This window comes from Nyctereutes procyonoides, unplaced genomic scaffold (genome assembly GCF_905146905.1).
Source record: "Nyctereutes procyonoides isolate TBG_1078 unplaced genomic scaffold, NYPRO_anot_genome, whole genome shotgun sequence".
Classification (NCBI taxonomy): domain Eukaryota; kingdom Metazoa; phylum Chordata; class Mammalia; order Carnivora; family Canidae; genus Nyctereutes; species Nyctereutes procyonoides.
This window is the reverse complement of record NW_026575030.1, coordinates 15,558,402-15,620,991: the sequence shown is the minus strand read 5'-3', so window position 1 is coordinate 15,620,991 and position 62,590 is coordinate 15,558,402. Positions and strand designations below refer to the sequence as shown.

General features: G+C 39.0%; 1 protein-coding gene and 1 pseudogene across 6 annotated transcripts; one reads left to right on the top strand and one right to left on the bottom strand.

Moving 5' to 3' along the window:
• Positions 1 to 15,634: 15,634 nt before the first annotated feature.
• IWS1 (interacts with SUPT6H, CTD assembly factor 1) lies at positions 15,635 to 55,788 on the top strand. 6 transcript variants are annotated; one of them, XM_055316166.1, is made up of 15 exons: positions 15,635 to 15,929; positions 18,325 to 18,443; positions 33,443 to 34,592; positions 35,756 to 35,948; positions 36,477 to 36,534; positions 40,973 to 41,070; positions 41,768 to 41,918; positions 42,369 to 42,451; positions 43,898 to 44,027; positions 44,876 to 44,993; positions 47,117 to 47,228; positions 47,795 to 47,851; positions 50,661 to 50,772; positions 51,228 to 51,385; positions 55,413 to 55,536. In XM_055316166.1, the coding sequence occupies exons 1-14, from the start codon at positions 15,896 to 15,898 to the stop codon at positions 51,354 to 51,356; spliced, it is 2,544 nt and encodes an 847-aa protein (XP_055172141.1). In that variant the 5' UTR covers positions 15,635 to 15,895; the 3' UTR covers positions 51,357 to 51,385; positions 55,413 to 55,536. The 6 variants fall into 6 exon arrangements, with proteins under 6 accessions (XP_055172141.1, XP_055172143.1, XP_055172140.1 ...); XM_055316168.1 differs by lacking the exon at positions 55,413 to 55,536 and having other exon boundaries at positions 18,328 to 18,443; XM_055316165.1 differs by lacking the exon at positions 51,228 to 51,385 and having other exon boundaries at positions 15,637 to 15,929; positions 35,759 to 35,948; positions 55,413 to 55,788.
• Positions 55,789 to 59,229: 3,441 nt separating this feature from the next.
• On the bottom strand, positions 59,230 to 62,169 carry LOC129504010 (40S ribosomal protein S12-like; annotated as a pseudogene).
• Positions 62,170 to 62,590: the final 421 nt, after the last annotated feature.

Genomic DNA, 62,590 nt, shown 5'->3' with positions numbered 1-62,590 from the left:
CTGGATGGACATCAAGAGGCACCCAATCCTTTGCTATTATCCACAATACTGCAATGAACAAGTTTGTGCTCATAGCTCTGTTTGCATTATGACACCACAGGAAGGTTCCAGAAGGGAACTTATCGAAGCAAGGGAATGAGTGTTTTGTTGCTAACCTTTCTCAAGTGGCATGTCAAGTCTTCCCTGCTAGCAAAGGGTGAGTGTGTTACTGCCAGGACCTTGGCAGTGTTCACAGGCAGACACCCTGAGGGACACTTTTCCTGGAGCCTCAGGTATTTATTCCATTGCTGAGGAATTTCAAGGATTCCAGGCCCTGGAAATTAGGAAGAGGAGCTGTGAGGGTGATCAAGGTAGGTTCTTCCCTATCACACCTGTAACCAAACTCGGCTTTCCTGCAGCCTAATGTGACTGCCACAATTCTCCTCAAGATGCAAATATTCAGTTAACCTTTAAAAATATGTTTCTGAGGGGCATTTGGGTGGTTCAGTTGGTTAAGCATCTGCTTTTGGCTCAGGTGATGATCTCAGTGTCCTGGGGTTGAGCCGCTGCATCAGGCTCCATGCTCAGCGGGGAGCCTGCTTCTCTCTCTCCCTCTGTTCCTCTCCCAGCTCGTGCTCACACTCTCTTGTTTAGACAAATAAATGAATCTTAGAAAAAAATATATGTTTCTGAGCTGAGCCAAAACACCTCCAAAGGACAATTATGTTTCGTTTCATTTCTGTCCAACCATCAAGCCCACTGTAGTATCACCATAGCAACGAAAACAGAGCATAGGGAGTATTTCATTTCACCTCTATCAACACATGCTAGGTCATCCTGAAGTTGCTTGTTTCCTGGTGGCCCTAACCTTCCCCTCTGGCCTATAGCAGTCAAGTTATCTATTAACACTATAAAATAGCATAGCTAGCAGCATAGGTCTCTGTGACTGAGCCACCCTTTAGAGTATTTTAGAATTCTCAGTTCTAGAGAACTAGCATTTAATGAGTGCTTTGTAAGTGCTGGGCTCTTTCAAGCTGCCGTCTTACATCCTCATCAAAACCCTACAAATTTAGGGGTGCTTATCATCATTTTATAGTGAGGAAGTTAAAACAAAGAGGTTAAGAAACGTGCTTATGTCACACAGCTAAAAGTGGTGGGACAAGATTTGAGTGGAGTTCTACCTGACTCCAAGACCACTGTTCATTATACAACCTTACACCACACCAACCCTCAAACAAACTGGACTCTCTCCTTCCCCAAACACCAGGAATGGATAAGACATCATATTTTTAGAGATTTCCAAAGAAAGTGCTCCCCAACTTGCTTGCTCTGGCCCAGGATCAGAAGAGCCTTTTTTCCCAAGGTCTCTGAGGTCCCAAGGGCAGATCAATGTCTGGGAAGAGGCGGGGTATAAATGCCTCCTTGGAAACACAGTTATTCATGGTATAGGAATGTAAATCACAGGACACATTTTATCTGTGTAGTTCAGGGTTTCTCAATCTTGGCACTACTGACATTTTGGACTGGATTATACTTTGTTGGGGATTTGGGAAGAGTTGCCCTGTGCACTGTAGAATGTTTAGTGGCAAGCCTGGCCTCTACCCATTAGATGTACTCCTCCAGTGGTGCAATCAAAATGTGTCCAAATATTGCCAAATATCTCCTGGGGGACAAAACCATTCCCAGCTGAGAACCAGTGTATAGCTCATAGGTCCAGGTGCAGCTGAGGCTGAAAGAGGAGAAGAACATCAAAGGCCAGAAGGAGATGTTCTCTTGGAAGGGGTGACTCTGCCCTGGCCTCTTTGAATGGCAGGCAGATATGCCCAGAAGACATGGAGGGTGCAGAGAAGAGGCTATCAAACTGGACCCCAGGGGACATGCCGGGGAAATGACTATCCTCAGGCAAGTGTGAGTACTTCATCTTCCCTGGATCAGCAACTGTGAGGTAGATATTGCTAGCCTGGGCAGAGCTTGGATTCAAAGTCCTGATGAGCTGGGGAGGCATCCACCATCTCAGTCCTGGAGGAAATGACTCATTTCTGATTGTGCTTTATTATCACAACCATTTGAGGGATTCACTCAGAGGTTTATCCAAGGCAGCAGGAGGGGCAAAGCTGGGACACTAAATGGAAGAGTTCTTTCCTCCCTTCTGAAGGACTGTTGGAAATCCAGGGATAAATCTCAGCCTTGGGTCCTGGTATTTAAACATAGCCATTGGTCATAAACAGGGGACATCTGCCCCATGACCAGGGTCAATGGCATCCTGCTGACTAATTTGATTGCCCTAGGGAGGTTGAAGTAATGGGAGGAGAAGGCAAAAACTTGATTATGTGGCATCTCAATCAACCAGGGAGCCAGGGAAATCATGTTGATGATTGTGACCGTGATGATGATAATGACATCTTGTCTAACTCTTGGAAGAGGTTGAGGTTGAGGGGTGCATTGGAAGAGATTCATTTCTGAGAAGAGAAGCTTCAGGACAGAGTTCTTACTCTTGACTGGAATGCTCTGTGTGCACAATTTCTTTTCATTCTGGTCTCATAACAGATACTCTTTCCAATCTCACTCACAGGAATGGCTATGGAATAAAGGTAAGTAATATGCTCCACTTCCAGGCCCTGTGATATCCTGTGCTGTCTTTCTTCTTCCCTCTGTTGGTGATATGCAAAGCATCCAACAGTGGATTCTGGGGCCACAATATGTGGTGAAGCCACAATATGGAAAGAGCCTTGGTTCCTGAATGACCCCTGGGAGCAGAGTACCATCTCCATTCCACCACTGAATTCACTGACCCTATTTATAAGAGCAAGAAATAAATTTTTGTATCAAGCCACTGATATTTGTTGTTATAATAGTTAACCCGTGATTATTAAAATATGATTCCTCTCCCATCCAAATCTGCTTTTGTCTTTTAAATACCAGTTCAAATACTCTTCTTCCAGGATGTTGGCCCTGACTGCTATAGTTCACTCTAGCCTAATAACTCTATGAGGTAAATGCTACTATTATCCCCACCTCATAGATGATGACATTGAAATAAGGAGAGAGGTAAAGTAATTTGTCCAAGGTCACATAGCTAAAAAGTTAGAGAGCCAGGATTTGAACCTATAAGCAATACCATCTTAAACATAATTGTTCCAGGAATGTCAGCTTGTATGTCCAGGTGAAATGGCTGCTGCTTTTGAGCAGGGAGCAGTCGTGTCAATCCCATCTGTTCCGGTATCTGAAACCTGCAAAATGCACTAAATGCAGAGGAGCTGTCACACACACCTACTGCCTGAGGGAGCTACAGTCCAGCTGGAAACAAATTGTGCAGGTAAGGGAGGGTGGGATTTGCTCTTATTACTGGGATGTGTTTATTACCCAGAGTCCTGCAAAAAAATGTCAAACAGTCCATAAAAACTCACTGCTGCTTTAAACTGGTTTTGAAAAAAGCATTTTTTTCTTTTTTGCCTAGTCCCTAAAACTAGAGATTACAACACTACAACCCCTACTAACTTAAAAATTCTCTTGAATCTACTGTGGATATAATTATCTTTTCAGGGATGCCTGGGTAGTTCAGTACACTAAATATCTGACTTCGGCTCAGGTCATGATTGATATAGGAAAGAACGTTAGGGTTCAAAGCCAACAGCCAAGAAAGAATTCTTGAAATGTCTTTGGTACAAAAAGGTGATTTTATTAAAGCATGGGAATAGGATCTGTGGGCAGAAAGAGCTGCACTGGAGTGGCCCATTATATATTTTCAAGCTGGGAGGGGGTTAGGGGTAGTGGAAATCTCTGAGGAATTTTAGAAGCAAAGTTTCCAGGACCTTGAGGGGGCTAGCTATTGTTGGGAAAAGGTCATTTATTACCGTCTAATAAAACCTTAGTCATGAGACCTTCAGATGTATATCAGTGGGCCATATGCTTGGGGGATGATTGCCAACCCGTATCTTGAGGAGTTTAGAGATAAAGGAGCTTTCTCAAGGAATTTTTATTTTTTAAAACATTTTATTTATTTATTTGATAGGGAGAGAGAGAGAAAGAGAGAGAGACAGAACAAGCAGGGGGTGCAGAAGATGGAAAAGCAGACTCCTCACTGAGCAGGGAGCCCAATGTGGAGCTTCATCTCAGGACCCAGAGATCACAACCCAAGCCAAAGGCAGATGCTCAATTGACTGAGCTACCCAGGCACCCTTCAAGGAATTTTTAGATGTTAAAGTAGACTCATGGGATCCTGGAGTTGGGCTAGGATTGCCATTAGCTAAGTATTAACATCAAGGCAGTTGAGTCCCTAGAGGAAGGTCACTCTTCCTGTTTCAAGGACTTGTCAGTGGGCTGTAGGTATTAAGGAAATTTAATAATTTCTCTTCTGCCTTTGCTTCCCACATCAATGATCTTGGGGTCCTGGGATGGAGCCCTGTGTATGGGAGTGTGGAGTCTGCTTGACCCTCTCCCTCTGTCCCTCTGTCCCTTCCCCACTTGGCTCCCTCTTTCAAATAAATAAATAGAATATTTAAAAAAATATCTTTTCAGCTTTACATTTCCTGTTAAACCTAGACCCAAGAATATCAACTATCCTCAAACAGAGTTTGGAGCCAAAAGGAAGGCCAGGATTTCAAGGTAGCTATACCACTCTCTTCCTGACCTGGTCACTCAATAACTTGCTCAGTGGGTGTTTACTGAGGCCCTTCTCTGTAGCAAATCATTCTGGATTTTAGGGTGCAGGGAGACTCAGACTGTCTCCATGACTTGGTGCTTGCATAGACATGGGACAAATGGAAGGAATGTGCCAGGAAATCTTCTGTTTGCTTGTTTGTTTTTAATAAAAGAATTCCATACATCTCCCCTATGGACTGGGCTTAGTAACTTGCTTCCAAGGAATAAGGAATGGAAAAAAAGAAATAGCAACTTAACATTACAGATATCCAGAAGGTACTACCCTAACTAACCCCAAGTGTTATGGGCTGAAAGGTGTGTCAAATTTTGTATGTTGAAGTTCTATCCTCCCAGTACCTCACAATGGGCTGTATTTGGAGATATGGCCTTTAAAGAGGGAATTAAGGTGAAATGAGGTTGTTAGGGTAGGTCCTAATCCCGTTTGACCCATGTCCTTACAAGAAAAGGTGGAGTCACAGATATGCACAAAGGAAAGACAATGTGAAGAGGAAGGGAGAAGATGGGCATCTACAAACCAGGGAGAAAATCCTTAGGGGAAACCACCTCTGCAGCTACATTGATCACACATTTCCAGTTCCCAGAACTGTGAGGACACAAAACCCTGTTGGTTAAGCTGCCCAGTCTGTGGTATTCATTACAGTAGCCCTAGCAGACTAATTGTTCCTCATCCATGAAGTGATCAAGGTTAACTTCTTCTTGCAATAAGCCACATTGCTAGGCAGTGGTAAGAAGGGTGCATTACTCTGGGATGTTCTTGCTCAAAGCCACAACCCCTGTCGAATCATGAGAAAAACATCAGGCAAACCAAACTGAATGACAACCTACCAAATATCTGACAAGGATGTCTCAGAACTGTCAAGATGATGAAAGACAAGGGAAGTTTAGGAAACTGTCACAGACCAGAAACTAAGGAGAAATGACAGTTAAATGCAGTGTGGCATCTTGGGTGGGGTCCTGGGACAGAAAAAAGGCATTTGCAGAAAGACAATAGAAATCTAAATAAAGTCTACAATTTTGCTAATAGTATGTGCCAGTGTTGGTTTCTTGATTTTGACAAATGTGATGACAACTAGAAATATAAGATGTTAATATCAGGGATACTGGATGACAGATATATAGACTACGCCATCTTTGCAAATTTTCTGTAACTCTAAAATTATTCCAAAATTAAAATTATATTAAAAAACAAAGACTCAAAAAAAAAAAAAACCCCAAAAAACAAAAAAAAAAAAAAAAAAAAACCCAAAGACTCCAGGGACACCTGGGTGGCTCAGCAGTTGAGTGTCTGCCTTTGGCTCAGAGCATGATTCCGTGGGGAGCCTGCTTTTCCCTCTGCCTATGTCTCTGCCTCTCTCTGTGTGTCTCTCATGAATAAATAAATAAAATCTTTAAGAAAAAACACACACAAAAAAAACAAAGATTCCATTTGAGCCCCCATTTTTAGTTCTTTGGTATGTATACGAAGGAGTGGAATTGTTGGGTCAAATGGTAACCCTATGTTTAACTTACTGAGGAACTGCCAAACTTTTTCACAGTGGCTGCACAATTCTACCTTCCCACCAGCAACTGTATGATTTCAATTTCCATGCATCTTCAACACTTGTTAGTTTCCATTATTTTGATTATGGGCATTCCAGTTGGTGTGAAGTGGTATCCCATAGTTGTTTTGATTTGCACTTTTTAAATGACTAATGATGCTGAGCATTTTTGTATGCTTAGCAGCCACTTGTACATCTTCTTTGGAACAATGTCTATTCAAGCCTTTGCCCATATTTAAAATTGGGTTCTTTGCCCTCTTGTTACTGAGTTGTAGAAGTTCTTCACATATTCAAGAAGCCCTTATCAAGTATGTGATTTGCAAAAGTGTTTTTCAGTCCTGTAGGTGGTCTTTTCACTCTTTTTGTTTTAAAGATTTATTTATTTATTTATTTATTTATTTGAGAGAAAGAGAGAGAGAGCATGTGAGTAGGGTGTTGGGCAGAGGGAGAAGAAAAGCTGACTCCCGGCTCAGCACGGAGTGGATGCAGAGCTTGATGCAGGTCTCCATCTCAGGATCTTGAGATCATGACCTGAGCCAAAATCAAGAGTTGGACACTTCACTGACTAAGCCACCCAGGTGCCCCTTTTTTCACTCTTGATAGTAATCCTTTGATGCACAGAAGGTTTTAGTTTGAAAGAATTCCAGTTCACCTATTTTTTTCCTTTGTTACCTTTACTTTTGGTGTCATATTCAAGAAACCATTGTTAAATACAATGTCATATAGATTTGCTTCTTTGTTTTTTTTTCTGAAAGTTTTATGGCTTTAGCTCTTACATTTAGGTCTCTGATTTTTTTTTTTTTTTTTGGTCTCTGATCCTTTTTAAGTTAATTTTTGCCTATGGTGTATGATAAAGGGCCAGCTTCGTTTTCTTTTTCTTTTTCTTTTTTTTTTTTTTTTGCAGGTGTATATTCATTTCTCAGCACCATTTACTAAAGAGACTGTTCTTTTCCCATTGAGTGGCCTTGGCACCTTTGTCAAAAAATCTGTTAACCGGGATCCCTGGGTGGCGCAGCGGTTTGGCGCCTGCCTTTGGCCCAGGGCACGATCCTGGAGACCCCGGATCGAATCCCACGTCGGGCTCCCGGTGCATGGAGCCTGCTTCTCCCTCTGCCTGTGTCTCTGCCTCTTTCTCTCTCTCTGTGTGTGACTATCATAAAATAAATAAAAATTAAAAAAAAAATCTGTTAACCATAGATGTGAAGGTTTATTTCTGGACTCTCAATTCTATTCTGTTGGTCTGTATGTCTATCCTTAGGCTGCTGCTACACTGTTTTGATTAATGTCTTGTAGTAAATTAATGTTTTGTAGTAAATTTTGAATTAAGAGGAGTGAGTCCTCCAACTTTGTTCTTATTCATTATTTTGACTCTTCAGGAATTCCTTGAAATTCCAGCAAAATAAAAATGCCATTGGGATTTTGATAGGGATTGCACTAAATTTGCAAATTATTGTGGGTAGTATTACCCATCTTAACAATATTAAGTCTTCTGATCCATGAACATGAGATAGCTTTTCATTTATTTATATCTTCTTTAAGTGCTTTGGGCAATGTTTTATAGTTTTCAGTGCACAAGTTTTGCACTTCTTTGGTTAAATTTATTCCTAAGTACTTAACTCTTTTTAATGCTATTGTAAATGAGATTTTTAAAAAATTATTTATTCATGATAGATACAGAAAGAGAGAGAGAGAGATGTAGAGACACAGGCAGAGAGAAAAGTAGGCTCCCTGCAGGGAGCTCAACATGGGACTCAATCCTGGGCCCCTGGGATCACTTCCTGAGCCAAAGGCAGATGCTCAACCACTAAGCTATCCAGGCATCCCTGTAAATGAGATTATTGTCTTAATTTTCATACAGATTGTTCATTATTGGTATACGTAAACAAAATTAATATTTGTGTGTTGATTTTGCCTCTGCAACTTTGCTATTCATAGCAGCATTATTCACAGTAGCCAAACGGTGGAAGCTATTCAAGTGTCCATCAACAGAAGAATGGATTTTGTTGAAATGTGGTATAGACATACAATGGAATATTACCTAGCTGCAAATAGAATAAGGTCCTAACACATGCTGTAACACTGATGAACCCTGAGAATATGCTAAGTGAAATAAGTTAGTTACAAAAAGAAAAATATGACTCCACTTATATGGAATACTAGAATAGCCACATTCACTGAGAAAGAAAGGTTAGAATTTACCAGGGCCTGTGGGAAGGGAAAATGGGGAATTATTGCTTAATGGATACAGAATTACTGTTTGGGGTGATGAAAATTTTTGGAAATAGATTGGGGTGATGGTTGCACAACATTCTGAATGTTATTAATACCACTGAGTTGTGCACTTGAAGATGGCTAAAAAGGCAAGCTTTAAGTTAGATGTATCTTGCCACAATTTTTTAAAATAATTGTTTTTAAAAAAGATTTTATTTATTTATTTGAGAGAACAAGAGAGCATGCACAAACGGGGGAGAGGGAAAGGGAGGGTTAAAGGAGAGGGGGAAGCAGATTCCCCCAATGAGCAGGGAGCCTGATGTGGGGCTCAGTCCCAGGACCCTGGGACCTGAGCTCAAGGCAGATGCTTAACCAACTGAGCCACCCAGGCCCCCCTAAAAATAGCTGGAAAAAAAAAGTTGTGCAAATCACTTGGTGGAACCATGGTTCCAGAGCTGAATTCCTTTCTGACACACTGGCAGCCTCTGCTTACACACTTCCAGTGATGTGGACCTCGCCACAAAAAAACCCAAGCCCCAAACCAAACCCAAACCAAACCAAAGATAAAGAATTCTTTTGAAACTTGAATCGTTATTCAGCCACACACATATTGAAGTGGGGCTTTGCTCGGGGCAAGGCATAGGTCCATGGTTTCCTTTTTTTTTTTTTTTTGAGATTTTATATATTTATTCATGAGAGACACACAGAGAGAGGCAAGACATAGGCAGAGGGAGAAGCAGGCTCCCAATGGGGATCCCGATTTGGGACTTGATCCTAGGACCCTGGGGTCACGCCCTGAGCTGAAGGCAGACGCTCAACCACTGAGCCACCCAGGTGACCCACATCTATGGTTTCTGTACAAGGTGAAACCACAGTGAATCCAAGAAGACATCTTTGCCTTAATCATCTGCATGGAGATGAAGCCCAATCATAACGAACTGACCTGGGTAGCTTCCACACCATGGACAAGTGAAGAGGGGCACTTCTAGTTTTCAAATTGTGGGCTACCTAGTGGTGGGCTGTATCATTTGATATGACATGACAGAATTAAACAGAATCAAACAGAAGTCATCATGTGGACCAAGAGTAAGGATTATGTGTCATGGCTTATTCCCATCCTCACCCTCAATCCCAAAACAGACAACTAGTATGTTTTCTATACTACTTTTCAAAAATTTAAAACATAGTTATAAACAACAACAAATATATGTTATCCTTCCCTTGTCACAAAAGATGAGATACACTAACACTGTTCTGCATTTTGCATTTTTTCACTGAATCCAGCTTAGAAATCTTTTTATATAAGTATACAAGTTTCCTCATATTTTGTTATAGCTATACAACATTGCATTGTACAAATGTATCATAATTTTGTGATCATTCCTCTTTGAATATTTAGGTTATTTCCAATATTTTGTGAGTAGTGCTGCAATGAATAATTTTGTAGATATGTAATTTGTACATGGTCAAGCATATTTGTAGGATACATTTGCTGAAGTGAAGTTGGCCCATGTGCTGAGCCAAAGAGCGTAAGCATTTGTAATTTTTATAGATATTTCCAAATTGTGTTCTGTAGAGCACTGTACCGATATACTCCCATAGCACCTTATGGGAGGGCCTTTTTCTCTATGGCCTCAACAGCATAATGTTACTGGATTTTCGCAATCTGAGAAGTGAAAAATATCTTAATATTTTAATTTTTCATCTTATTTTAGGGTTAATATCTTTTCATGTATATTAAAGCCTTTAATATTTTCTCTTTTGTGAATTGTCATATTAGTTACCCATTTTTCTGTTATTAATCTTCTTATTGATTTCTCCTGTAGTCTTTCAGGAAGATTAGCTCTTGGTTTCTGAGTTGAAGAAAAATTTCTTTTCCTAATCATTTATATTTTGCCTGGGCTAATAATGTGGGTTTTTTTTGTTTGTTTGTTTGTTTTGGTTTTTTTTTTGCCATGCACACATTTAAATTTTTATTTCACTACTTTTTTAAAGTTTTTTTTTTTAATGTAGTCAAATGTTTCAGTTTTTTATGGCTTTTGGCTTTTCAATCTTTGTTGGAAAGTCTTCTCTCCCTATTTACTAAGGGATTATTAAGTTGGGTTTTTGGTATGCTGTTTTAGTTGTTCACATAAAGTTATTCTGTTTATAGTATTCTGTATTTTTTTTCCCACTTAATCAGGATATTCATGTGAGAGCTGAAGATCCACTTCAGTTATAATTAATGGCCATGTGCTATGCCATGATACTGTTTAGTGATGTTGTTTAGTGATTAATTATCCACTGTTAATAGCTTTCAAGTGAGTCACAGCTTTCAGTATTACAAGCAACTGGGTGAGACAAATCTTGCATGTGTCCCAGTGAGTTGTGAGGCTGGGATGTGTGAGACAGAGCTCAGGATGTACCTGTTGCATTCGGTTTTTTTCACTAGCAGAGCCCCCTAGTGGTTCAAGAGCAACAAGGAGGGTCAGACTTAAGAGACCTGGCTTCTCTGAGACAGAATGATGAAACTAAGGGGCCTTCAAATCTTCTGATTCAACTCTCATTTGATGTACAGGGAAACTGAGACTCATAGGAGGCTGGTAGCCTGTCCCAGCTCAGCAAGCACAAGAAGCCCAGAGCTTGGTCCAGAACCTAGGTCTCTGAGCCCCAGGTTGCAGCTCTGTCAGTGCCAGGCTGTTCCTTATATGGTATGACCTCTCACTCATGGACATGTTTGGCAAGGTACGGTGTCTCAAAAGGCTGGCAGAATGAACCTTGCATTCATTTAGGGAACTCGGTGTCTTCGGGTTATTAGGTAAGGGATAAAGTGATTGGCTGCAAGCCCTTCCTCCCTTCATCTCTTCTCTGTCCCTAGTATCTTTTGTGGGAAAAACAGCCCCTTTTGGGTGCCTCTCCTCCACCGTCAGCTTGGACTGATTGTGCTGGGCCTGGAATGAGGCATGGGGATTGGAGAGATACCAGTCCTTAAAATGCAAGGCAGCTGAGATTCAGAAAGGCACATCTGTGCTGCTCTAGCATTTCTCTATTGGTGGCCCTAAGGGACAGCCAGTTGGTGAAAAGGCTCTGGGGAAACTCTCCTGGACGTTTATTTGCATTGACAAGCATACTGCTTTAACTAAGACTTTATTTAATTCAAAAGGTGTTTCCTGTCTCACTAACTACCTTGTTGGCAAAACAAAACAAAACAAAAACAAAAACAAAAAACTACCTTGTTCGCTTCCTGAGTACAAAAACTAGATCTGACAATTCTTTGCAGCCTTCTAGGTCTCAGCACATTGAGGTAAGTTCAGTTGGCTTCTATCTTTCCATTCTTTAAACTATTGGGACAGTTTAGAAACTTTACGTTAAATTCAAGAATTATCCTCTTGCAATTGCATTGTTTAGCCCAATCACTTTCATGGCTGTTGGTCTTATACCTCTGGTGAAATTACAAGCTCTTTATGGCAGGATTTGTACTGGGTTCCCATCCACTGAATTTCTTCCTGGACTTCTCCCTTATTCATCTTGGCTTATCTACACAGGTATCATCTCACCCACTCTCTTTAGAAGACAGATTTTTTTTAAAATTTATTTTTTATTGGTGTTCAATTTGCCAACACATAGAATAACACCCAGTGCTCATCCCATCAAGTGCCCCCCTCAGTGCCCGTCACCCAGTCACCCCAACCCTCCGCCCCCTTCCCCTTCCACTACCCCTTGTTTGTTTCCCAGAGTTAGGAGTCTTTATGTTCTGTCTCCCTTTCTGATATTTCCCACTCATTTTCTCTCCTGTCCCCTTTATTTCCTTTCACTATTTTTTATATTCCCCAAATGAATGAGACCATATAATGTTTGTCCTTCTCCGATTGACTTATTTCACTCCAGTTCCCTCCACGTTGAAGCAAATGGTGGGTATTTGTTGTTTCTAATGGCTGAGTAATATTCCATTGTATACATAGACCACATCTTCTTTATCCATTCGTCTTTCGATGGACACCAAGGCTCCTTCCACAGTTTGGCTATTGTGGACATGGCTGCTATAAACATCGGGGTGCAGGTGTCCCGGCGTTTCACTGCATCTGTATCTTTGAGGTAAATCCCCAGCAGTGCAATTGCTGGGTCGTAGGGCAGGTCTATTTTTAACTCTTTGAGGAACCTCCACACAGTTTTCCAGAGTGGCTGCACCAGTTCACATTCCCACCAACAGTGCAGGAGGGTTCCCCTTTCTCCACATCCTCTCCAACATTTGTGGTTTCCTGCCTTGTTAATTTTCCCCATTCTCACGGGTGTGAGGTGGTATCTCATTGTGGTTTTGATTTGTATTTCCCTGATGGCCAGTGATGCAGCGCATTTTCTCATGGGCTTGTTGGCCATGTCTATGACTTCCTCTGTGAGATCTCTGTTCATGTCCTTTGCCCATTTCATGATTGGATTGTTTGTTTCTTTGGTGTTGAGTTTAATAAGTTCTTTATAGATCTTGGAAACTAGCCCTTTATCTGATACGTTATTTGCAAATATCTTCTCCCATTCTGTAGGTTGTCTTCTCGTTTTGTTGACTGTTTCTTTTGCTGTGCAAAAGCTTCTTATCTTGATGAAGTCCCAATAGTTTGTTTTTGCTTTTGTTTCTCTTGCCTTCATGAATGTATCTTGCAAGAAGTTACTGTGGCCGAGTTCAAAAAGGGTGTTGCCGGTGTTCTCCTCTAGGATTTTGATGGAATCTTGTCTCACATTTAGATCTTTCATCCATTTTGAGTTTATCTTTCTGTCTGGTGTAAGAAAATGGTCTAGTTTCATTCTTCTGCATGTGGATGTCCAATTTTCCCAGCACCGTTTATTGAAGAGACTGTCTTTTTTCCAGTGGATAGTCTTTCCTCCTTTATCGAATATTAGTTTACCATAAAGTTGAGGGTCCACTTCTGGGTTCTGTATTCTGTTCCATTGATCTATGTGTTTGTTTTTGTGCCAGTACCACACTGTCTTGATGACCACAGCTTTGTAGTACAACCTGAAATCTGGCATTGTGATGCCCCCAGCTATGGTTTTCTTTTTTAATATTCCCCTGGCTATTCGGGGTCTTTTCTGATTCCACACAAATCTTAAGATAATTTGTTCTAAATCTCTGAAGAAAGTCCATGGTATTTTGATAGGGATTGCATTAAACGTGTAAATTTCCCTGGGTAACATTGACATTTTCACAATATTAATTCTTCCAATCCATGAGCATGGAATATTTTTCCATCTCTTTGTAAGAAGACAGTTTTTTTTTTTTATAAAAGATTTTATTTATTCATGAGAGACACAAAGAGAGAAGCAGAGACATAGGCAGAGGGAGAAGTAGGCTCTCCTTGTAGGGAGCCCAACGTGGGACTCAATCCCTGGACCCAGGATCACATCCTGAGCCGAAGGCAGACGTTCAACCGCTGAGCCACCCAGGTGTCCCTAGAAGACAGCTTAGATCCTGGGGTCTCCTCTATCAAATGAAGGGAAGTTAATATTTTAATTTTATACCTTTGGTTTCCAATACTATTAATTCCCTGTTAAAATTCTTGTAACAGCCTGAGAAAATGTCATTCCCACAATAGGGGGCAGACTTAGATTTCAAAGGGGTTTCTATTACACAGGGGAAGGAATGAACTCTCTTACAAGAAAATAGGAATTTCTAGCGAGAAATCACCCCTCTCCCTTCCCATGCCCGTTTCTGGAGCCTAGAACTAGGTTCTGCCAGCATATTCTGACTGGCTAACAAAGGTCGCAGGGAATATTAAAGCAAGGATATGTCTTGACTAATGTCTCTTTGAGAATTTTCAGCAGCGATGGTATCAGAGAATCCACATCTCTCAAGCCCAAGGTAGGTAGGTGGTGGACTTTCAAGGGAACCAAATGAGGACTTCCAACAGTCTAGACGTACCTAGAAATTCAGTCTATGCTTTGCTAACAAAAGGCCCAATGTATGCAGTTCTACACACTCTGGGGAATCTTTGCTTACCTCTACTGGCCCTCCTCTAATCAAAAGGCAAGATCGTTCTCCACTTTGTCTAAGACAAAAGCAAACACGTAACGAAATGGATTTTATTTGGACTGTAATAGGGAGAGCACTGCAGATATGAAGATCAGAGCATCCACGCAGGTCGTTTTGCCTTAGGTCTTCATAGGGAGGAAAGCGGGATGATTAATAGTTGGGACTGATTTGCAATCAGAAACCAGCCAGTCAAGGGAACAGAAAATGTTTATGTCTGCGTGTGGCTAGTTTCAGTGGGGGAGGGCAGACTTCTAATCTCCGCCAATCATTCGAGAAACAAAGAACAAGAAGCTGCAAAGTCTGAGGGGCCCCTAGGAGCAGGCTCAGACAAAAAGGTCTTTGCTTGGCCTCCTCACTAGTTAACAACAGGGTCATGACGACGTGGAGAAAGAGTTTTAGCTAAGCCATAGACAGAAGGGTGGTTCTTTACACAAAGCTCTTCAAAGATCACGGACAGGTCAAGAGGCTTCTTAACCACTGCTGTTTACGGAAGGCATACAGCTCAAGTAAAGTCTGACAATTCTTTCATCAGGGGCCCTTTGGAAGCAAAAACCTGTACTCCGCATTATTGACCAAATGGCTTCTTAAGTCACTATTATTTTTAAGTAGGCTCCATGCCCGGCATGGGGTCCAACGTGGGGCTTGAACTCACAACCCTGACATCAAGATCTGAGCCAAAACAGTCTAACGCTTCACGGACTGAGCCACGCAGGCGCCTCAAGTTGTTATTTTTAAAAAGATTAAAAAGGAAGAGAAATGCCTTGAAAGGGGGCCCTTTCAATCAGGCCAGTTGGGAACGCAGCACAATTGCGGAGGCTTCAAAGTACAAGTCCCAGGGAGCAGTGCGCCACCTCCTTGCCACAGTAAGGGCGCGAATCCGGCGCCTCCCTGCATGACGGGAACCACCCTCAACTTGCCGGATAATGAAAGTGTAACTGCAGCGGGTGTTCACTTCTCCAGAAGCATGACTCAGAGGATCCTCAAACAAGGCGCACGGGCAGAGAGCCGTTCAAGTAACATCATCATCTCCGCGGACAACGGACACGGCCGTACTCCCGTTACTCCACAGGACTGTAGCTTACTGAAGCCGGGGCTCCCGCTCAATTTACCCAGGAGCCTCTTTTCCGGCCACGCGGTGCGTCATTCCCGTTGCGTCTTCTCATTGGCCAGATGATAGGGGACGGCACCTGCGCGCTGCGTTCCTTTGAGGGCCGTGGGCAGACGCCATTTTGGCCCCAGAGGTGCTTCTGGGAAGTGGAGCGCCGGTGCACACGCCAGCCAGCCTGCCAGGTACGGCCTCTTGTGTGGGGGCCTTTAGGTCGAAGCGTTTGCACCTGCTGCTGCTGCTGCTGCTGCTGCTGCCCCACTCTCCGCACTCTGGACGTCCTCTAGTGGAGCGGGAGCCTCTGAACATCGGGCCGCGCCATCGGGGGTCACACCGCCAGCAAGGAGGTGACGGGGGCGGCGCGGGGCGCGGACACTCTCCGCCAAGAGCCCGCCTGCCATGGATCCGGAATATTACAGCGGCGACCAGTCAGGTGGGGCAGGGACGTGGGGGCCGGGGCCGGGGCCGGGGCGGGGGCTGGGGCGGGGGCTGGGGCTGGGGGCGGGGCAGTTGTTCGACTGGGCTGGGGCGCTCGCCGTGGCGCGGCCGGGGAGGGGGCCCCCGGAGAACCGCCCCCCGCTCCCCGCTCCCCGCCCCGGCCGGGCCCGCTGCGGCTTGTGAGGCGGAGAGCCCGCCGACCCGCCGACCCGCCGACCCGCCACGGCCCGGAGGTGGAACCTCGGAGAGGGGAGCCTAGACGGTGGCGTCTTCTGAGCCAGCCAGGGGGCTGCTCGGACTGGGAAGCCGCTTCTCCGTGTGAAGCGCTGCTGTGTGCGGCCCCAGGGAAGGTCTCACCGGTCACGGGATTTTTCCTGGGATTGCGAGTGTTTTGCGAGCATTCCAGGAAGCGGCTTAGAGGGCGCGGAGCGGGATCTTTCCTATAGGCTTCACACACGGCGTCAGAGCTGCTTTGATTTCTCCCGCAACAGCAGTTCCCTAGTACAGAAAAGGCAGGACCCTGTCTGGGTTGTGTAAGTACCTTCGAGGAAGGCGCGTGCCTTTGGCACTCGCTGGTGATTTTGTGCCTTTCTTTTCCCTCCCTGAAGTTTGGCCTTGTTTCCTGTTAACTCCGTAAATCCTGGACACCCCCTTCCTAACACTGGAGTGGGCTGCCGAGATACGGGGACGAGTCAGGCGGGGCCTAGTGGGGAAGAACCTCAGGTCTCCTTTCACTCTGCGTCCGAGTTCCACCAGGTGCTGTCAGGGGTGCCTGCATGTCCGAATGTTCATCTCTTTCCCGCTTGGGGTTCACTTCCATTCGCTCTGTGTGACAGCGAGCAGGGATGACTTACAAAACGCCTTTCCAGGCACGCACTGCTGTTTTGCTAAAATGTTTGCCTGGCGTTCTCAAAATAGCTTATATTTCTTTCTGAGTTATTATTTTTAAAATAAGTAATTATGTGTAATTACACCTATGAGTTAAGCGCTAGAAGACTTGAAAAAATAAGTTTCTTGACTTTTCGTCCTTTTAGCCGTTTTTTAATATTTACCTCCATATTCTTAATTTATGCACTTTCTTGTTGCATCATTTTTAGGCGTTCCCTATTGTGCTAGGAGGGGATTTTCGCCTCTTATGTGCCTTTTTCTCCCCCATACTCTCACTACTGCAGCAAATTATTTGTGACTTGTATAATATTCTTTACTTCTTAGCTAAGGAGAGTTGCTCGTTACTATGATAGCGATTTCATTCTCTTTTTTTAGTTTTTATTTATTTATGATAGTCACAGAGAGAGAGAGAGAGAGAGAGGCAGAGACATAGGCAGAGGGAGAAGCAGGCTCCAAGCACCGGGAGCCCGACGTGGGACTCGATCCCGGGTCTCCAGGATCGCACCCTGGGCCAAAGGCAGGCGCCAAACCGCTGCGCCACCCAGGGATCCCAGTGATTTCATTCTTAAACAGCTTTTCCGTCTTCTATAGTCAACTCCTTCATTTAAAAATTTTTGTTTATTTATTATTTTTTAAATGTTTTCTTTATTTATTCATGAGAGACACAGACAGGCAGAGATGGAGGCAGAGGGAGAAGCACGGTCCTTGCAGGGAGCCCAATGCGGGACTTGATCCTGGGACCCCGGGACCACGCCCTGAGCTGAAGGCAGACGCCCAACCTCTGAGCCACGCAGGTGTCCCAAAATTTTGTGTGTTTTTATTAAACTTTTAACCAAGTCTTCCCATATCCTCCAACAGCCTAAATCCCTCTTACAATACAATTTTACTTTGTAATTTTAAATTATTGGTTGAAGGTAGGTAGCAAATCGTTTTTGCCATTTTGTAATAGTACAGTATATGCTTTACTTCAAGGAGTTTATACTATTTTTGTACTGTAGTTCCTTGTGCTCTTCATTCATAAACAGATATTTACTGTACTATACCAGGCAGTGTTCTGGGCTCCAGGGATTCAGCAGTGAACCAGAATCCTTGGTCTTTTGGCCCTTTCATTCAAGTGAGGAAAGACCCACATTAAACCAAATAACTTGGTAAGTTATGTAGTACATTAGAAGGTGGTAAGTAAGTGCTGTGGACAGAATAGACATAAAGTTGAAATAGTTAAAGAGTACACTATTATTTAGAGGTTGTTGACTTGGTCCTTAGTGATGTTTCTTAAGCTTCACATTTCTTTATGACGTATTTTTTGCTGCCACAATACTTGTTCTGATTGTTGGTATTTATATAAGCATTATACTGTTGTCTTATCCACAACATTAGCATCATTAGTCATGCTTCATCAGTGGTAACCTTTGCTCATACATTATTCTTGATTCATTGTGTTCATTTCGGTTGTAGATGTCATCCATCTTACACCTTAAGTGGGTTTTTGTTTTATTTTTAAGCAGATGATGGTGGCGCTACCCCAGTACAGGATGAACGGGATTCAGGGTCAGACGTTGAGGATGATGTAAATGAGCAGCACTCTGGATCAGACACTGGAAGTGTAGAACGTCATTCAGAGGTATTGGCTAAACAACATCTTTGGGGAGGCTTTTCCCTTGCATTCTGTGAGACATGTTTTACTTAGGAGTTGTAGAGATCCTGTCACATGGTGTAGGCTTCCGACCCTGGGAGTAAAGGATTTTTTTTTTTTTTAAGATTGTATTTATTTATTCATGAGAGGCACAGAGAGAGAGAGAGGCAGAGACATAGGCAGAAGGATCAAGCCCAGTGCAGGACTCCATCCAGGATCGCGGGATCACTCCCCAGCCAAAGGCAGATGGTCAACTACTGATCCACCCAAGTGCCCCAGGAGTAAAGGATTTTAAGTTAATAGAGAACTGCTTTAAAAATAAACAGAGATAGTCTGGTTTCATAGAAAATCACAGGGAAAGAATTTCTGATTGGGTCCTTCTTCAGATAGTAGGCAGTTTTCAGATGTGCATATTGATTCAGAAAATAGGCCAGGCCCTTTGTTTGATATTTGAGTGGCCTCCCCATTCCCAGAAGGATGTTTGCAAGCTGAAGAAATATCAATTGAAATAGAAAGTTATGAGGGTTATCACCTATCAGAATTCTTATCAGGATTTAAAACTAATTTGCTTCCCTGGTTACACAGTTTATACTACACATTAACAAAATAAAATTGGGACCTTTTTCAATAAGTCAGCTATACATTTTTGGTAAACACAAACTGAAACCCATAGGGATGATAAAGTGACCGGATTTTCTTTTAAGAAGTTCATGTGTCACATGTTTTGCTTAGTTACACAGGAACAGAAAATTATCCCGTTTTAAGTAGGAGATACAATAACTAGAGGTTGTATTATTGATTCTGTCCTTTGACATGTCATTAGTATATTTAGGTCGCCAACAAATATTTATTGCACACCTGCTATGTGTCAGGTTCTTTTAAACTATCTGGGACTAAATGAGGCTTCACTATAGCAAAATGCTTCTCTTGGATTTATTTTTCAGTAAAGGGGAAAAAGACATTAATCAGTATTCATTTTTTAAAAAAATTGTGTAGTTTGTTAGGAGGTGATAAGTGCTGTGGAGAAAGAAGAAAGTTAAAAAGGATGAAGGGTACCAGAATAGAGGGCAAGTTTTGTTGTTAAATAGGGAGTGGCATGTAACCTTTATTAAGAAAGTGGCTTTCAATCAAGGCATGAAGATAGGTAAAAGAATAACCATGTGGCTACATAGAGGAACACAAACACACACACTCCAGGCAAAGACCCTAAGGTGTGGGTGTGCTTGATGTCTTCAAGGAGCCAGTGCAGCAAGAGGGGAGGCCAAATGGACTGGGAGAAAGGCTTATCTTTTAGTTATTTTGATGTCACTCAGTTTTTTCTATGCTCATAAGTATTTAGACTAAATTCTAGTAATGTATTATTCAACAGGTAAAAATTACTTGCTAATGTAACCATTTTGACAGTTTATTTAGTGTGTAGGGCTTTATTAAAGTTTTGGCTTTGGAAAATAGCATAAAAAGATTGACTCTAGGCTTCATGTGTCAGTTGTAAATGTAATGTAGCCTTAATTTTAAGCATCTTCAACTACTTTTTTGTAATGAAGTAGATTCTAAATAAATGTGCATGCTAAAAATTTGGAAACTATTAAAAGCTTAAAAAAACATTAAAATCAACATAACTGCTATCACAGAAATGACTTAACATATTTTTTTTAGAAATGACTTAACTTTATATTATGCATTTTTACTTTCTCATGTATGTTACATTTTAAGTTACTTGAGATTTTACTGTATATATTTTGTATCTATATAGTATTTTTTTAATCTATTCACTTAAGGTTATACCTAAGAATTTCCCTATGTTATTAAAGATTTTCACTAAGCATAATTTTAAGGCTTACACACTATTTCATAAAATGGATGTACCATCAATTGTTCGACACTTTCCTAATTGTTAACCTTTAGAGTCCCTAGGTATTAAAAATAAAATCTGCTGTGAACATATTTTTGTAGATAATTCCTTCCAGGAGGGTTATCTGATTTTTTTGAATTACTAGTGTGTAATTCAGTTTGAGAGTGCCAATTTTACCGTTAGTAAGTGTTGCTCTGCATTTTGCTCTTTTGGCTATCTAAATGGCTTTTGGCTATCTAAAGATAGCTCTTTTGGCTATCTAAAATGACTTCTCAAGAGAAATTTTGTATTTTCCCATGAAAAATATTTCCTAGAAGGTAAGGTAATGGGATGTTAAAAGTCTATGGTTGGTTGTATTAAATTGAATAGTACGGATGACAGGCCCAAAACCTAAGAAATGAATATTGGTTTCCTGTTGCTACCATAACAATTTGACACAGTCTGGTGGCTTAAAACAAAGAGATTTATTATCTTACAGTTCTGGAGATCAGAAGTCTAAAATGGATCTCACTGGGTTAAAATCATTCTATTAACCAGGGCCATGTTCCTTCTGTAAGGGAGAATCCATTTCCTTGCCTTCTCCAGCTCTGTAGATCACTTGGATTCATTAGCCCGTGATTCCTTCACCATCAAAACCAGCACCATAGCATCTTCAAATCTCTCTAACCTCTGCAGTCACATCTCCGTCTCTTACTCTGACCTTCCCACCTCCCTCTTATAAGGACCTTTGTAGTTATTTGGGCCTACTCAGTTAATCCAGTATGGTCTTTTTATCTCAGGTTTCTTAATTGCATGTGCACAGTCCCTTTTGCATGTAAAGTAGCACTCACAAGTTCTGGGGATTAGGATGTAGACATCTTTTAGAGAGGCATTATTTTGCCTCCAACAGGATGGTATTCAAAACATCGTTCTCCAATAATGATACTGAGAAAAAGATTTCTCCCATTTGCATTTTAGAGTTTAGGCTGGTTTCTTAAAAAATTCATTTCACTTAGAATATTCATTCTGCATGTATTTGTTTAGATCTCTAAGGAAAGTTTTGAAAAAACTTAAATAAAAATATGAAAAAATACTAAAAGTTAAGTAATGGTGCTTTCCTGGCCCATATTGGAGCCTGAGACAAAAGAAAAAAATCAGTAATACCCTATTTTTAAAATCTTGGTATTTTGTTCATTACAGATTTTTCTACATCATCTGATCTTGAAGATTATCACTTGTCTCTCTTTTTTTAAGATTTTATTTATTTGTGAGAGACACAGAAAGAGGGAGGCAGAGACACAGGCAAAGGGCAGAGGAAGAAGCAAGACTCCCATGCAGGGAGCCCGATGTGGGACTTGATCATAGGACCCCGGGATCACACCCTGAGATGTGATGCAGATGCTCCACTGCTGAGCCACCCAGGCTCAGCCACCTACTTGTCTTTTTTTAAAAACCACTTTATTGAGATAAACTTACATATCATATAATTCACCCATACAAAATATGCAGTTCAGTAGTCTTTAGTATATTCACAGTAGTGCAACTGTCACCATAGTGAATTTTAGAACACTTGCCATCACTTCAAAAAGAAACCCTTTACTGTTACCTGCTTCACCTCCCCTGCAGCCCCCATTCCTTCCCTGTCCTAGACATTCTGAATGAGTGGAATTATATAATATGTGGTCTTTTGTGACTGGTTCTTTCACTTAATATTTTCAAGGCATATCCATTGTAAACCATGTATGTTGGATACATGTGTATACCATACCCGTATATGTTGCGGCATGTATCAGTACTTTTTTTTTTTTGTGGTAATACTCCATTATGTGGATAAACCACATTTGTTTATCCATTTGTTATTTGATGGACATTTACATTTTTATCTTTTGGCTATTGTAAGAAATGCTTCCATAAACATTTACATAGAAGTTTTGTGTGGACATAATATTATTTCTGTTGGGTATGTTCCTAGAAGTGGAATTACTGGGTCTTACAGTAACTTTATTCTTATTTGAGGAACTCTTAGGCTGTTTTAGTGACTGTACCATTTCACATTCCTACCGGTAATGTATGAAGGTTCTGATGTTTCTATATTCTTGTCAACTCTTGTTATTACCTCTTTGATTATAGACATCTTAGTTGGTTATGCAGTAGTTTCTTGTTATGTTTCTTTTTTTTTAAAGAATTTTTAAATTTATTTTTTCATGAGAGACCCAGAGAGAGAGGGGGGCAGAGACACAGGCAGAGGGAGAAGCAGGCTCCATGCAGGGAGCCTGACGTGGGACTTGTTCCCTGGTCTCTAGGACCATGCCCTGGGCTGAAGGTGGCACTAACGCACTTAGGCACCCGGGCTGCCCCCCTTGTTACAGTTTTGATTTACATTTCCCTGATGAGTAATGATGTTCAGTATATTTATGTGGGTATTGGCCATTTGTGTAACTTCTTGGTGAAATGTCCATTCAGATCCCTTGTTCATTTTTTTTTTTAATTTTATTTATTTATTCATGAGAGACACACAGAGAGAGGCAGGGACACAGGCAGAGGGAGAAGCAGGCTCCACGCAGGGAGCTCCATGTGGGAGTCAATCCCAAGACTCTAGGATCACGCCCTGGGCTGAAGGCAGGCGCTAAACGCTGAGCCACCCAGGGATCCCCCTTGTTCATTTTTTAATTGGGTAATTTGTCTTATTGAGTTGTAAGAGTTCTTTAAATAGTATGTATACAAGTCTCTTATCAGATGACTGATGTGGAAATATTTTTTCCTATTATGTGGGTTATCTTTTCACTGTGGTGTGCTTTGACACTCAAACATTTCTAATTTTAATGAAGTTCAGTTTATGTTTTTTTTTTCCTTTTGTTTGTGCTTTTTGTGGCATGTCTAAGAATTCTTTGCCAAATCCAAGGACATGAAGATTTACCCCCCTGTGTTTTATTTTAAGCATTTTATAATTTTAGCTCTTATATTTAGATGTTTGGTTAATTTTTTTTTTAATTTAGTTTTTAGAGATAGCAAGAGAGAACATGAGCTGGGAGTGGGGAGGGAGGGAAGGAGAGCTCCCTGATGAGCAGGGAGCTTGATGGCGGTTCAGTCCTAGGTAGGACCCTGGAATCATGACCAGAGCCGAAAGCAGACACTTAATCGACTTAACCACCCAGGAGCCCCTAGATCTTTGGTTCATTTTGAGTCAATTTTTGTATATACTGTGAGGTAAGGGTCCAGTTCTGTTCTTTGTATGTGGATATCTAGTTATCTCAGCACTATTTGTTGAAAGAGATTGTTCTTTCCTCATTGGATGGTCTTGGCCCCTTGTCAAAAATCACTTGGCCATGGATGTAACAGTTTGTATCTTTGGTTCTAATTCATTGGTATCTGTGTTTGTACTTAACCAGTGCCATAGTACCTTGAATAAGTTTTGCTGTCAAGGAATGCGAGTGCTACTTTGTCCTTTTCTGATACTGTTGTGTCTCTTCTGGGTTCCTTGCAATTGCGTATGTATTACGGGTATGCAGTTGCGTATGTATATTAGATTCAGCTTGACATTGCGAAGCTACTGATGCATGAATATAGGGTGTTCATTTATTTGGGTCTTCAGTTTCTTTCAACATTACACTGTAATTTTCAGTGTACAAGTACTGCATTTAAAAAAATTTATTCCTAAGTTTGTTTTTCTCAATGCTTAGTGAGTAGAATTGTTTTATTAATTTCATATTCAGATTGTTACCACTTTTCCTATTCTAACTGATTGCATTGTGGTCTGAGAACATGCTTTGTACAATATCTATCCTTTTAAATTTATTGAGGTTTGTTTTGTGGCCTAGTATATGGTCTGTTCTGGAGAATGTTTCATGTGCACTTGAGAAGAATGTATAATCTATCTTTGAATCCACAGTGTGTCTGTCTCCTGTAGTCAACATATAGTTGGATATATATTTTTTAATCTTGTTTTTTGTCTCTTTTGGGGTGGGGAGGGGCAGAGGGAGAGGGGGAGAGAATCTTAAGCCGACTTGATGCCCAGTGTGGAGCCAAATGCATGGCTCAATCTCACATCCCTGAGATCATGACTTGAGCTGAAATCAAGAGTCCGATGCTTAACTAACTGAGCACCCAGGTGTTCCTCCAGTTTCTGTCTCTTGATTGACTTAATCCATTCACAATCTAATGTTTTTTGATAGAGGTAATAGCCTGCCATTTTACTGTTTTCTATATAGTCTTATGTCTTTTTTAAAACACATTATCTCACCTATTTATCCTTTTTTTTTTTATTTTGATGAGTACGTTTAAGTTCTACAATAGTGATTTCATTGCAAGATAGTGTCATCAACTAGAGGCACCATATTCTCTATTAGATCCCCAGATCATATTCACCTTAGAGCTGAAAGTTTGTATCCTTTTACCTAATACTTTTTATCCTTTTACCTCCCATTCCACCTGCTCCGGAACTTTGAGAACTATTCCCCTACTGTCTCTCTGAGTTTGACCTTTTGTTTTTTAATTTTTATTTACGATTTCACATAAAACAGTGTTTATCTTTCTCTAATTTCACTTGGCAAAATGCCTTCAAGGTCCACCCATGTTGTCACAAACGGCAGGATTGTGGCCAAATACCCCATTGTGTATATATATTCATATCACGTTTTATCTGTTCATTTGTTAATGAATGTTTAGGTTGTATCCATATTTTGACTCATGAAAAATTTGGTAGGGCAGATACCTGTTTAATATCTTGTTTTCATTTTCTTTATACATATATGCCCAGAAGTGAGATTGCTGGATCATGTGGTAGTTCTATTTTAAATTTTTTGAGTAACCACCATACTATTTTCCATTCCATAGCACCAAATTTATATTCCCATCAGCATTGCCTGTATGTTCTTTTTTTCTCCAAATCCTTGCCAGGACTTGTTATGTCTTGTCTTTCTATGACACTCATTATACTAGGTGTGAAGTGACATATCTTTGTGGTTTTAATGTGCATTTCCTTGATGATGAGTAATGTTGAACATCTTTTCATGTACCTGTTAACCATTTGTGTGTCGTTTTTAAAATACATATATCTTTTTTTTTTTTTTAAAGATTTTATTTATTCATGAGAGACACAGAGAGAGGGAGAGGGAGAGAGGCAGAGACACAGGCAGAGGGAGAAGCAGGCCCTGTGCAGGGAGCCTGATGTGGGGCTCGATCCTGGGTCTCCAGGATCAGGCCCTGGGCCGAAGGCTGCGCTAAACCGCTGAGCCACCTGGGCTGCCCCCCAAAAAAATATCTATTTACTTCTTCTGCCTATTTTTTAATGGACTGGGTACTCTTTGCTGTTGAGTTGTGTAGTTCTTTGTATGTATCAGATATATATTTTGTTTGTTTGTTTTTAAGTAGACTCTGTGCCCAACATGGGGCTTGAATTCACAGCCCCACAAGAGTCACTTCACCTACTCAGGCAGCCAGGCATCCCTTACACACGTCTTTTGCGCTTATTTAAGTTGAAATTTGTGTGTGTTGTAAGATAGGGAGGGTCCATTTTTCCTCCTTCACGTGTGGCTATCCAGTTTTCCCAACACCGTTTATTAAAGAGACTTTCCTTATCTATTATATCTTGGTGTCTTTGTCATATATTAATTAGTCATATATGTGTGGGTTTATTGCTAGGCTCTCCATTCTGTTCTGCTAATCTGTGTGTCTGTTTTTATGCCCAAACCATACTGTTTTGATTAGTGTAACTTTGTAATTTGAAATGAAGGAGTGTGACATCTCCAGCTTTGTTCTTTCTCAAGATTTTTTGGCTGTTTGAGTTCTTTTGTGGTTCCTTACAAATTTGAGGATTGATTGCTCTATTTCTGTGAAAACCGTCTTGGCAGTTTTGACAAGAGATTGCATTGAGTCTGTAGATTGCTTTGGGTAGTATGGACAGTTCCTCAAATCCGTGAACACAGAGTATCTTTCCATTTATTTTTGTCTTCAGTTTCTTTCATCAGTGTCTTATGGTTCTCAGTGTACAGCTCTTTAACTCTTTGGTTAAATTTATTCCTAGGTATTTTATTTTTTTGATGTATAATTAGATTTTTTCTCCTTTTGAAGTTTTTGTTGTTAGTGTATAAAATGCAACAGGTTTTTGTATATTGATTTTGTATCTATTTATTTTTGTCACTTGTTGTGGCTAGGGCTTCCACCACTGTGTTGAATAAAAGTGTTGAGAATGGGCATCCTTGTGTTCCTGATTGTAGGGGAAAAGTTTTGAGCTCTCCATGTTGCCTAGGATGTCAACAGATGGGTTTGTCATATATGGCTTTAATACGCTGAAATACATTCTCTCTTTACCAGTTTGGTGAGAGTTTTTATCATAAATGGGTGTTGGATTTTGTCAGATGCTTTTTCTGCATCTGTTGAGATGATCATATGATTTTTAGCCTTCATTTTGTTAACGTTATGTAGTGTGTTGGTTGATTTGTTGAACTATCCTTGCATTACTGGAATAAATACCATTTGGTCATGGTGTACTGTTGAATTTGGTTTACTTATGTTTTGTTCAGAATTTTTGCACCGGTGTTCCTCAGAGGTGTTGGCCAGTAATTTTCTTTTCCTGTAGTATCTGTTTGGTTTTGTTATCAGGGTAATGCTGGCCTCATAAAATGGGTTTGGAAGTGTTCTTTCAGCTTCCTCTTCTACTTTTTAGAAGAATTTAAGAAGAATTGGTATTAAATTCTTCTTTAAATGTCTGATAGAATTCAACTATGACTAACGTCTTTTTGACCAAGTTCCTTAAAGGGATGTAAACATTAGTGGAATTTTCATCGAATGTTATTTGTTCTTTGTAGAGCACTTTGAAAACTCCGAATCTTCACATACCTCTTGTGGTCCAGTAGGTATTGAAAAGGGGAAAGTTTTTTAAAAAATCTTTTTCAGTAGTTATAACCAAAACCACAATTTTTAATAAAGCAATTTCAATACAAATGTGATCTGGTTATAATGGGTTACCAGTTTTAATTTTTGTTGTTTTACTTGAGTTTTTTCTTGGGCAGCATGAAATTATATTTGTGGTTTATGGTCAGCTGGTTTCTGTTCCATGGAAAATAATATTGAAGGAGATGTGTATTTTAAAATTCAGAAGTCTGAGATTTCACCTGTGTAGAAAAGTAGAAGAGAATCTCAACAAAAAAAAAACCAGTATGTGGGACTATTAACGTATAGGTTGTTTGGAAATGAAGCTTCGCAGCTTCGCTTCTCACTGTTTTCTAACTAAGCAAAGCATAGTGGGCCTACATCCATCTACTGTTAAAGTTGGGGACAGCCCCATTAGCCCAGCCTCATTTTGAATTGGGTAAAGATGCCAGTCAGTCTGCTCTTGCTTGGCTCTTTCCACAGAGAGCTTGTGCTACATAAGGAAAGCATTTCTATGGGGAGTACACAAGAACAGCTAGCATATTCATTCTGGCTATTGCTGTCCTTGTTTACCTTATTTCTTACCAATTTTTTAAATTCCATCTACTCTTTTTGTTAGGTTTCAGACTTTGTCATTGAGTCTGCCATATTGAGGAGAAAAACATTTTGTGTTGCTTCTTTCCTGATAAGCATTGTCTTACGGAGTTTCTCTTTCATTTTGGTGATTTTAAGTATCTTGTATACTGAAGGTAAAATATATTTTTTAAAAAAATGGTCTCTGATCTTAAGGTCATTGTATTATGAAGATAAACTCGTTTCAGTGAGGTAGAGATACAAGATGCTATGGGGGTGTGAAGGATGGAATGGCTAACCAGCTCAGCCTTTTCAGATGATGTGTTTGAGTTGAGTCTTGAAGGGTGAGTGTTTTGTAATTAATTAATGATAAGATATTTTGTTATGAATGGCTAATAGCATTTTATAGTGCTACTTTTCATACATTTGATCCTTAAAACATCCCTCTAAGGCATAGGTACTATCCCTAACTCCATGAGATTGAGAACCCTGAGGCTTTGAGAAGTTAAGAAAATTTTCCTTCATGACATAGTAGAAGGTGGCTGAGCTAGGGTTTGGACCTCAGATTTTTCTGATTCTAGAGTCTGTGTTTTTAACTGATTGTTGTGTTGCACACAATCCATTCTATCTAGAGAGGAAAATGGAAGAGGCTTCAGGAAGAGGCTCTTTTTGCCTATTTTTGAGTTATGAAAAGGACAAGATGGGAGAAAGATACTCAAGACAAAAAAGGCTTTGTAAAGCCATGGAGGTAACGGATTAGTAATTCTGTGTGTCTACAGTAGAACTTTAACACACAGTTAGAATCATTGGATTAGATGTCAAAAAGCAGATTCTTTGACCTTTTCTTCAGACTTACTGGATTAATATCTGGAACTTTTTCACCAAAGCTCCCCAGATGATTCTTATGCATACTAAAGTTTGGTAATTGCTGGTGCAGTGTGCAGGGTTGATTTTGGAGAGAGAGCACAGAAATGAATCTGGAGAGGTAGGCAGGAGTAGGAGTTTGCTTCATTGTTATGAACTCTTAAGCTTTTTCTACTACTTTTTCTTTTACTACTACTCATCAGGAATGCTTTTGTTTTTGACTATCTAATTCTAAGGTCAGCCAGCTTTTGACAAAGGACTTTTGTAAATAGCTTTCATTTTATTACCTGTATCCTTGCTGTAAAATTGAGGTTTCTCAGAATCCACACCAGGAGCTACACTAGTTTAACGGCATTGTGTATAACAGCATTGTGTACTTTTGTTGCTGGATTTCTTAGATTCATTCATTCATTCTTTTTATTATTTTTTTTAAATTTTATTTATTTATTTGACAGAGAGAACAAGTAAGCAGAGCAGCAGGGAGAGGGGGAAGGAGAAGCAGGCTCCCTGCTGAGCAGAGAGCTTGAGTGGGGCTTGATCCTAGGATCCTGGGATTACAACCCTAGCAGAAGGCTTAACCAACCAGGTGTCCCCAGTTAGAGTCTTTGATATGCTAGTAAAGGTGATATGTATTCCAAGATGAAGATTTCAAATACATCTTCTGGAACTAAGGTCCAGTGAAACATGTTTTGGAAAATCTGTAAAAATTTCCTCATGGCATTTAACTATGTGACCTGGTGTTGAACGTTTTACCAATTTATGATGGTAGGTCAGTATGCAAATTTAACAGTTTTGTTTGACTCTTCTAATAAAGAAGAAATAAGTATCTTGAGTTTGGTTATTTACAGTGATTTCTACTTGACATTTATCGTTTTGAAATTTATAAATTCATATTTGCTTTATGGCAGTTTTATTATTTACTTTGTAATTTTTAAATGTTAATCATCTCTGTGCATGTGTATTGTGGCCCTGGTCCATATGGAGTGTGGTTACTGTTTGTATGCTGAGATAAATGACCAGATATCATTCATCATGGGTAACCAGTATTAATTGTATCTACAATGTGAATGATTGTAAGAGAGAGGTGTGAGGCGTTATAGACATTTTTAAAGCTTCTGAGAAACCTCAGAGTGGTCAATTTCTCTGACAGTTAACAATTGGAATTTTTTAAATTAGTAAGAACATGACATTTAAATAAATGGCAGTTTCTACAGTGGATTTATTATACTCATACTGACATTTTAAAAAACTGTTGTTTTTGATCCTTTAAGTTTATGATTTAACTAATTGTTGAAACCAGTTTAAAAAATTTGAATATTGTTTTAATAACTTTTAAGCGTAACTGTGTAATTTCTACTATACTCTTTTCCTAAATCTTGTGATGTCATTGCCTAAGTGCATTCTCCAACTTGAGTCTATTGACTAGCACCTTTCTTACTGCAGTGATTTCTCACCTTTTTGTCTTGACCATATCACATATAGTGAATAGATTCCAGTTTTTATGAAACTCCTCAAAAATTGATGAGAATTCCTGAGTTTCACAATCCTTACCATGTATATAATATCCTTGTCATGGTTGCTTATTTTGTTTGTTTATTTTTAAAGATTTTTTTTATTTATTTGAAAGAGAACAGGATTGGGGGAATGCACAGAGGGAGAGTGAGAAGCAGACTTCTTACTGAGCAGGAAGCCTGATGCGATGGGATCATGAACCTGAGCTGAAGGTAGACGCTTAACTGACTGAGCCACCAGGTGCCCCATGGTTGCTTGTTTTAGAATGTATACACTATTGTGTTTGGAAATCCAAGGTAGAGTGTAGCAGATAAGTTTTGGATGACTGACTAGTTCATGGTATCTCTTCCTCTCTGGCAGTGGCTCCTAGTGCTACATCCCTGCCCTGGCTGTAACCCAGTGAGTACTCAGTCATGACATCTAATATTGCTGTGGCTAATTAGATCATCTGTCCCGGGAATTTGAAATTTAGATCTTAGACACAGAAATTTAGCAGGGTTAGAGTGTGTCATGATATTTGATAGTGCTCTAGGAGAGAGGTTGTTGAGTTCCCTTTTCTAAACTCTCTGAGCTGCCTTTGTTCCTACCCTGAGTCTTCAGTCCTTCATTCCACTTTGATTCTGGGAATATTGTTCTTTTTTCTGAAGATAGCCAGCAATGGTTTCTGTTCTTTGCAGCGAAAGTAAGTTGAGTCCCACATGAACATGCTGTTAGAATTATGTCACGGGTATGTTGTGGAAAGCATTCCAAAAGCCAGTTAAAATTTTCACTTTTCCCTCCTGCTTTAGTTTCCTCTGCTGGTGCCTATATGTTCCACCTTCCCTCCTCAATAATCTTGTTAATTTTTTAAACTGTTATCACAAACTAGTTGCAAATACCTGCTTCCTACATACTTTTACAGCTCGATCTCATATAGATGACTTCCTGTAGGCTATGGAAATAACATGTATACCTTCACGATAGTGCATATTACCTTGTTGTTACGATATTTGGCTGGCTCATTAGAAAACAGCTTCTTAGGATAAGGCACTGAGACATGTTCAGCCTTGACTCCTAGCATTTGCACACAGCTTGTTGAGGTAATTATTCCTCAGTTTAAATTATAGTTGGCCTTTGAACAACATGAGTTTGAACTGCACAGGCTCACTTAATATGTGGATTTTTTCAATAAGTAAGGTACAGTGCCGTAAATGTATTTTCCTTTTTTTTTAAGTTTTTTTTTAATTTTTATTTATTTATGATAGTCACAGAGAGAGAGAGAGAGAGAGAGGCAGAGACATAGGCAGAGGGAGAAGCAGGCTCCATGCACCGGGAGCCCGACGTGGGATTCGATCCTGGGTCTCCAGGATCGCGCCCTGGGCCAAAGGCAGGCGCTAAACCGCTGCACCACCCAGGGATCCCATGTATTTTCCTTATGATTTTCCTAATAGCACTTCTCTCTAGCTTATTTTATTGTAAGAGTAAGTATATAATATGTATAACATACAAAATATGTGTTAATTGACACTTTTTATTATTGTTAAGGCTACCAGTCAAGAGTAGGGCTAATCAGTAAAGTTTTTGGGAAGTCAGTAGTTATTTTCAACTGTGTGTGAGGTATCACTGCCCCTAAAGTCCCCTGTTCTATGTTGTTCAAGGATTGACTGTATTCCTACTTAATTCCTTTATTATAACAATGTATATGTATTCAGATCCATTCTGTGCTCTAAAGATACCTCAGTGAAGAAAACAGGCTAAAAATGCCTGCCTTCATATAGGGCTTATATTCTAAATATTTATATATTCATAGTTAAAGATCTTTAAAGACATAAAGATAGGTTTTCATGTAAACATTTAGCATTATGTGAAGTATTGTACTGTAGGACAAGGCTCTATAGCACTTGTCCTAATATGACATTTAATAGATAAATGCCAGTTTTAGTGGGATAATGGGATGCTCACTGAGAAAGAATCCAGTGCTCTGCTGAATGCTCAGTGTTGAAGAAAGAAAAATGCCTTTGGGAAATTTGAAGTTTGACTTTAGAAAGTTTCCTGAACATGTTTTATTTGAATAAATATGTCTAGCAGTTACTGTTTTCTGTGGACTATTGTGCTGTCACAGTGATAATAAAATATAGAGGGAAAAAAACCTCAAACTTTGGCTTTGAAGCTTTTCTAATGTTTTATATTCCATGCACAACATACTTCTTTAATGAGTTGGAGACAAGTTAAAGTATGGGTTTTGGGAAGACATTTTTATGCCATTTATCTTGTCACTGGACTTTCTTGTCAATTATTTCATAGCATGCTGCTGGGCATAAATATGATTAAAAATTCTTTTCTCCTTGAAAATTGATCTGTGGTAATTTCAGGTAATGTCAGTCATATATTCTGAAAAGGAATATTTGGCTCAGAACATTTTTTAATGGGGAAAAGTCCCAGAAATACTTTCACTTTTTAAACCAGAGTATTAATCACCACATTATTGAAAGTTTAGATACTAGATGGGAAAAAATTGCCCAGATCCTAATGATTGGTACTTTGGTATATATGTAATTTTATATGTTTTTTTCTTCATTTGAAAAATAAAAGCTATGATATACATATATTGTGTACTCAATGTTTTCAGGTTACTTCATTTAACATTGTGTTAGTATAGTTAATTAGATCATGTTTTTCCCTAAAATTTAAACGTTTTTCCCAGGGTTGCTAGATGTATGACTGACTGTTTCAAGGCTCAGTTTTATTGTCATGAAAAGTACCATTATGAGGAGTAAATGAAGAGAGCCTGACAGGACATTGGGCTTTTAATAGGTACTTAGTATGTGTGAGCTACCCTCCTCCTTGTTTGTTTAGATTTGCCTGAGAGAATGTGCCCTGTATATCATTTGGCCTTACAGTTCCATATTTCTTTTCCTTAAAATAATTTTAACTTTATAAAACCTAAGAATGTTTCTTTTAAAAAGCACTGGGTACCTGTTTGCTTATATTTCTTTGAAAAATATATTTAGGAGCTAGAATTGTGTGAGAACAGGAGGCTTTTTTGTTTTGTTTTGTTTTGTTTTGAAGGCTAGCTCTTCAAGATGGAAGTCTCCTATATAGTAATCTGGGGGTATACTTTACAGATTTGTTTTGGTGAATACTGGTTATCTTTCCCCGTTTTGGAATTGACACCATGTTAGCCATATTACAGGTAGATGGTCTTCTTTAAAGTGGAGTGTTTCCATATAGGTACAGAGCAAGAATTTTATATTGACATGTGCATATTCTACATTTTAAAAAATCGTTGAGAAATTTTAACATTTTACTACCATTTTTTTTTTGCACTTCCCTAATTTTTTCACCCTTGATTTTTCAGAATGAACCTAGTGATCGAGAAGATGGCCTCAACAAAAGACACCACATGACAGATTCTGAGAATGATGATCCCTCAAATCTTAATGCCAGTGACTCTGAAAGTGAGGAGCTTCAAAGGCAAAAGGACAGTGACTCTGAATCTGAGGAGCACGCAGAGCCTCCTGCAAGTGATTCTGAAAATGAGGACACTAATCAGCATGGGAGTGACTCCGAGAGTGAGGAGACCAGGAAGCTACCTGTCAGTGACTCTGAAAATGAGGAACTTCTTAATGGGCATGCAAGTGACTCAGAAAATGAAGACGTTAGAAAGCATCCTGCCAGTGATTCAGAGGTGGAAGAGCTCCCCAAAAGTCCTGCCAGTGACTCTGAAACAGAGGATGCTCTAAAACCTCAAATCAGTGACTCTGAGAGTGAGGAACCCCAACAGCACCAAGCCAGTGATTCTGAAAATGAGGAACTTCCCAAACCTCGAATTAGTGATTCTGAAAGTGAGGAGCTTCCTAAGCCTCGGGTCAGTGACTCGGAAAGTGAGGAGCCTCAGAGGACTCAGGCCAGTGACTCTGAAAATGAGGAGCTTCCCAAGCCCCGTATCAGTGACTCAGAAAGTGAGGACCCGCCAAGGCACCAAGCCAGTGACTCAGAAAACGAGGAGCTTCCCAAACCTCGTATCAGTGACTCAGAAAGTGAGGGTCCCCCGAGGCACCAAGCCAGTGACTCGGAAAATGAGGAGCTTCCCAAACCTCGGATTAGTGATTCGGAAAGTGAGGACCCCCCAAGGAACCAGGCCAGTGATTCAGAAAATGAGGAGCTTCCCAAGCCCCGAGTCAGTGACTCTGAGAGTGAGGAACCTCAGAAGGGACCTGTCAGTGATTCTGAAACTGAGGATGCCTCCAGACACAAACAGAAGCCAGAGTCAGATGATGACAGTGATGGAGAGAATAAGGGAGAGGATACGGAAATGCAAAATGACTCCTTTCATTCAGATAGCCATATAGACAGAAAAAGGATCCAGAGTTCTGACAGTGAGGAGGAAGAACCCAAAAGGCCAAAAATTGACAGTGATGAAGATGAAGAAAAATTAGGAGAGGAGGAGAAGGTAGCAAAGCGAAAAGCTGCTGTGCTTTCTGATAGTGAAGATGAAGAGAAAGCATGTAAGGAATTATTTTGGACTGTTTATGCATAGTTTTAATTCTTGACTAAACTTGTAACTGAAGCACTGTGTTTCTGAAGTGTTAGATCAATATTCTCTCATTTAACTTGACCTAAAATATCACTAGAACACTAGTTTTGCTTGGTTTTTAGTGGCTGATTATTAAATTTGCTTTGAGTTCTAGGAGCATTTGTTAAGATTTTACTGGTTCAAAATAGTAAACTAATAGAGTTTCAATGATAATATGACTTAATTTTTTGTGGGGGAAGGGTAGTGTTTCAAAGAAATATGTTTACATGAAAACCCAACTGTATCCAGAGTTAGCTGCGGGTGTGACAGTACATGCACTAAATTCCATCTAGGTAGCAACTGAGTTCCCAGTCTTTTTGGGTGCCTGTCTTTTGTTAAACATTGTTGAATATGCAAATATGAGGAAGTTTGTGAGGGAGACTGTGTTTAGAGACTCCATGTCTCTGTGGCATATTCCAGTCTTTGTTACCTGGAACCCTATTTTTATGGGTAATTTTTACTTGATTACTTTTTGTGAAACAAACTTTGGGGAGTGGAGGAGACCTATTCCGTTATAACCTGACAGTTATTACAGGAGAAGGAAAAAGAGGAACACACAGGTGCCAGCTAGTTTACTAAGGGACATGAGAAATTCCAAACTGACCAGCGGTGATCAGGGATTGTGAGGATTCCACAAGAGAATATCTAAGCCTTTTCCGTTCTGCTAATACTCTGCAAAATAGAAGGGATTCTAATTCTATATATCAGTCTAGTCTTATTTTCTCTATTCCTCCCAAAGGAAAGGTAGCTACTGATGCCCATTTTTATATTGGTGATTTTGTTCATCCTCCAGCCACTTTTCCCTAAACAATAATGTAATTATAAGATGACTCTGAATCTTTTAGTTATTATTATTTTTTTAATAAAATGTTTATTTAAGTAATCTCTATACCCAACATAGGGCTCGACCTCATGACCTGGAGATCAAGAGTCACATGCTCTGACTGAAACAGCCAGGTGCCCCTAGTTATTATTTTTAAAGTTATTATGAGGAACCCTTTGATTTTTGCTGAGTATTGCCATTTTAAAGCACCTGTTATTCTTAGTAATACCATAATGAATAAGATTAATGATATTTTACGCCTTTTTTGACAGCAGCAAAGAAGAGTCGTGTTGTCTCTGATGCAGATGACTCTGACAGTGATGTTATATCAGACAAATCAGGCAAAAGAGAGAAGACTCTAGCATCTGACAGTGAAGAAGAAGTAGGGAAAGAAGAGTTGTCTGATAAGAAAAATGAAGAGAAGGATCTGTTTGGGAGCGATAGTGAGTCGGGAAATGAAGAAGAGTAAGTGACAGTATAACATGAATTTTCAAGAGTTCATATGAGGTGGTAGAGAGGGGTTTAAGTTTTTTAAACTTACATTAAAATTTCTTGGTGAGAGGTAATGCAGTATATCCTGCCTAATTGCATAACTTTGGGGGATTCAGGAATTCTGAACTGTGGCTACATGCTATGACATGGATGAATCTCAAAAATATTAAGTGAATGAAGTGAAGAGGGCAAGTCTGATTCCCCTTATGTAAAGTTCAAGAGGAGGCAAAATTAATCTGTGGTGATGGAAATCAGAATGGTAGTTGGCTCTAGGATGTTCAGGTAGGGGACTGACTAGACAAGGGCCACAACTGAACTCTCTGGGGGGATCAAATTTTGATTAGGGTAATGGTTACATGAATGTGTTCTTTTCTAAAAATTCACTGAAATAGACATTTAAGATCTGCACATTTTACTAAATATAAATTATACCTTATTAGAAAAAGATTTTATGGTTCCTGTGCAAATGAGAAGAAAGCAAATTATTTCTTTCTCTTCTAGAAATCTTATTGCAGACATATTTGGAGAATCTGGCGATGAAGAGGAAGAAGAATTTACAGTAAGTATAGGGGAGATATTCCCTCTTTACTATGCCTTTTATTTGTTTCTGTGGCAGTGGTTCCCAAATAAGTAATTCCAATAGATAGAAATAAACAATTATAATGTATTCAGTAGAAAAATCTACAACAGAGGATTCAGAGTGAAATAAAAGTTGTGTACAAAGGCATAAAAGGAAAATAACAGGCAAAATTGAATTAATTGGGGGAAACATATTAAGAGATAACAGAAGGTACATTATAATGCTTAAGGGAAAGATTCACCGTACTTATAGAACTTGTGTTTTTAGCAATGGCTGGCTAGGTAATTTGGACCAGCCCTTCTGCTAAGGGCAACTAGAAAAGTGAGATAAAATGTTTAAAAATCTGCACATCAGCAGAGGAACAAGGTAGCAAAGAATTACTAAGCCAAAACCCAGCAAAAGACATCCCTAAAGAGGGAAGCTCAGCATTTAGAACTGTTTTGTCTGGGATGTTTGCCTATTTAGGCTGAGAGGCTGGTCATATTTTTGACAGCCTTAGGGCTCAAGAAACAAAATGTGGAGGTCAGAGCCTGCTGAGGTAAGTAGACCCTGATGAAAACCTCATGCTCTGAATTAAGAGTCCTTGGATTAAGGGTGACATGGAAGTAATATAATTAGTCTGTTTAGATTTTTGGCCAGCTTTGAGTCTTCTAGCAACGTAGAGAACCTCAGTCCTAGCAGTTTGGGCAGTGTCTCTTAACTCATTGGCTAATGTTCTCAGGCATCTGGTGTATGCAGACAGATCCCTTTAGGATAAAGGTAGCGTCATCACAGGCCTAAGATTATTTCTATGGTTTATCAGGTACATAGTGTGGTACACAATGATAGATACCATTAAAAAGAAACAATAGTGACAACAAAAAAGAAATAGGCCTCGAGGAAGGCTCTAGATACAGGAATTTTAGATATTGCTTTAAAAAAAACAAAACAAAACAAAAAACCTGTTAGGGAGATAAAAGATTAGAGATTTTGTCAGAGGAAACTATTTTTTAATTTAAAATATATTTTTTAAGATTTTACTTTTAAGGGACGCCTGGGTGGCTCAGTGGTTGAGCGTCTGCCTTCACGTCCAGGGCATTTTCCTGGAGTCCCAGGATCGAGTCCCACATCGGTCTCCCTGCATGGAGCCTGCTTCTCTCTCTGCCTATGTCTCTGCCTCTGTGTCTGTCATGAATAAATTAATAAAATCTTTAAAAAAAAAAAAAGATTTTACTTTTAAGTAATCTCTATACCCAGCACAGGGCTTGACTTCATAATCCTGAAATCAAGAGTTGCATGTTCCACCAAGAGAGATGCATGTTCCACCATGGCTTGAGCCATACAGGCACCCCAGAGCAAACAATTTTTAAAAAATAAGATAGATTTGGAAGAGAACCGAGTAGAAATTCTAGAACTGTAAAATTACAGTAACAAAAATTTGGTGGATGAGTTTTAACAACAGATTAGATTGAGTGAACTGGAAGATAGGTTAGAAGAGTTATTTAGAATGAAGAATTGAAATATGTAAAAATTAAATATAAATTATAAATGAGAAGGTTCAACAGTGAATTGGAATCTCAGAAGGGAGAGAGGAAAAATATATGTAGCAAAAGCAGTATTTTTAAGAAATAATATGTAAAGCTAGAGTTTCTAGAAGTTGTACAAAGTATAAGCAGGATAAATGCAAGTGATAAAATGAAATCTACACCTGTGAGGCACCTGAGTGGTTCAGTTGGTTAAGTATCTGCTTTCAGCTTGGGTCATGATCCCAGACCCCTATTGGGCTCCCTCTCCTCCCTGCTTGTGTTCTCTCACCATCTCTCTTAAATAAATAAGATCTTTTTAAAAGAAAATCTGCACCTAAATACATCGTAGTATAATTGCAAGAAACCAGTGAAGACAGGGAAATCTTAAAAGTATCCAGAAGAGGAAAATACTACATTCAGAGAGGCAAAAATTAGATAAACAGCTAACTGCTTAATAGAAACCATAGAATCCAGTAACTGTAAACTTTAGTGTTCTGTTATATTGAGCAAAAATACTTGTCAGGAATGAAGACTTCCTCCTAGTTCATCTTACCAGTATACCAATTGATGGAGATATTAAAGAAAATCTCAGGTGGAAGATTCAGGGATTTAGAAAGGTGAAGAGCCACAAAAGTGTGTGGAAAAGTCAAAATGAGTATTGACACTACAAAAAAAACTGCAGCAGTAACAAATTGGGAGTATGCATGGTCTTTGCAAATGTGTGTAAAAGGACATTAGTAGACTGTGTGCGTTGTAATCTCTAAAGTGACCACTAAAGAGACTAATGGATATGTGTAGCCTCCAACCTAGTAGAGGGGGAAAACAGAATAATAAAAGTTATCAATCCAAAAGAAGGCAAGAGAAAAAGAGGCATAGAACAGGGAACAATTAGAAAACAGTGTATGGTAAGATAGCAGATTTAAGCTTTGATAGTATCTCCTATTACATCAAATTGACATGTATCAAGTGCCCTTTAAGGGCAGAGATGGTCAGATTGGAATTTAGAAAATAGCTGTACACTCATTTCATGATTCTTCTGAAAGAAAACAAAGGTTGAAAATAAAAGGATGGTGTTCACACATGTGAACACTAATCAAAAAACTGGCATAACTATATGAATATGAGAGAGGAGACTTTGGCAGAAAAGCATTTGAGATAAAGAGGGTCATTGTCATAAATGGAGTGTTTGTATATGATTTCCAGTCTGTTTCCATAGTTTCATGTCTGTTCTTTTGGTCTCTTTACCGTTGCACTATTAATACAGAACTCTTGATATTTGATTGTTTATGTCCTCTATGCTTGCTATTCCTCAAGATTGCCTTGGGTTTCTTTTTTCACATTCCCATATAAATTTTAAACCAAGTTTTTTCAAAAATTACAAAGTGCAGACAACATTTTTGAATGCAGAGCAGGGAAATTAGAAATTCATTACAAAATCAACAAAACATCCTCACCAGACTTCCCTTGTCAGACAGTTCTTGCATTGAAAAAGAAATCAGGGCAGCCCGTTTAGCGCCGCCTTTAGCCTAGGGCGTAATCCTGATCGGGATCGAGTCCCATGTCAGGCTCCCTGCATGGAGCCTGCTTCTCCTGCCCGTGTCTCTGTACCTCTCTCTCTCGCTGTCTCTAGTGGATGGATAAATAAAATTAAAAAAAAAAAAAAAAGAAAGAAAAAGAAATCAGAACTTCAATTACTAAAGAGAGAGCGAAACTAGATGAATTTAGAATCAGATTCAAGATGGTAGAAAAACAACAAAGTGAACCCAAGGAAAATAGGAATAATTCATTCAATAAATATTTGGGAGCGTATATACCAGAGATTGTTTGGACATTGCCCTCGTGGAGCTCATACCCAGTTAAGCAGCATTTTTTTTTTTTTAAGCAGCATTTTTACAAGAGTAAGAGGTGTTTCTCTAGTTTAACGTCAACTTGATTATGGATTTAGTTCAATGAAAAAAATTACATAAATAGGTGAACTATTGGGAAGATCTTCCTAACATAAAGGAAGCTATAAAGAAAAGACTGACCATTTCAATTATGTAAAAATAAAAAAATTATGCTTGGAAAACATTACCTTAAACAAAATGAAACTGTACAAATGTGAAGACTGTGGAGTCCCCATGACTGACCAAAGGCTAATTTTCCTAAGTTATAAAGAGACTTTCCATAACATTAAGACAAAGATCCAACAGGAAAATGGACATGGGATATTGGGAGTTCCACAGAGAAATAATTAAAAATGGCCTTTAAACATGAACAGAATGCCCATCCTTACTCATAAGAGAATACAAAGAAAGACTCCTTTTAGTTTTCAATCGCGAGATTGGTAAATATCAATGTTCGATAACCTGTAGTAGTGAGGACCTGAAGAAACAGGTCCACTTAACGCTTTGCTGGAAAGAGAGTTAATTAGTATAGCCTCTATGGGAAATTTGGTAAGTATTTTCCAGAATTTCAAATACATATACCTAAATGCCAATAGCAAAGTGTGTAAACAAATTATGATTGAAGTCAGGGTGAGAAGGTCTAAAGTCTTAGAATGAGGATATAATATGCCCGTATGAATTGCTCTCCGTGTTCCATTGTTAAATGTGAAAAGTGCAGACCAGTATATACTGTACCCAGTGCAGAGTATGCTGCCATTTGTATAATAAAAGGGGATAATAAATATATCTGTGTAGAAGTATGTGTGTAAATGTAGACTATTTCTGGAAGGAGACATAAGAAAACTAGTAACACTAGCAGCTAGGGTAGAAGGGAACTTTTTTGCTGTATACCTGATACTCATTTAATTTTTGTTCTTTGTGAATGTATTACTTTAAAAATGCAAAAAGAAAAAAATTAAGAGCAGTTAATACTGAAGAAAATCTAAGGAGATTGCAATAACCCTGGCAAATTTACCTGACCTGTAGGGTTTTAACCAAGAAGATTTAGAAGAAGAAAAAAGTGAAACCCAAGTAAAAGAAGCAGAAGATTCAGATTCTGATGATAATATAAAGAGAGGAAAACAGTAAGTTTGTTTTATTTTTTTTTTTTAAAGGAATTTGTTAAAAACTGAGTGTTGCTGGAGGGGAGGGAGTAAGAGGATAGGGTCACTGTGTGATGGGCATTGAGGAGGGCATGTAATACAATGAGCACTGGGTGTTATGTAAGAGAGATGAGCACTGTACTTCTGAAACTAATACACTATATGTTAATTAAACTTAAATTTAAAAATTTTTAAAAATCAAAAAAGGAATTTGTTAAAGAAAACTTTAAAAATGAAGGTAAAGACTACTGAACTTAGTTTTTTTTCTTATTTTGGTTCCTTACTAAGTATAGGAAAGAATCTGTTCCATTTTTCTCTCTTTGACTTTTCTGTATACAGTGCTGTCTGAAATATATTTACTCTTACTATTTTTCTTTCATTTACCTTGCACTCAGCTGTCTTAATTTGTACGGTTTTTTGGTGTCTACACCAAAATGGAACTATAACTACAAAATATTACCTGATTGAATTTCACATACTTTTGTTGAGATAGTTGCAATCTATGTTCAGAAAAGTCTGATATCTTGAAAGGTGCCAAGTTGTAAGTTTTGCACTTTAGAAGAAAGTAGCATTTCATGGAATTAAAATTAAGAAAGTTGGTGGATCTTTACTGTGACAAAAGGAAATATATATTTAAAAAGGAATTTATATTTCACTTGACTTTTGTGTTGCTGCTTAGTATGGACTTTCTGTCGGATTTTGAGATGATGTTGCAGCGGAAAAAAAGCATGAGTGGCAAGCGCAGGCGTAACCGTGATGGTGGGACTTTTATTAGTGATGCTGACGACGTTGTGAGTGCCATGATTGTCAAGATGAATGAGGCTGCTGAGGTGAGACAGGTCACTGATGTTGTCTTCTTTTTTTCCTCATTTAATTGGTTGTGTGGACTTCTAAAGGAAGGGAAGAGAAAAGTATCTATAGACATATAGCTAAAGTAAGACTGGACATGGTCATTTAACTGTGGAAATGTACATGATAAGAGTTTATTATTTTGTTTTCTCGGTAGAATTTTTATAATTAGGAAAAAGCACCCAAGTAAATACTGAAACTTCTTTAATAACAATAACAATATTCTTCTAAATTTAGGCTAATCTGATAGTTTTGTAGGTTTGATTAACACAGACCTAGAATTTGGCATTCTATAAAAAGTTTTATTTTTTAGTTTTCCTTTTAGAAAAAATGTTACTCAGTTTTATTTTAAAGTTTAGAATTATAGTGGTTACAGTTCGTTATTAACAATAAATATTGCTTTTTTAAAAAACATTTTTTTTCCTGGATAGGAAGACAGACAGTTGAACAATCAAAAAAAGCCAGCACTGAAAAAATTAACATTATTACCTACTGTGGTTATGCACCTTAAAAAGTAAGTATTTGATTTCCTTGTAAAATTTTTTTCTTTTAATGGAATATATTCGAACTATGTACTTGTGTTCTAGAGATGTTACTTAATGACTGCCATCTATCAATTCACAGAATAATAATAATGGAAAGAATTTCCTATATTGTGTTACTTCCTCACATTTTTTTAAAAATTAAATTTAAAAAATTTTAAGAGGTAGGTAAGGGGCAGAGGGAGAAAGAGAATCTTAAGCAGGCCCCATGTCTAGCTTGGAGCGCAAGATGCAGGGCTTGATCTCATGACCTGAGCTGAAATCAAGAGTCAGATGCTTAACTGATGGAGCCATCCAGGTGAGCCAGCCCCTCACAAATTTTTCTTAAACCTTGATGTGTGATACAAACAGAACAAATAGCAAACTGACACTAAGGAAAGAAAAGCATATAAACCATTACTTTTGTTCTTATTAGACTCTTTTTTTTTTTTTTTCTTATTAGACTCTTATCGCATCTCTTCCCAGTGTGATTGAGCACAGAGCAAATTCTGGGGGACTACTTGAAGCATGTATTGTAGGAGGCTTATATGACCAGTTATATTATGAAGTATATCACCAATCCTACCTTTTTTGATAGACATTGATAGTAGGCTTTTTCATTGGTTTACTCCTATTCCTGAGCAACTTTGATTTTTCCTTAAACCCAACCATATCGTACTTTGGATGGCTGAAGAAATGTATTAGTACATCAGTGAGCCAACAGCATGGTCTAGAATTTTGACTAGAAAATGGAGATTTCGTATGTATAATATTGTCATGTTTTCTGTTAATATAATTGATTCTGTACATAAAATTGAATTTAAATAGCATTTCATTGGAATGTGTTTTTCTGCTAGAAGAATAGTATTCTCCTTGGTATCTTGCAAAGAATAGCACAGTTCTCGGTTCTCTTACCTAAACCGGTTTGAGAATCTCTATTGGAGATTGATAGATTATTGATAGATTAAACATTATTTTTTTTAGTTGTAATAATTGGAGCTCTTTATTCTTACTGCCTATCATTCATATCAGTATTAACTTATCTAGTATGATTCAAGTTTTTAACAAATGACCTTTGCCCATCAAATCTTTTTTTTCTTTTTTTTTTTTTTAAGTAGGAACTAGGGCACCTGACTGGATCAGTGGTTGAACCTTTGGCTCAGGTCATGATCCTGGGGTCTGTCTGCCTGTGTCTCTGCCTCTCTCTGTGTGTCTCTCATGAATAAATAAATAAAAATCTTTTTAAAAAAGAACTAAATTTCATACTGCTTTTGAGATGTGAATAGGTGCTCAGTAAATAATATATACAAATAACTTTAAAAGCAGTTTATGGAAATACTACTAAATATATAAGAAAATTCAAAGGAAGCTATGGTAGAACCAAAGTTCATAGACTTGACTTTTTTTTTCTTTCTTTTTTTTTTTTTAATTAACTGCAGGCAGGACCTTAAAGAAACATTTATCGACAGTGGTGTGATGTCTGCCATCAAAGAATGGCTCTCCCCTCTACCAGATAGGAGTTTGCCAGCACTAAAGATTCGAGAGGAGCTGTTGAAGATTCTGCAAGAGGTTAGAGGCAGATAATCTGTATGTTTTTCATTAATAATCTGATGTGGTTTGTATAGTCACAGCCTCTGTGACTACATGTCACTATGTGCTTATACACTCTGCCATATTTTGCCAGAGGAAGGGGTTTCACTAGAAACATACCAAATAAAATGAGCATAAAAAGGAAGGCCTTATAAAATTTCATGTAACTATAGTATTGAAGGAAAATGATTTTGGAGTTGCTATTATCTGAGAGGAGGTAGTGGCCATGTTCTAGGGACGCACTTGGAGTAGAAAAGGCACCAAATTCGGATATAAACTTGCATGTGAATCTTGAGCTGGGCCACCTTTATATGGCTGTGACACCTTGGGCAAGCTACTTAACTTCTGAAGGAATTCCCAAGGAACTTCCTATGTGCTCTGTGTTCATACATATATTGATTCATTTATTCCTCACAACAGACCTGCAAGGTAGGTGTATTGTTTTCATTCTACAGATGAGGAAATTAAGACTCAGAGAAGTTAAATGACTTGTCCAAGGTCACATAACTAGCAGATGGCTGTGCTTGGGTTCAGACTCAGATCTATTTGATTCAGAGACCTGTACTGATATTTGTATTAAACTGCTGACCTCTGAGTATGGTTAGTTTACACTTTATCACATTAGTTCTGCTTTGAGTCCATGTAATACTGAACTCTCAACTCATGTGAACACAGTGTCTTTGTGTTCAAGATCCTGCAGATCCTGAAAATGGGATTTTTATTACTCCATTGTAAAAAAACCAGGTGTTGGAGGTCTTCTAGGATAGATTGTCAGGACTCCCAGCTTTTGAGTGATTAATGTGTATATATGTGTTTGTATTTCCCAGCTACCTAGTGTGAGCCAGGAGACCCTGAAGCATAGTGGGATTGGACGAGCAGTGATGTATCTCTATAAACACCCCAAGGAATCAAGGTCCAACAAGGATATGGCAGGGAAATTAATCAGTATGTACATTTTGCTTTTTGTTTGTTGTGTTTGTGTATATCAGAAAGACATGTATGTACAAAAGCAAACTATATTTTTACCAATATTCATTTAAAATGAGTTCATGAAGTAGACTAGAAATTTTTTTGGTTAATTTCTTGTGGGTACTAGCTTTTTTAGCTTAGACTTAAAATGTTTCTCAGCATGTTTAAGTATGCTATTAATATTAAGGAGAGCAAATGAAAAGTTTTCTAATCCTGGATCAAGTGCATGTATAGAGAAGAGGGTTAGCATACAGGCCCTAGAGTCAATCATACCTGGGTTCAAATCCTGTATTCACCACCTACTTTATTGCATATCTTTAGGCAAGTGATTTAAGCTCTAAGCCTTGGTTTCCTCCTCTGTAAAACAATTGATATGTTCACTTTGAGTTATAAAAGTTAAATGAGAGGATATATGTAAAGCACGTAGTAAGACCTCTAGAAATGTTAGCCACTAGTGCTCTTGCTACTTTTACAACGGTCTCCAGAGCCTTTTGCATGTTCTTATTTAATGATAACAGAAATCCAGGAGTCTTAACTGGAATTCATCTAATCAGTTACCATATCATTTATGAAATCCTTCAGTTTTAAGAATATAAACCATGTGTGTTTTTGTTGTTATCCTTAATTCTTCCTGTGCTCCATGTTGCAAAGGAATTTTTTTTAGAACTTTAAGGGTATATTAAACAAAAATACTCCTATATGTGAATACAGTAATTATTTTTTTATTTTTTTTTTTTACTTATGATAGTCACAGAGAGAGAGAGAGAGAGAGGCAGGGACACAGGCGGAGGGAGAAGCAGGCTCCATGCACCGGGAGCCTGACGTGGGATTTGATCCCGGTCTCCAGGATCGCGCCCTGGGCCAAAGACAGGCGCCAAACCGCTGCGCCACCCAGGGATCCCCTACAGTAATTATTTTTACACTGAATTTTTGAGATTATCAAAATTTTTTAGAGAATTTTTTTATAAACTACATTTTTGATTTTGTTAATAATCTGTGGTATGCTAGTATATGATAAACCTCTAATGCCCTTTTTTTAAAAGATTTTATTTATTTATTTATTTATTCATGAGAGACACAGAGAGAGAGAGGCAGAGAAGACACAGCGGGAGAAGCAGGCTCCTCGCAGGGAGCTTGATGTGGGACTCGATCCCTGGACTGGGATCACACCTTGAGCTGAAGGCAGATGCTCAACCGCTGAGTCACCCGGGTGTCCCAAACTTCTTTTTTTTTTTATTTTTTTTATTTATGATAGTCACAGAGAGAGAGAGAGAGAGAGAGAGAGGCAGAGACACAGGCAGAGGGAGAAGCAGGCTCCATGCACCGGGAGCCCGACGTGGGATTCGATCCCGGGTCTCCAGGATCACGCCCTGGGCCAAAGGCAGGCGCCAAACCGCTGCGCCACCCAGGGATGGGTGTCCCAAACTTCTAATGCCCTCAGAGACTCCCTGCTTTCTATACTCTGTGAAGGTTCTTTATTGTTTTGATGATATATTAAATGCAGCAGTAAGCTATGTTGTGTTTGAGAACAAAAACATCACTTGGCACCCTTGGACTTTTACTGGCTAAACGGTGGGCATGTAGTACTTCAGTTCATCATCATGTCACTGTAGCAGCTTTCTTAGACTTAGTGAAATCTAGACTCGGTGCTGCACTGTTAAAAGTGCAATTTTTGAAGATTTAGACCATTTGGCAAGTAATAAGGGAGCTTATTTTTGGTTAGAATAGGAAGGTATAAGAATTTTGAGATTTTCTATTTTCAGTAGAGTAAATTTACAAATTAGGCCGTCATTGAAATGTCAGCACAGCTAATTGATGACTGTCAAAGTGAGTCAGATATTACTTTCTTTAAATCTCTGTGGTGGCTATAAGCTTAAATGACTTTTTGACACTGAATTTTCTGAATCCCCTGAAGCAGATTATAATACTGGTATTACATGCTGTGTGTATCCTCAAATGGTCCTAAAATAATGGTATATTTAGGGAAAGAATATTCTAAATGCCTGGAATATTACATCACACAAGGGTGTGATTATTTCAGGGAATGGTAGCAAAAATGCTACTTTCTAGTCTAACTAAATGATTTTTCCTTGTTACAGATGAATGGTCACGGCCTATATTTGGTCTTACCTCAAACTACAAAGGTATGACAAGAGAGGAAAGAGAGCAAAGAGATCTAGAACAAATGCCTCAACGACGGAGAATGAATAGGTATGAAGAGTAAATACTGTTCACATAACTCATTTGTTTTGTAAATAAGGTCATTAAGAATCCTCCAGGGTGATAGGATTTTTATTTTTTCTTTCAACTTGATATGTCTGTGTATTTCATACCCTTTTAGTTTAAATGTGGTACTGTAATAAGGCCCACACTCCCTCCTTGTTTGGTTCTATCTGGTGGAATGTGGCCCATGCCACAGTTTCAGAGGTTGCTTATGTTGTTTCAACCAGTTGCAGAAAAAAAACTTTCTCAGGCCCATTTTCACTTTCTTAGGAGGAAAAAAAAAATGGCTACTGGTTCAGTTGGTATCAGCAAACTGAATACAGTTGCATCCAGAATGACAGGATTATAAATTACAAAAATGGCAGTTACTGCTCACCCATGATGAAATCTGGTGTGCAAGTAATCATTAAAAGAAGTGGTACTTTTACAATATTTGGAGTAATTTTTCCAGATCCAGTGTAAAGGACCTAATTATGGTCTGAGTTTGATGTTTTGCTTTGCTGGTTTTTTTCTTAGTTATAAGGTTCTAATATTCCTGGCATCTTTTTTCACAGCACTGGTGGTCAGACACCCCGAAGAGACCTGGAAAAGGTGCTGACAGGGGAAGAGAAGTAAGACTTAAAAATTTATTTTTTCTTAAGCTTAATATAGAGACTCTTCTGCTTGCTGCTTTAAGAAAAGTTGCAAATGAAACAATGTTCACGGGGCACCTGGGTGACTCAGTGGTTGAACATCTGGCTTCGGCTCAGTTCATGATCCTGGGGTCCTGGGATCGAGTCACGCATCAGGCTCTTCAAAGGGAGCCTGCTTCTCTGCCTGTGTCTCTGCCCCTCTCTATTCTCTCATGAATAAATAAATAAAATTTAAAAAAAAAAGAAAGTTCATATTAGTGGGGGATGATTTTCAGTTTAAGATTTATTGAATATCCACAAATACAGTGGTATAAGGATATAAGATTGAGAAATAGTTCATTCTGTAAAGATTTTTTACTTCTTGATATGTGCTAGACTCTATTAAGCCCCGGGAATACAAAATTGAATTAAAAAATAGTCCATGCTCATAAAATGTGTATAGAGAGTTTATAAATGAAGGTGAGAGCTTAAGTAAAGACATGGGTTATCATGCAAGGCCCACTCTAGGAATGGCAAGTAGACTAAAGCAGTTGAGCAGTAGTATGGTATGTGAGGAGGTAGGAGATGAGTTCAGGAGTGGAGATGTGGGCCGAATTTTGAAGGGCTTTAGATCAAGACAAGGAATTGTCACTCCTCTTTGATTCCAAGTTGTCAGATTTGATTTGGAGCACTGGTGCTGGTGTCATCGTGGTGCAGGGTGGGTTAGAGTACAGAGGAGCTGAAAGCAGTGAAACTTGAGGTGGTGATGGGGCAGCAGAAGGCTAGAAGACTTAGTGGAGCAAATTACCAAGAGTTGGTGACTCTGTGGGCGAGGAGTTTGGCTAACGTTGACCAACCAGAATTTTGCCCCAAGTTACTGAGACTTGATGGTGTTACCATTTGCTCAAATGGAGAGGAAGAGTATATTTTGAGAACGTAGGTGCGTTCTGTTTGGACCATAGTAAATGAGATATTTCTATGAATATCGTGAGTCTAAAACTTGGACACTGGGCCTAGAGACATAATAGATTTGACAGTTATTTCCACAGAAAAGATACGGAATCCACAAAGTATAGAGAGTAGGAAATAATCCGCACCACTCTGAGAAGGGGTGTGGCCAGTGCAGGTGAGTGTGTGCTGTCCTGCACATAGGAGACCCTAGAGAGAATGAGGCCAGGCTGGAGAGGGGCTGTGGCAAAGAGCCTGGGCTGTGGCCAAGGCTGCAGAGGGCTTTGTGCAGTGAGTGTGGGCAGACTGCAAAAGGAGAAAAGGATAGGGGTTAGGAGGTACCGATGTTGGGGGTTTATGGATAGGTTTGATGATGGGGCAGGTGGCAGCTTCAGGGGAGAATAAGGTAGGAGAATTTTCTTTTGAAGCCACTTAATTTATTCATGTATTTGAAGCTTATGGATGCTTCATGTTAAGAATAAACTCAGGGCACCTGGGTGGCTCAGTCATTTCAGGGTCTGACTCTTGATTTTGGCTCAGATCATGATCTCGGGGTTGTGAGAATGGGTTCCACTCTAGGTGTGGAGCCTGCTTAAGATTCCCTCTCTCCTTCTCCCCTTCTTCCCACGCTCTCTTTTTAAAAAAGGAAAAGAAAACAATTCCACTCCATACAAAGGAATAGAAATGATGTAGAACCTTTTTATCCTTCTCTTCCACCCCAACCTCCCCAGACACAGACACACATATACCCACTCTCCAGTTACCACTAGGGTGAATAGTTACCTAAAGGTTGAGTGATTTGAATGCCCAGACATTTACAGATAGGCTTTACTTTTGAAGGATGCTAGTCTTAATTTGGTCTCAAATCACACCATCAAATGCTGGCAAGGATGTTGAGAAACTAGCTCGCTCATACATTGCTAACTATAAAATGATACAGCTATACTGTGGAAAACAGTTTGGCAGTTGCATATAAAGTTAAACCCGCAACCACCATATGACCCTTCACTTGCACTCCTGGGTTTTTTTTCCCAGAGAAATGAACACTTATGTTTGTGCAAAAACCTGTATGTGAGCATATAGCTTTATTCATGATAGTCCAGAACTGGGACAACAACCCAGGTGTCCTTCAGCAGGTGAATGGTTAAACAAACTGTGGTACATATATACAATAGAAGACAACTCAGCAATTAAATGAACAAAATATTGATAGATGTAACTAACAACTTGAATGGATCCTTAAGGGCATTATGTTTGGTGGACAAAGCCAGTTCCTAGATTACATAGTGTATTTCATTTATAGAACATTCTTTAAATACTAAAATAACAAAATAGATTTGTGGTCACCAGGGATTAGGAGCTAGGCAGATGGGGTAGGAGGGTGGCTATGTTTTGATAAAAGGAAAGGACAGTAGGATGGACCCTTGTGGGGAGTACACAAACCTGCACGTGTGATAAAATTGCATAGAACTAAGAAACACAGACACACAAATGGATGTAAGTAAAACTGGGGAAATGTAAATAAAAATTGATGGACTTTTATCAACATCAATATCCTAGTTCTTGTAGGATAATTTTGCTTGTTGCATGCTTTCCAGTCTTGGAAAGGAAAGGGTCTTGATTATATCTGAAGCTGAGGAGAGGCTAAAAGGAATCCTGAATATGCACAGGAAGTTGGCTTTGGGAGGGAAGGTGAAGAACTTTTAGAGTAATGTGAGTGATAGCGAGATCAGCTAAGATAGCAGCGGGGCAGATTGGGTGACCTGGGAGACAGAGGAAGTTTGAAACACCTGTGCAGCTGAATCAGCTGCACACAACTATGGTTGACTACATAATAGCATGTTCTTCTTTCCATTCTCAGGGCTCTCAGACCTGGAGATCCTGGATTCTGTGCCCGTGCAAGGGTCCCCATGCCCTCAAACAAGGACTACGTTGTCAGACCTAAATGGAACGTGGAAATGGAGTCATCCAGGGTAAGCAAGCAGGGAGATAGCAAGGTAGATCTCAAGTGCAAATTACTATTTTGTCTTTTACTTCGTGTATAATACCTCTTAACAGCTCCTGAGGTTTATCTGATTTAAAGAGAGCTGTTTTCTGGTCTCTTAGCGAGCTTGATCATTCCTTGCTTATGAGCTTCACTTCAGACTTAAGTAACCTTATCAAGCCAGGAAGTTTCTTCTTACCCCTTTATTTCAACTGAATCATAAAGCCTAAAGTGTTCTTATGCAGTCATTTTTTAGAACTGTGAGAAACAGACCTCCCTACTTCTGCAATCTACCCTTCCCTTTCTCTTCAACTGTTTTAAGTAATTCTGTTGTGAAATATTTACGGTAGACACTTCCTCTGTCATCATTGTAAATACTACTCCATGATCTTCATTGCTCTTCAGTAATCTTTTTTTATTCTCCATTCAAACTACTCTTTCTAGCCTGGTATTCTTAAAAAGGGCCTAAGCCGATTGGAAAAGCATAAGAGGCGATTTGCAGAACAGAAACGACTCAGCAAAGTGCATCGTGCTGTCAAGTTCAGCATTGAAGGCAACAGGATGCCCCTGTAGTCCTGGCCCTACCAGAGTGTATCCGGGAGGTATCCCCAAGGAAGCATGCTCTGTGCATGAGCTTGAATTGTCAGCAGCTAGAGTGAAAACAAGTGTGCGTGTGCTTTCTTAACCAGAAAAGGCCCAGCCCACTTTTAGTTACTAAAATAATGGCCTTTAACAAACACTTTGTGACTTTCGAGTCCTATTGAATATTTATAAATTGATATGGAAGTTCCTTCCTTTATCAGTACCCCAGAAACTCATAGATAATTAATTCCTTGAGAAGCATCTTGATTTTCATGTTACCCATTTTTTATTAAAAAAGCTTTTTTAGGGTCAAGAATCATAGTGGTCTCCATAACAGGCATGTAAAGTGATGAGTAGCTTCTTGGTGGAAGGGAGGTGACTTTTTTCCACCATTGTCAGTGGCCCAGCATTGTGCATTTGCAAAGACCCATCACATAAAGCCTTACACTGAATATTTGATAAATGTAATTAGTACATACTTAATACATGGTCAGAAATGAAAGCATTGGGGCCATTCCTTAAAGCCAGACTCACTCCCTGCTGTGCTCTGAGATGATAGCGGTACCTCTGTGTAGCAGTGTGCTCTTGAGAGTCTGTGTTGCCTTCCTTTTGTGACTTTTCCATGACCCTGCTTGGGCAGCTTTTTTCACGGACTACACTCACCTTTGTGCCAGTTCATTTTTGCTGTTATGCTGCAATCAAAACAAAGCACATTTTCTTACTTATTGAGAATAAATGAAAGGTAGAGCACTACTACTTCAGTGCCAAGAACTTTTTTGTACTTCCTTACCTTTTTCTTGTACTTCCTTACCTTTTTTTTGTACTTCCTTACCTTTTTTTGTACTTTTATCTATATCCACATCCCTTGATACTCCTTCTCTTCCTCAACTGCCCCTCTTTCTTTTTAATTTTATTTTTTTCACTGTCTTTTCCCTATTACTATCCCTCTCTTACTAGTATTTTTTCTTCCCCAGCACACTTCCATTTGAGAATTGAGAACAAAATAAGGCAAAGAAATTGTAATAAAATCTCAGTGGCCAGTCTTTGGAAGCCTAGCTGTGTGTCTTGAAGGACACTTGCCCGTTTGCCACTGTTGCTGGTTCTGATCCCGTTCAGCCAGTAGGTGACAGACAGGTGGGAAGAAGTGGCCCAGCCTCCTGGTAAAGCAGAGAGGTGACTAACAGGAGGAGAGGAAAATTCAAACTGAATTCCTTTGCTTCATCCCAGCACTCCCAAGATCATAACGTGCCAATCTAGGCCCAAGTCTGGCTAATTAGAGCTCGGTCAAAAAAAATAAGGCATGTTTTAGGGTCTGGTAGTTTCATGTTTCATTTTAGGGTATTGTCCTTAAACCCCCTGACACTATTTCCCTGTTTGGGAAAAGTCCTTACAGATTTACTTAGGGCTTTCACATTGCAGACACTAATAAGTATTATTATAAAATGTATTTTCCAGAGAGAAAATTGGAGTGAGTAAATGGCTTTCAAATGAAACTCTTTTTGTTTTAAATGTCATTTATTTTTGAAATTATATAAGTAAACATAAAACACTGTAGAATAACCCCATTTCCAAAGCCCTGCTCTTCCTTGAAGTTCCCACTGTTAACAGTTTGATGTGTTAAATGTATTTCTAATAATGCTTAAAACCTGTTTTTTTTTCTGGTTATAATTATAGAAAAATTTGAGATTATAAAGACTAAAGACCATTCAAAAGCAGTTTGATAGAATTTTGCCCTTTTTTCCTATGGATACTTTTCACAAAATTATACTGTACATAACTTTGATCCCTTCCCCTCGTTAAATCACCTTATCATTTATAACAGCTGCACAATAGTCTATCATGTGAATATATAATTTGTTTATTCCTCTATGGTTTCTGATTTTCACTCCTCTAAGTAATACAGTAACCTACACTACATTGTATGTTTATATGTTAATTTATTCCATGGAGTGGTTTTAGGATAACAGTAAAATGACAAAAGCATTGTATGTTTTTATATAAACTTTTATGCAGAAAGCACAAATAAAATTAAAGTCACTTGTAATTCCATCACACCTTAGTATTAACATTTTGGGTTATTTCCTTTTTGTCCTTTTTATATTGTACATAAACATTACTGGTTTTGTGGTTTGGTGTTTTTGTTTTCAACTTTTATGCAAAATTGTTGTTTTATACTTTGTTGGATTTGTGTTTTACTTAACGTGGTAAAAATTCATTGAAGTAAACCTTCTGTGACTTAATACTGTGTCACAATACAGTTGTACCATAATTTTTTTTTAAGCAAACCCATCTTGCTAATCTTTTCAGCTGCTTTTGTTTTTTTTACTGATAAAACAGTGCAGCATACACTTTTAATGTCCTAAAGAGATAGTACAGAGTTGAATCAGTAGAGAGGTCATTGAATTTGGCATGTTGGGTACTAGATCCTGTGTATTCTCAGGCTTGGGGAAACTAGGTGTCTGCCAAGCTACAAGTCTTTAAAAAGTTATATAACTGGGAGTGGATCAATGTGACTTGGGTGTGTCCCTTTTGCAGAGGCTAGAGGGCCTAGGTTCTTAGAGAGTCCTGGGAGACCTTCCTGCTGGCATATAGACTGCTGGCAGTTGGGTAATTGGTGGAGATCTGAGCAGGTAAGGCTTCTGATGTGGACTACTATAAGTACTAAGCATCAGGACATATTGTCTGAAGGGAGGTCACATGTTTAGAACTGTCCAGGAAATCAAGGGATTTAGATGATATTCATCTGAGAACCAGTATTTATATTAACTCAAAGTACTAGTGCCAAGTGTTAATTTGACATAAATAATTGGACTTGGGATTATTTTAGAAAGTCTAGGGTGGATGATCAGTGTGACTCTTGTTCAAGACTGACTTAAGGTTCCTTGCTGCTGTCTGAGGTGCACGCTGGGTCTGGAGGTGGGATGAGACTTGGGAGACTCCTCAACTCAAAGGAACATCACCATACTGGTAACTGACCCCAGTCTCTCCTGGGCCCTGCCTTCCTTTAGGAGCCTTGGAATTGAGTTTCACAGGTGATTCAGTAATAAACATTTGGGGAGAAGTAGAAAAATTCTTCTCTTATTAAACCACTCAACATTCTTAGAGATCACAATTGTCAGTAACATTATTGTCAACAAGAAGAGTTCCCCCTGGTCTTTGACAGACTTAAGCATATCCAAAGGTATCAATTTCTTGGAGACTACATCTTTTCCAGACACGCAGAAATTATAAAAGAAGTAATGTAACAACTAAACTTTTAAACATAGAAGGCAAGCAGGAAGATAAGAAGTAGTAAGTCCCTTGGATCAAAAGACTTCATTTACTTTTCTTTTTGTGTCACATATATTTATTTAACATAAATGTAATTGGTTTCAAAGTAGTAGTAATACTAGTTAATAGCTGATATTTATTTTGAGCACTGTGTGCTGATATTTGACACTATTATCTCATTTATTTCTCTCAGCTGTCCTGAAAGGAATACGGACCAGGGGCCTGATTTGTCCAGGGTTCTAGAACTTGCTGAGGCAAACTGAGGATCACTCCAAGTCTGAAACTAGAGCTCCAGAATTAATGGGTTCACTTTATTTATCCTCTCACTTCATTCATTAGGCTTATCTTTTACTCAGATGATTTTCCTTGCCTTAGAAGATCATTATTCTTCATGCCAGTGCTGTTGGGAGGTGAATGTCAAGTGTTCAGCTCCATGTTTGACCTTTAAAAGGAAAAAGCACATAGTCAAAATGTAATTTAATGGAATTGAGGAGATCATAGTTGAAATTTTCCTCCTTTCATCTAGAAACTTTCTAAAGACTGAGGCCAAATTTTAAAATAAGACACAGCTGTTATGCTTCATTGAGAATGTTTAATATGTGTACATTGCTAAGGCTGGTGTGTATACTTGATCTTTTTTCTGAGGTCACCAAAGCATATTGTGATTATTCCAGAGATAGCAGCTCTTCTGACTATGAACTTTAAGATAAAAAAAGATGAAAGACAAAACTAGATTTGTTTCAATAATTTGCTCTTTAATTTTTACCCCACTCTTAGTTTCAGGGGACCTCCAAGAAGGGTATCAGTCGACTGGATAAACAGATGAGAAAGTTCACAGATATCAGGAAAAAAAGCAGATCTGCACACGCAGTGAAAATCAGCATCGAGGGCAATAAAATGCCATTGTGACCTTGCATGGGACGTGTCCCCATCTCTAAGAAATGCGCAATGGACTCTTTGGAGAAAGAAGATGATATTTTAAAAAATTTTTTTAGTGTATCTGTAAATGGTTCTGCTTGTATCAAATGTTGTCATAGAACTCACATTTCTCTCACTTGTATTTAAAAACTGTTTGTTGTGTACTTTGTACAGAAGAAAACTTACTAGTCATACTTCTATAAACTTTACACAATAAAGTTCCATTCTGTTTTGGGGGGCTGTCTCTTCATTGTCTTAGAGGATGTATTCTTAGTAGGGATAAAAATTGGTTCTTGATGGGGGGAAAAAATCTCAGATATTACAATGGCTCTGACCTTCTGTCTTCTGTGTCCAGCCTTCCCGACTGTGGTATAATAAGGAATTTCTCTGGTCTCTGTCTTGGGTTCCTGACAAGGAGCTTCTAAAACCTTTGGTATTTCCAGGGTGATATGAATGTCTTTGTGATGCTAATGAGGTGACTCTTGGTAGGCCTCTAGAAGCTTTAGGATGGGGCCTGTCACCAATAAGATCTACCACATAATTCAAGGGTTGGGATTTGAGGCAGGCCTACAGGGGAGTGTATTGAATTCAGTCATGTGCCCAGTGATGTATGTAATTGGTCATGCCTGAATTTAAAAACCCCAATTAAAAACTCTGGACACTCAAGCTCAGTGGGGCTTCCTGATTGATGAGCACAGTGACAATCTGAGGTGATGATGTGCCTTCATTTCACAAAGAAGGTGTGGAAGTGGATTCTTCCCAGAACTCGCCCTGTGTCTCTTCATTTGGGTGGTCCTCCTACTTTGAGTCCTTTATAATAAAACTAACCATAAACATAGTGCTTTCCTGAGTTCTGTCATTTTAGCAAATCCTTGAACCTAAGGGAATATGGGAACCCCAAGATTTGTAACCAGTCAAAAATGAGCATGGACCCACTTGCAGCTGGCATCCAAAATTGGATAGTCTTGTGAAGGACTGAGCCCTTTAACCTGAGTGTGATGCTAACTCCAGGTGATTAGTGTCAGAAGTGAATTGGGATATTTTAGTTGAAGTTGAAATGCTGAGAAAGTCTTAACTCTTTCTCTTGTCAGGGAAATTTTAATTACTTGATTTTAACGTTTCCTCATGGGAAGGGTTCTGTAAAAAAGTTGTGAAATACTGCCTTGGAAGAAATGTGGATGTAACTGAAAATCACTACCAATTACTGATAGCAGTTGGGCAGTTGGGTTAGAAATAATTATAGTTTATTACTCTATTCTATTTTTGTGATACCTTAAACTTAATGGTCTCCGCAGATTTAACTATGAAAAAAATCTCTGGTTAGTCAAAATGACTAAATCCAAGAACTAGTTATACATTTCAATTATAAAAGTTCTACTCATACAAATTGGAATAGGCTTTCTAACAGCCTTAATTTTATTTTATTTTTTAAGATTTTATTTATTCGTAAGAGGCAGAGGGAGAAGCAGGCTCCCCTGCAGGGAGCCTGATGTGGGACTCGATCCCAGGACCCCAGGATCACAACCTGAGCCAGATGCTCAACCACTGAGCCACCTAGGTGTCTCTAACAACCTTGATTTTCAAAAAACCATGAAAGTTGTACTTGCCATAAAAGCCTTTGAACACTTATTTGAGAGAGAATGCGAGCACAAGCAGAGGGAGAGGGAGAAGCAGACTCCTGCTGAGGGAGCCTGTTGCTGGGCTCAATCCTGGGACTGGGATCCTGAGCTGAGCTGAGGGCTGATGCTTAACTGTCTGAGCCACTAGGTGCCCCTGCGTTTACTTTCAACAAACAGCACAGATGGGACAGTGAACTGGAAAAGGCAGGTGCATAAAATATTCTCAGATGACTGCTAACTGCTGGGTGGAGATGGAACCAATTATTTTCTACAGTCCTCTTGCTTTATATACAACACCTCAAAAAAAAAAAAAAAAACGTGAGGGCAGTAAAAGCACAGCCACCTGAAGCAGATGTTGATGACCCTGGTCATCGCTAAAAATTCTAAAGAAAGATTTGAGAATCGTGCTTTAAAAAAAGACTTAAAGTTACCAGTATAGCAGTTTGCCACTTGTTGGGGTAAACTCCCAAGTATCTGATGATTTCATATATGTGGTATAAAAAAATACATGGTTATCAGTGAAGTGATAAACATATCTGAGGAATTTAAAATGCTGCAGGAGTTTCTCGGAAAGATCGTTTCTGTATAAATGATCCTTGGTCCATGGGTCAGAACTCTCAAACCTGGCCTAGCAGAACGGCTTTTATTGTTCTTTTTTTAAGTTTTGGAAATTTTCCAAGCCATTTTTTTGCAAGAATGGTAAAATAAACTCCCATATACTCTTCACCTATATTTAACCAATTGTTCACATTTGTAGTATTTATACATGTAACTTGATAATAGCTCGCCTCTTGGTCCCCAAATATGTAAGCATATTTCTCTCTACAAGGACCCTTTGTTTCAGTGTTTGTGGTGGTAACTGACCACTTGGATGGAATGATACAGAATCATTTTTTTACACTTAAATTATTGACTAATTTTATTTTACATTATGTGTAAATATGTAAAATACACATAAAATATGCCCCCTTAAAGGACAGTTTTTAAGTGTACAGTTAGTGGCATTAAGTCCATTCACAGTTGTTTGCAATCATCACTGCCTTTTATCTCCAGAAATCTTTTCATCTTATAAAATGAAAGTACCCATTAAATAGTAACTCACATTCTTTTCCACCTGCCCCAGCGCTGGCAGTCACCATTCTACTTTGTGTCTGGTTTGGACTATTATGTCTCATAAAAATGGAATCATACGTTGTTTACCCTTTGTGACTGGTGTGTTCACTTAGCATAATGTCCTCAAGGTTTGTTCATGTTGAAGCGTGAGTCAGAATTTCCTTCAATTTTAAGTCTGAATAATACTGTATTTTATATATATTTTATATATATATATATATATATATATATATATATATATATATATATATATATGTATACCATGGTTTGTTTATCATTCATCATCTGTTGGTGGCTATTTGGGTGGCTTTTACCTTTTGGCTGTTGTGGACATTGCTGCCATGAATAAGGGAGTGCAAATATTTCTTTGAGACCCTGCTTTCAGTTCTTTCGAGTGTATATCTAGAGGTAGAATTGTTGGATCATAGGGTAATTCTAATATTAAGGAACTGCCGTGCTGTTTTCCAAAACGGCTGCACCATTTTACGTTCCTACCAATAGTGCAGAGTTCTAATTTGTCCACAGCCACATCAACTCTTTTGTTTCTTGGGTTTTGTTTTTGTTTTTTTGATAGTAGCCATCCTAATGAGTGTAAGATGGTATGTCATTGTGGTTTTGACTTAGTTTTCTGATGATTAGTGATATTGAACATCTTTTCATATGCTAATTAGTGCTTTTGTTACCTTCTTGGAGAAAATGCCTATTCAAATATTTTGCCCAAGTAATTTGTGGTTGGAGTTCTGTATAAATTCTGGGTAATAACTTATCAGATAAATAATTTGCAAATACTTTTCCGATTTTTATGAATTGCCATTGCACTCTTTATTCCCATCAAATGGTCTGGGCACCCTTGTCAAGTATCATTTGGCCATGTATACAGGGTTTGTTTCTGGGCTCACTTAACTGTCAGTCTATATGACTGTCTTTGTGCAAGCATGACACTGTTAGGAACAAGAACCAAGTTTTTTACTTGTACATTTTTCGAATTTGAAGTATTCCTCAATGACGTCCTTAGCCTGAGATTCTTTGCCATAGTGCTTAACTGCCACACAGCTGCAACCAACTACTTTATGGAGTTTCCCTCTCTGTTCAGAGGCCTACCCATTCCCCTAACTTTCTGTCATCAACCTTAATTAGGTTGATTTTTGGTGGTTAGCACAAAGGGCCTCCATCAACTTGACACCCATAAGCTCATCACAGTTGGATGCCAGCACACAAAGTTGGTCTTGGTGCTTGTCTTAAGGCTTTGGCAGCTTTGCGAATTTCACATATTAGGCCACCGTGGATGAGGGCAGTTTTCAACACCCCTTGTAAAGCAGTATTAAGGTCCATTACACCTCCAGCAGCAATGCCTTCCTCAGCCACAGTGGTGGACTAGGGTGGAGCCCAATCTTGAGTATATCTGAAACCCCGCCTCTGAGCAACTCATTGGCATGAGGAAAAGAGCAAGAGCACAACATTGTTTTGACTACTATAGCTTTGTAAATTTTGAAATCCAGAAGTGTGAGTCTTCCAACTTTCTTCTTTTTTAAGATTGGTTTAGCTATTTGGGTTCTTTGAGGTTTCATATGAATTCTGAGGTGGATTATTCTGTTTCTTCAGTAAACATTGGGATGTTGATAGCGACTGCATTGGTTCTACAGATCACTCTGGGTATTATTGACATTTTAACAATATTAAGTCTTCCAGTCTATGAACACAGGATGTCTTTCTGTATATTCTCTTTCATTTCTTTGCACAACATTTCAGTGTATGTTCTATGGGCATTTTCTTTGTAGTTGTGTAATTATAACATCCTAAGTTATAAATATTTTTCAGTAATTTCCATCACACTTATCATTTCTTTGTAGTCTACTTGCCTTTATGTTATTGATGTCACAAATTTTAAACCCAGTAAAAGAAGTTATGATAGTGGGTTTTATGTATGTCCATATATTTACCTGTACTGGAAAGATTTACATTTTTGTATGGCTTCAAGTTACTAGTGTCCTTTTAGCCTGAAAGACAACCTTTACTTTTAGCATTTCTTATAGAACTTGTTTAGTGATAGTAAATTTCCATAGCATTTATCCGAGAATGTCTTAATTTCTCCCTAATTTTTGAAGGATAGTTTTGCCAAATAGAGAATTCTTGGTTGACAGAGATTTTATTCTTGCATCACTTTAATTATATCATCCAACTGCTTCCTGGCCTTTTAAAATTGTACCCTGGGAGCCAGAGAGTGACTGACCCCTTTACTAGTAAAATACATTTTTTTGGAGGGTATCAGGTTAACCATTCTTTCAAAATCGCCTTCTCCCCACCCACAGGCACACTACTCTTCCTCTCAAACAGGCAGATTGTCAGGCCAAGCTCCATACAATATCTGTTCTAATCTTCCCCTCTTGTGGTAGCAGAAGTCTTCCAGCCTCAGATGCACAGGTAGAGTGGAGTGTGGAGTAAAGTGTGGAGTAGGTTACTTGTATATAAAAGGATTGCTGAGATGTAGAGAAGTCCTGAGAGGTGGAATTGTCCAGTGTAGACATAGGCTAGAAATGTTATAAAAATGCATGTGTTTCTGTAGTGAGTTGTCTCAAGTTGGCTGATTTTGGTACCATTGAGCTCCACATGCATTTTATATGTTCATTGGTTTTTTTTTTTTTTAAAGAAAGTGATATGTCACAGCATTACCTGTATGTCTCATCTTAAGCAAGCCAAGTACATTAAAATGTAAAGATCTGGGGATCCCTGGGTGGCTCAGCGGTTTATCGCCTGCCTTCGGCCCAGGGTGTGATCCTGGGGTCCCGGGATCAAGTCCCACATCAGGCTCCCTGCATGGAGCCTGCTTCTCCCTCTGTCTGTGTCTCTGCCTCTTTCTCTGTCTCTCATGAATAAATAATAAAAAATCATAATAAAATATTTAAAATGTAAAGATCTGACCAAAACTTCAGGGTGATAGTTTGTAAAAGGATTTACTTAGAAGATTTTTAAAAAATATTCTTGCTGTTGGGGCATCTGAGTGATGCAGTTAAGTGTCCAACTCTTGGTTTTGGCTGAGGTCATGCGATCGAGCCCCCAGTTGGGCTCTGCTCAGCCCAGAGTGTGCTTGAGATGCTCTTATCTTCTCTCCCTCTGTCCCTCCCCCTGTGCTCTCTTTCTCTCAAATAAATCTTAAAATAAAAACATTCTTGCTGCTTTAGAGCAGGATTTGAAAGAGCAACTAGTGAAAACACTGCTCACTAGGAGATGAGGGTTTGAGTCTGTGCTCCCAGGACTAGCTCGGTTCTTACAAAGCATGGGCCCTGGTCCTGTAGGTTCTTTCCATGGTGGAACTGCAGTTATGGGCCCTAAGACAGCTAGCTAGTTATTCCTGGGGTTTATTTGACTAGAGAGCAATAGGCTTTAAATAAAATACTTTGTAAATGTCTTATGAAGATGACATGTTAAAAAGTCAGTGGACTGAAAGTAAAGAGACAGAGCTTGGTCTCCCAAAATGTGAGGATCTCTGTGGTGATGGAAATCAGAGCTCATGGGTTAAGAGTCAGGAGAGAAAGAGAGGTTATGCTTTCCTGCCCTTTGACTTTGGAGAAGGGGTGATTTCTTTATAATTCTCTTCTTTCTTATATATGTTTTGAGAAAAGAAGTTACTTTTTTGGCTAGAGATAGTACAGAAATAGTTTTCCAGGCCAGTTCTGTGTGAGCCTGGCAGAGGTTGGTAAGCACTGGTCTTGTGAGGAACTTACATGGTAGTTGACCAGTGTAGTTGTGGACAACCCTTTCAAGCTGACCTCTTCTGAAACTAGCAGGAGGAAGTAGGACCAAATTAAAGAGGTTGTGAGTTCCCAGGGGTCAAGGACCATATCCATCTGATTGTCACCGTTCAGTTTGTTGAACTGATCTAACATATGGCACTTCACATTTTGACATTGATTGTACTTAATTCTATGAATGATGATATTGTCCCTATTTTACAGATGAAGACAAGAAATCAAGTGCACAAAGATCAAGGTTCCACTCACCTGGTAAGTGGCAGAGCCAGACTTCGAGGTCAGGTCTCCTGATTCCAGATCCCTGGCCACCTCTTCAGCTGGATCTTTTCCACATGAAGTATGTGATAGATTTTATTGTTCAGACTTTCAGTTCTTGGCTTTTATTTTCTGGCTATTTCTAAGTGTTGCTTTACTATTTTTACTGAGGAAGTCAGAAAACCTTGAAGTGGAAAAAGCCATTCAGGGGTTTCCTAAGAAGTAGTGTTCACTATGAAATTTTTTAAAAAGAGATAAAATCTGGTAGACTTTCAGCATAATCATGTTATCCTTAGAGTAG

What these genes read in the sequence shown, in the direction of transcription:
- IWS1 (XM_055316163.1), top strand. Translation starts at nt 15,896, where the DNA reads ATGGATCCGGAATATTACAGCGGCGACCAGTCAG. An exon ending in AATATAAAGAGAGGAAAACA is followed by an intron (nt 41,071 to 41,767) that starts GTAAGTTTGTTT and finishes GTTGCTGCTTAG; the next exon opens with TATGGACTTTCTGTCGGATT. An exon ending in TGTTGAAGATTCTGCAAGAG is followed by an intron (nt 44,028 to 44,875) that starts GTTAGAGGCAGA and finishes TGTATTTCCCAG; the next exon opens with CTACCTAGTGTGAGCCAGGA.